Here is a 72,089-nt window from a genome sequence, read left to right on the forward strand (position 1 = left end):
ATTTTTCTTTTGCATTAGGCGATATACATACGGGCACAGAGACCAAGATGACCCAAGTAGGACACACACAGTTAATCAGATTCCGCTTAACCTGTATCGATACATATATTTTTATATAATGTAGATAATAAATGTATACTTGTAATAGATCAAATTTTATTTTTATTTTTTTATTTTGACAACTGCACAGTAAAGCTTTTCACTATAAAACTCCTTCCTCGTCTGTCCCTTCAAAAGCTCATTTCTCCTCACTCTCTCTCTCTCTGCCTTTGACCAGTAGTCCAACATACTCTTACTCTACACTCTCTCTCCCCCTCTCGCACACATACTTCTGATTAGCACACACTTCTTTTTCTCTTTCCAATTTCTATATATTACATGCACCTTTTCTCATAACTCAGATCTCTCCTTCAATAGCAATAAACCCACAACTTATGGTCACCCAAAGCCAACTTTTCAATCTTTTTTGAGTCAACCAATTTGTTCAACCGAGCTTTAATTCATTTTCTTATCCATTGAGATAGATAGATAGATAGAGGGATACAGAGAAAAAAAAAAAAAAAAAAGGCTTGGTTCTTGAACCAGATATGGCAGCAGCAGAGATTTCAGAGACTAATAAACCGTCATTACCAGAAGCAGAGAAGAAGAAAGAACAAAGTTTACCATTTTATCAGCTTTTCTCATTTGCTGATAAGTATGATTGGTTGCTCATGATCTCTGGTAGTATTGGAGCTATTATTCATGGTTCTTCAATGCCAGTCTTTTTCTTATTATTTGGTGAGATGGTTAATGGATTTGGCAAAAACCAATCTGATTTACCAAAAATGACCGATGAAGTCTCTAAGGTTTGTTTAAAAAATCCAATCTTTATAGATATTAGATATTAATGTTAGATCTGTTAGATCTTTCTCATTTTACTTACTTTTACTTTTCTACGTTTTTCTTGATTATTACAGTATGCACTATATTTCGTGTATCTTGGTCTTGTTGTGTGCCTATCATCATATGCAGGTATGGCTTTTTTTAACTTCTTCTTCATTCTTTCTTTCCTTTTCTCGTTTCTGTTTTTGTTGTTTTATGAAATGTATAGATCACAGAGTCGCACTTGGTTGGTGCAATGGCCGAATAACAGAACAAAATGCTCGTGCACCCTGTTCACATCGGACCGGAGGCTGCAAAAGCTTAGCCCACGTGGTCCATGAACTGCCCTATCGTCCTTTTCCTCTTATCTCACTTGTCAATTTCACTGCTTTCGTGTTTTTCTTTTCTTTTTCTTTTTCTTTTTTCTCTTCCAATCTCTAGTCTTAGATATTATCCGTAGCACCTATCAATCTTTATTATTAATTAATTAAGTTCATACATAATCTATTATATTTCAATTTCATTGTAATTGAATTAAATTAAATTATGGTGGGTTGTTTATAATTTTAACTTTTTTTTACCAGAGATTGGCTGCTGGATGTACACCGGTGAAAGGCAAGTAGGAACTCTGAGGAAGAAGTATTTAGAGGCAGTGTTAAAACAAGATGTTGGGTTCTTTGATACAGACGCAAGAACTGGTGATATTGTGTTTAGTGTATCAACAGACACTCTCCTTGTCCAAGATGCCATTAGTGAGAAGGTTGTTTCGATTTCCTTTTCAATTCTCTTTCTCCTGTTTCATTATATTCTTCAATCTTCATGGTGGTTCTAATTCTACTAGACTATATATACACATACACTCAGTAGTAAGTGCAAAATCAAGAAGCCATTTATGAACCCCATGGCTTCTTCTTGATTTTGCGGTGCGTGTTTGTGGGGTAAAATCTAGAGTTGCGTTGGAGATAAATTTGAAAAAATCGATAAAAAAAAAAAAAAGCTCACATTGAATTGAATTAATGCGGGGCCCATATTCAATTTTTCTGTTTGACTGGCGCACGTTAGCAAGTGTGACTTAACGTGCGCCCACTCCCTATTTTGGACTTTTGTGATCAATCTGGTTCTTGAAGTAAATCCATTGGCTAATTAATGGTCTTTGGTACGAAAATCTCTTGTGGTTCAACACTATGATTAATGACAGTCTCGATTTTTCTAATTAATTTTATTTGTGAATTTCAGGTGGGAAACTTTATACATTATCTGTCAACATTTCTTGCTGGGCTAGTCGTTGGTTTTGTATCGGCATGGAGGCTAGCATTGCTAAGTGTGGCAGTGATACCGGGAATAGCTTTCGCCGGCGGCTTATATGCATATACTCTTACTGGTCTCACATCCAAGAGCCGGGAATCCTATGCACAAGCCGGCATAATTGCCGAGCAGGTGAGGTTTAATGTTGAGCACTTTTGTTTTGTAGGAAAAGGAAAAAAAGAGAAAAGAAAAGCAAGTTCAATTTGGTAACGTTGATTGTGTTGGTGATATGCTCTTCGTTTTGTGTAGTATACGTTCCTTATTATATTTTTGTCTTGATCCAATCTTTGGACCAATGACAAAGAAAAACAGCTGTCTTGATATCATGTTAGTTTGTGTATTTTGTTAAGCATTGGAAAGAAAGCTGCAAGCCATCCTCTGGTTGGAAGTGGCAGTTTGTGTATCATATGATGATTTTGCATGTGCAACTTTCAAAATGGTCATTGGCTTTTTCTCCTATACTTTACTATTTCTTTTTCTTTTTGGAATATTGAAGTCCTCATGTAAGCTTTAATTCAAATTTGGCTTTTAGGCCACAAATGGGCTGCCTAATTGTTGCATATTAAATTCTGCAATAGTGTAAAAGTTATGAACTTTACTAGTTTTGAGTTTTATGTATTATCTATTTTTCTTGAATAGGCCATTGCGCAAGTTCGGACAGTTTACTCTTATGTTGGGGAGAGTAAAGCCTTAAATTCATATTCAGATGCAATACAGAATACTTTAAAGCTTGGATATAAGGCTGGAATGGCCAAAGGTTTGGGGTTGGGATGTACCTATGGAATAGCTTGCATGTCATGGGCCCTTGTGTTCTGGTATGCTGGTGTTTTTATCAGGAATGGAGTGACTGATGGAGGGAAGGCATTCACCGCAATTTTCTCTGCCATTGTTGGTGGCATGTAAATATCAAACTACTGAAAAGCCATAAATTAGAATTTCTTTTTTAAGTTAAGTTAAGAATTTGAATTTGTTAATAATATAAACAATATCGACTTCTGCAGGAGTTTAGGTCAGTCATTTTCAAATCTTGGAGCATTTAGTAAAGGTAAAGCTGCTGGATACAAGTTGATGGAAGTTATCAAACAAAAGCCCACCATAGTTCAAGACCCCTCAGATGGGAAGTGCTTGCCTGAGGTTAATGGGAACATAGAATTCAAGAATGTAACTTTCAGCTACCCATCAAGGCCGGATGTTATTATATTCCGCGATTTTTCAATTTTCTTTCCTGCTGGAAAGACTGTTGCTGTTGTTGGTGGTAGTGGTTCAGGGAAAAGTACTGTTGTCTCTTTGATAGAGAGGTTTTACGATCCTAATCAGGGTAATTAAGAAACTTATCTGAAAATGAATTGAAATTTCATGAACATTGATGGACAGGCGTGCTGACATTTTCCTATTGGGTGAGCAGGACAAGTTTTACTTGATAATGTGGACATAAAAACACTGCAACTCAGGTGGTTACGCGATCAGATTGGCTTGGTGAACCAAGAGCCTGCTCTGTTTGCAACCACAATACTTGAGAACATACTTTATGGAAAGCCTGATGCAACAATGGACGAAGTGGAAGCTGCTACTTCTGCGGCAAACGCTCATAGCTTCATTACCTTACTTCCTAATGGATATAACACTCAGGTTGGTCTATGTTTAGCAAAATAAGTGCAAATTTCATTTCATTACTATATGTTGTGTCAATGTTCACGTAAGGTTTATCTTCACTACAATAATTCTGCCTATTCATATTTTGGACTATAACTCAATTGTACCTATCTCTGTATCTTGATGTTATGAGCACTTTGATTCTGCTTCAGGTGGGAGAGCGAGGAGTGCAACTCTCAGGTGGTCAAAAACAGAGAATTGCAATTGCTAGAGCCATGTTAAAGAACCCAAAGATCCTTCTTCTTGATGAAGCTACCAGTGCCCTTGATGCGGGCTCTGAAAGCATTGTTCAAGAAGCTTTAGACCGTCTCATGGTTGGAAGAACAACTGTAGTAGTTGCACATCGACTCTCTACCATTAGAAATGTTGATACAATTGCAGTTATTCAACAAGGGCAAGTTGTTGAGACAGGAACCCATGAAGAACTCATTGCCAAAGGAGGAGCATACTCCTCATTAATCCGATTCCAAGAAATGGTGAGAAATAGAGACTTCACAAACCCATCTACTCGTCGGTCACGCTCATCACGTCTAAGTCATTCACTTTCCACTAAGTCTCTAAGCCTCCGCTCTGGCAGTTTACGGAACTTGAGCTATTCATATAGTACTGGAGCTGATGGTCGCATAGAGATGATATCAAATGCTGAAACTGACCGTAAAAATCCGGCACCTCATGGCTATTTCTGCAGACTGCTTAAGCTAAATGCACCCGAATGGCCATATTCTATAATGGGTGCTGCAGGATCCATACTTTCTGGTTTCATCGGTCCGACCTTTGCAATAGTAATGAGCAACATGATTGAGGTTTTCTACTATAGAAATCCTGCCTCCATGGAAAGGAAGACAAAGGAGTATGTTTTTATTTACATTGGTGCTGGTCTTTATGCGGTGATTGCATACTTAATTCAGCATTATTTCTTTAGTATTATGGGAGAGAACCTCACTACAAGAGTGAGAAGAATGATGCTTGCAGGTAAAATTAACTATTTTGTGAAATTCTATTGCGTTTGTTGTGCTGTTGATCTGGAAAGAATTTTCCTGACTATTTGACTCTCATTCTTTAGCAATTCTGAGGAATGAAGTAGGATGGTTCGACGAAGAAGAGCATAACTCGAGCCTCGTAGCAGCTCGATTGGCTACGGATGCAGCTGATGTAAAATCTGCAATAGCTGAGAGAATTTCAGTGATATTACAAAACATGACTTCTCTCCTCACTTCCTTCATAGTTGCTTTCATAGTGGAATGGAGGGTCTCCCTTCTCATTTTGGCTACCTTCCCTCTTCTTGTCCTAGCCAATTTTGCCCAGGTAAATACGAGAGTTCTTCAATTTTATTTTATTTTATTTTTGTTTCCATTTGTTCTTAAATTTATTATCAGATTTCAACTACAGTCCTGACCATTATTGAGCCAAAGCTCAATATTTCTGCTCGTCCTTTCAATATTCAATTTAGTTGAGTTGGTCCAAATCCAAAACCAGAACCTAGCCATAAAGTCATATCCTTTATTTTTTTCAGGTGCAATTAACATTTTCTTGGGTTCAACAAGGGCAAAAGGGTAAATAAAAGAACTCTGTAATTTATTAATGTTTCCTACAACAGTGTCAGATCTTTGCATCTCCTTTTTGATATCTGGAATCTAAAACTTCACTACGCCTCAGCATTAAACGACAAAAGATAAGAAATTAAAACGTGTCACTCCTTATCAGCCTGCACATGCTACCTCCAACTCCTCAAAAAACCCGAATAAAAAATATATACATATATGTATATATGTTAATAATATATGTCTTATGTAGCTCCTAAATAACAATAAACAATTATAATATACAAGATTCCATGCCTAAACCCATCAATTTCAAAGTCACTGAGAAAAGTTTTCTTGTTCTAGCTTAACTTCTCGAGGCCATGACTTCTTGTGAGTTATGAGTTATTACCTCTTTTTCTTGAATCTTTTCTCAGTCAAATCTTCTTTCTTTCTCTGGATTTGCATTTTTTTTTATTTCGTGGATTTTTTTTTTTGGTTAATCAGGCACCGACACTGAACCCTGCAGTGTGTATGTATCAGTTCTAGGAAGATGAGCTTTCAGCGCTTTTGTTTACCACTGTATAATACTATTGTGTAGATTGATACCACCTAGCGAGTGTTTCAAGGGATTCTTGGCCCGTGAGGCAAATTATTTATGACACATTTCTTGGCAGATATTATCTTCTTCTTCTGCTTTTTTTTTTTTTTTAAAAAAAAAAAGGAAATACCTGGTCATACTGTGTTTTTTCTTGGGGAAGTGTCCGGTGGGTTGACAGAGTCAAACAGTATCATGACAGTGTATGAGTGAGGCCCATTTTCTGGATAAATTGTCGTTTTGGGCTGTGGACATTGTCGTTTTGGTTTTAAATCTTGAATTCAAAAGAGGGGGGGGGGGGGTGATTTTGCAGAAATTTTGTTAGTTTTCGAACTCTGTAGGTACATTAATCCACTAGTGACAGTTGTTCTCTGTCTTTGCATCTATATTTGCGCATGTTGTGTCCACAGTGTATGAATTGATTGCTTGAGGATGTACCACCTGAAATTATTCAGTGGTCGTAATCCTAGGTGTGTCTTATATGGTATTTTATAGCCTGTCTTGGCTCTATTCCTAGGGGGTATTGCAAGTCTTCACTTTGTTGAGTGTAAAAACCATGTTCAAGCTACCAACTGTTATTGGTCCAGTAGGCGAGAGTTTGTTTTATATTACAGAAGTTCAGTCATTCAAATTCTAATTTACTCAGAAGAAAAGAAAAGAAAAAAGGTTCTCACTCAAGGACTTTAAGGCCCTCTTTACCTTAATAATAAAACAGAACAAGAATCAAAATTCTAGATTAAATAACAAAGAATCAAACATTCTAGATTAACAACTTCATTTGTATGCTTTGTTTGAATGACTAGGAAATTGATGTCTCAGTGAAATCAACTAGAACCAAATTCTAAATTAAAATTAAATTTAAAATTAAATTCTTTGATGCATTACATTATTTGGCAAATTCATAGTTGCGATCTGATGAAAGTTGTTTCTGTTATTTTCTTGATTCTATAGCAACTCTCTCTTAAAGGGTTTGCTGGAGACACAGCCAAGGCTCATGCAAAGACTAGCATGATAGCTGGTGAAGGAGTGAGCAATATCCGAACTGTTGCAGCTTTTAATGCCCAAGATAAAATCCTCTCTCTATTCTGCCATGAACTCCGTGTCCCACAGCTCCGTAGCCTACGCAAGAGCCAAACCTCTGGCCTTCTCTTTGGCCTCTCTCAGCTTGCTCTCTATGCCTCTGAGGCTCTCATCCTTTGGTACGGTGCTCATCTTGTGAGCAAAGGTGCCTCCACATTTTCAAAGGTTATTAAGGTCTTTGTAGTCCTGGTGATCACAGCTAATTCAGTTGCAGAAACTGTTAGTCTTGCTCCAGAGATCATCAGGGGCGGTGAAGCTGTTGGTTCTGTGTTTTCCATTTTAGACCGTTCTACTCGAATTGACCCGGATGATCCTGAGGCTGAGCCTGTAGAATCAGTACGTGGAGAGATTGAGCTTAGACATGTTGATTTTGCATACCCTTCAAGACCTGATGTTCCAGTGTTTAAAGACCTTAACCTTAGAATCCGAGCTGGTCAAAGCCAAGCCCTTGTTGGAGCTAGTGGGTGTGGAAAGAGTTCTGTTATTGCATTAATTGAGCGATTTTATGATCCGTCTGCCGGAAAGGTTATGATTGATGGGAAGGATATACGGCGATTGAATTTGAAGTCTTTAAGGCTTAAAATTGGATTAGTACAACAAGAGCCAGCACTTTTTGCAGCAAACATTCTCGATAACATTGCATATGGAAAAGATGGTGCAACTGAAGCCGAAGTAATCGAAGCTGCTCGTGCAGCTAATGTACATGGCTTTGTAAGCGCATTGCCAGACGGATACAAAACTCCAGTTGGTGAGAGAGGTGTTCAGCTCTCTGGAGGACAAAAACAAAGAATTGCAATAGCAAGAGCTGTTCTTAAGGACCCAGCAATACTTTTACTAGATGAAGCTACCAGTGCACTTGATGCGGAATCTGAATGTGTGCTACAAGAAGCGCTCGAGAGGCTAATGAGAGGTCGAACCACGGTGCTGGTAGCGCACCGGTTATCGACCATTAGAGGGGTGGACAGTATCGGAGTTGTTCAAGATGGGCGGATTGTAGAGCAAGGCAGCCATGCCGAATTAATTAGCCGAGCCGACGGAGCATACTCTAGACTCTTGCAGCTACAACACCATCACATATGAGAAGTTTTGATGAAAGCAACATGGCCTTGTTGGTTGGTAATTATGTTGGGGTCCCCATTAACCTTTTATGTTTCCATTTTTTTTTTTTTCTTCTTCTATTTTTGAATGATGATGACAGTTGTAGATATGGGAATGTGGAGACTGTATCTTGAGAACTATCATCACCCCATTTCCAATGGGGGGATGGCAAGCAAGTTTTATATTATTAAATATCTAATGGTTCATAAGCCTTTCTTGTCCATCTGGTTGGTTGATGATTTGTTTAACTTTTATTCTCCTATCCTTTTTGTAAGTCATATACTTTATAGTACCAAAAAAGCAAAAGCCCAGAAGCCATCTTTTGCAGTTCTCCGTAGCAACTTTTTTTTTTTTTTTTGGGTCTTTGCTGTTGCTTTCCACATTGCATGTGAATGCTAGAGTGTTGTTTTCAGCTCAAGATAAGAGCAACCCATCTTCTTTCTTTTTCTTTGTATTCTAATTTCCTCTGTTTTAAGGCCCACATGATGAATCACAGGGCACTCCTGCACCAATAATAAAAATCTAGCTCATCTTTATAAGCATAGGTTGATATAATTATTGGATGAGTTAGAGTTGACATAACTAAAATATAACAAATTTTCTAAGAAATATTATTGATTTTCTTTTACATCTTACTTTAATAATGATATTAAATTTTCTTTTCGATTATTAAGAGGAGAGATTCAAATCTATATCTACTGTTAGATCGTATATGCACTTATTGTTAGAGTGTATCTCAGTGAATTTTACTTGTAAATTAGGAGGATCAAACTGATTTGAGGCAAATGGTATGAATTATTGAAAAGCAAAGATGCAGCTGAAAAATTTTTATTAGATGTAAAGCTTAAGCATGTGTTTCAAAAGTGAAGATCAATGGTGGTCCATTTAGAGGGACCCGACAGAAAGTTCGTGAGTGCTTCAATAGTTACTATTAGACTTCCATTTTCGTCTAATCACATCCTCCTTTATTTGCTATCAGATTGTTTATAATTATGTTCTCTAAAAGGATGCTATACTAATGTACTTCATCTGTCACAAAAGAGTAACCAATAAAAGGTATAATTATGTTTTGCCCTTCTCAAAAATTTACAAAATTTCACCTAAAATAATTATATTTTTCAATTTCACCCCTCCTAGCTTCTTTGAAAATAATTATATTCCTGGCTCCGCCATTGCTAAACATGTCTAATCCGGTGTAACTGTAAAAAAATGAAGAGCAGAAAAGTGGAAAAGGGAGGAATGGATGAGATGGGGATCCATTAATTTGGTGATAAGGTGAAAAATTGGTGCCCTAAAAAAAAAATGTTGAAATTGAAAGGAAAGACAGAGTGGCAGAGGTAAAGGCATAATTTATGTCAGTCTTCACTCTGTGCTTCTGCAATTTTGTGTAGATGTTAGGTGGTGCTTCTGCTGAATGTTGGACAATAATATAACTTCAATTTATGCCAGGTGGTTCCTTCCACCCCATGCTTTTCTTTTTTTTCCTTTTTTCCTTTAGCTGGTATGCTGGGAATCCAATATTTGACATTTAACTTTCAATTACCCGATCGGTGAAAATTAACGTTATAAAATAATATAAATAGTTACGGCAATCTAACAGTTAATAAAACAATTAATATTGTCAGATACACCCTTAATTGTTAGCGTTTGATAATGAACTACTAGTAGCTAGTAATTAGCTGTAAGACAGCAACTGTCCATATTTAGTTGCTACCATTGATCTAAATAATATTTTCAGTTTCCAATAACTGCCTGCAATTATTGAAAAAAAAAATATTTATATCCAAAAATATGTGTGTATAGAATATGATAGAGGTGTAAATTAAAAGATCTAAATTGGAAATTGGAAGAGACATATCACATGATGGCTGTGATAATGGATTGGAATTTACTGGTTAGATTGAGGAGGGGTCCTCTCTTCAGACTTAGCAGTGTCTTCTTCTTGTTTTTTGGAGAGTAAATTAGTGTATAAATGTTGACTGTTAGTCATAAGAGGGTCTTAGTCTGAAAGCTCCAACCCATTTTTTCAGATGGTACAATATTGGACTTATTGTATTTTTTTCCTTTCTATATGGTATGTGATAGTACTAATTCTGAATTCAACCACAGCAAATAATGTCTGTTTCAGTTGCACGCCTGAGGCCTTTTTAAATTCATCTCTCTGTTAGATTTGCAGATAATTTGAATTTCATTTGTCACGCTTTTAATTTAATCCCAATAAGTATTTTATACGAATTTTAGATGAATTACAATTCTTTTAAAATAAATGGTTTACAAACATTGTATATTATAGATATTGATTCTTTTTGGTTTGTATACGCACTTTTGCAGTCCGATCAGACTGAAAGTGAAATTCAGATAAAACTCTCTAATTGTGGCGGGGGTTCTAAATTTCAAATCTCTAACTTTGTAGATAAAATTCGTTTGAAAATACAGTTCATTTTCACATATCCAACTCCTTGTTGGTATAAATATTGATTTGTTATAATAAAGTTCAAGTTGTTTGTTTGTCTTGAAAAATAAATTTACCTACTGAAGAAAAATCAACAAAGAAAAGCAGCAAGCTCTAAAGTTTTAGGGTATTGACTATTCCCATTATGATTATTATTGATAGCAGTTTTGAAACCAATATAAAATATATTTTTATATTTAATTTTTGTGAATTCATAATTAGCTTTTAAGTACATAAAATCAAATTGAGGACTTAGCTCAAATAATTCCTTAACAATAAAGCTCTTACCAATGAATGTTAAGACAAGTGATTTGACATTCTTTTTCCTTAATGGACGACCGGTGCAAGCAGTATGTAGTTCTTATCTAATAGGCTAGAAATACCTGTGATTAAAAAATAAAAATAATGTTAAAAATATCATGAAATGCTGCAAGTAATAGAGTTACAAAGAATAATAAAATCTTCTTATATTTTCAATATGAAATTGTAACAATTTATGAAATTGTAACAATTTATGAAATTGTTTGACTTAAAATCTCCTTTTCTCTTTTTTTTTTTTCTTTTAACACTAAACTAGTTGTTCTAATGTATATTACTAAATCCTATGTTATTTAATTTCATTTACTAATAAATATCACATTTATTTGATTTAAAATCTCGAATTAGTTAGTGGAATCATGAAAAATAAAGCTTTTTAATGTGTAATTTGCATTAATCTAATTTTTGTGCTTAATATTTATTTAGTTTTTTAACTAGAAGTTTGATATTATATATGGTTTACTTAATCTTTATTTATTATATAATATCTTATTAAGTAACTCAAGACGTATTAATATTTTATACTTTTAATTTATAGTTTAATTAATCTTAATTTTTATCCCAAATTCATGTATTTTTTTTTTAAAGTAACACATATAATATATTTAGATAAAAAATATTCATTTGATTTTTATTTAATTATATATAAGTAATCTTTGAATTAGTTAAATTTTAATGTTAACTGAAATTAATCCAATATGTTCTAGATTCTTTTCAATAATGTTTATATTATTTACTTATAGAAAATTGTTAAATAAATTTATTTAATTTTGAATTTTATGAACTTAATTTCGAAATTATATTATATTATGTAAAAGTCCATATATTATAAATTTAAAAGTATAAGATTTAGAGATTAGAATCTATTCTTTTCAATACATTTTGTAAATTTTAAAATTTTGAGTCATTTATGTAATTACCCTAAAGTTTAAAGTAAAATTTTTTTATTCCTTAAAATTTTCATCTTTGTGCAATTCATTCTCTTACCATAACATGATATTACAACTAATATGTATATATAATCAAGAAAAGAAAAATAAGGAATCAGTAATCATAACTTGCTAGAAAGTATATATATAGTGTAATAATATAAGAGTTCTATACCAAGAAAATTCTATATTATAGTAAAAGCCTCTTGGAAAACACAAGAGTTAGCGACCTATAGATTAGACTTTGGAGTGAATAGTAATTCGGTCTGAGATTATCTCATTCATGACATTTTATGAATCTTACTATAGGAAGTAGCAAAGAAAAGTGCATATAAATATAAATGATATATCAATTGGAAAATTTTGGATTTTAGAAAAAAGACTTTAATCGTTAGGTAAGATACATTTTTCTTTATATTTTTCTATTATAATTTGGGTTTTGGGACCATAATTAAAATTGATTTTTTTTTTTTTTTTTTTTTTTTTACGAATCCTCTACTCTCTCCATCCCATATATATATATATATCTAGTTTGAATTTCACATAGATTAAGAAAGACTAATTAATATAGTCAAACTATATTTTTTATTTAGTTTTTTTCGAAAATATCCTTTTATAATATTAAATGATATTAAAAATTAAAAAATAAATGATCTTTTAAAAAGTAAATTAGAACTATATTTTAGGATAGATAAAAAAAAAAAAGTGAACCTATATATATAAGAAGTAATTTCATTTGATACGAATCATTCTAAAATGTAAAATTTTTATAAATAAATTTTTATATTAGTTTCTTCACTTTTTTTCTTATAGACGATTATCTAAAATAAAAATACTCTCCTAATAGTTTTCTTTTTTCTTATTATAGAAAATAATATGTGATATTTTTCTTTTATAATACTGTTAGAAATAATTAGATTATGGCAATAAATGTGAAAAAAATTTATACAATGATAAAATTAATAAATATTTAATTGATCTAATAGTTTATGTGAAATCTGATATTTCTTTTAATATTCTCTTAAATATATTTATGTGACATATATATATATATATATATATATATATATATAGTTTATTAGTTGATTGGATATGATTTATAAAAATTATTTTTTAATAAATATATATAGATAATTAAGCATTCAAAATTTTATGTTTTGTATTTTTTGAATTTATTTTTAATAATATATATGATAATGAGGCATTTGAAAATTTTTATATTTTATTTTTTAAATTTATTATTTATTTAATCTTATTTTGATTATAATTTAAAGTATTTTATTTAGGAGGGAGATAAAAATAAAAAAATATTTTTTTATTAATAATTTGTGTTGGTATGATTTGATTGGATATATTTTTTAAAAATAAATTTTCAAATAGAATAAATTTTCAAATATAAATTTTTGAAATTATATTACATATAAATATTTTAATATTAAAATTTGTTTTTTAGTTCTTTCTATGGAAAAAATAATATAATTTCATAATGAAGTGGTGTATATGAGAATATTTAATTAATTTTTTCCCTTTACCCTCAAAAAAAAAATTTTTTTTTCCTTCACTTTTTTTTTTCTTATAGATGATTATCGAAGATAAAAACTAGTTGCCTTATATTTTTTCTTTTTGTATTAAGAATATGTGATATTTTCTTTTATGATATTTTTAAAAGTAATTGGAATATGACAATAAAGGTAAAAAAAATCTTATACAATAATAAGAATAACAAATATTTAATTGATCTAATAGTTTAAGTGAAATTTGATATTTCTTTTAATCTTTTCTTGAATATATTTATGTGAAATATATATACACACGTTTAAATCATTTATCTCATATCGGATACCTAAGAATAGAGAGAGAAAGAGAATGATAAATAGTAAATAGAAAGGAATTGTATAATATACTTTAACAATTTTACACTTAGTTGGAGCTATTTAATATGTTCAAAAATATTTTTATTAGATTAATTAATTAAATATTATATTAATTAATGGTCTAAGATTTTTCCAAAAAAAGAGAACTTATATCCCTTTGCAATTTTAGGGACGTTTTTTAATTTTAAGGATATTAAAACATCGGGTAAAATTGATATAGGTTGGTTTAGTTTGCATGGAGAAACTAAATTTTTTTATTTGATTTTTATTTTTAGTGAAAGGCCTAAATTGACCGGCCTAAAAGTACACGTAAATCGATTGAACTAATTAGATTTTGAACTATATTTGATTGGAGGCTATTTTTATTTTAAAATTTTACTTTAATTTTAATTTAATTCGGTTTGACTTCAAATTAAGGTGATTGTGTATGCTCACCTACCTAAAATTATTTTTAAAAGTCATCTCTCATTTTATTAATTAAAAGCACTTGATTAAAAATTGTGAAGCAAAATTTCCTTACAATATCTTATATAATGATTTTCTTATTTGGTCAAACATGTAAAAATTTTAAATTTTTGTAATTATTCATAAGTTTTAGGAAATATTAATGATTTTATTTGAATTTTACTTGGTCTAAATGAATTCTATGTTTTATATATAAATTCATATTTTTTTATATTTAATATAAGTAAAAGTTTTCTAAGTTCAAATTTTTTATTTATTAAATTGATTATATTTGAATCAATTTTTTAAAATTGATAGATTTATGAATAATTTTTAAAATTAAAAGGTACAAATTATTAAAATGAATGATTTTAAATATAAATTACTTAAGCTCAGGTAGATTTAACTTGATTAAATATTTAACTTATTTTTAACTATTTATGCATCCACAATAAAAATATAAAATTTTAACGTTAAAAAGATATTCACAATATAAGAGAGAAATTGTAATAAATAGTTAGTATTGTATATGTGAATAAACAAGTACAAGGTACGAGTATCAAACGACTAAAAGGTGCAACGCACGTCATAAAACAATTAGAATATATTTTTAAATATTTAATTATGTTTTTATTATAATTTAAAATATTCTATTTAGGATAGAATTAAAAAAGAAAAAAAGTAAATTCTTTTATAATATTATTTTTTCTTTATGTTTGTATAATTTAATTGGATATATTTTTTAAAAAATAAAATTTCAAATAGAATATATATAATTAAGCATTTCAAAACTTTAAATTTCTACTTTTTAAAATTTATTTTAAAAAAAACTGAACATATGTGTGTGTGAAATAATGAACAATTGAAAATTTTAATTTTAAAAAGATATATAATATTTTATTATTGTATCTATGTATCTATATATATTAAAATGTATTTATTAGGTGATATTCTGGATTCTACATATACAGTTATAATGAATTTTAGATAAATGATGATATAATAAAATCTAAAAAATATAAGATAAAAATTATAATTAATATTTAATATAAAAAATAAAAATGAGTATAAATAATAAGTAAAAATAAGTAATGACATAAAAAATTGAATGAATACGAATAACGAAAATAATCAATGTGCAATACAAGTCATAAAAAAACTAATAGTTAGAAAAGTGTCAAGAGGGTCACATGAGCCTAAAATCCATAATTGTAAATATCCTTGATATTTAGGCATTATTTGGATTTTATTTTGTTTTTCTATAAGATGCACCTTATTTGGAGCGCACTTTTAGGATCCCTATAAATAGGGGACGAAAATGCTAAAAATGGACATGTAAATTTAATTTAATTATGTTTAATTTTATGAAATTGAAATAAATATTTTTTAATAGACCAATCAATCAAAATTGAAAATTCAATTAAATTTGGTAAAATTTCATGTGGTTTATTTATATGAAACAGTGGATAAGACCTGACGGGCAATTAACATTGAATGAAGATTGTCTTTTATGTCCATATTATTTGTCCATTCATATTGACTTTAACATAAGATCAGTCCATTCAATGTCTGGCCTTGACAAGGATAGGTCAAGCCCTTCAGCAGCTTTCAATGGGCCAAGCCAGCCCAATTGTCTATATATCTCGTGTTTGTCTGCATCGTCTTTTTTCCATTGAAAAAACAATTCTGTTATAGAAAATTCGGAAAAATTATTATTTTATAGTCTAAATCAATTAACGGATTAGTTGCTGCTATAAAAATTTATATTTTTTTTGTTAAAATCAACTTCAAATGGAAGGATCCATATTATATTTTTTAATTTTTATTTTTATTGTTCAAAAGAATACGAATTCTTTTATTTCATTAAAAAATCAAAAAACTCACCTAAAAGTTGTGACTCAGTTGGCAACACATGCTGGACATATGGGAAGAGCTCTCAGATTTGATCCCACTAAACTCACATGCAGGGAGAGAAGCCGGATTAGGCGGTCATTACCAGGATCCGGATATCGGTAGTTACACCATCTGATATATAAGTATTTGTAATTTTTAATATTATTTTTAATGAACTATATTTTCAAAAAAAAAACTATTTCTCCATGTTTTAGAAAAAGAAAAACTAATAACTTAGTTGAACAATTTATAGAAATATATATGTTGTGCAAAACGCAAATGTACCTTACTGAACTTTTTTAATTTAATTTCAAATGTAAAATTAGAACCTATTTGAATATCACATACTCATATAGTATTTACAAATTCATAAATGGTGGAATACTGAAATTCAATTATAGTTTAATTCAAGTTTCAAATGCGGCATATAGAAAGAACTTTTGGGGCAAAACTATTGTATAGAGTTAAAATTTTCTTTTTTATTTGTTGGCAGAAGAAGAGTAGAACAAAAAGTAGAAACATATCTCTAAAAGCCAATGCTACAAGCATCAGCCCATAGAATCAAAGACAAAGAACTATGACTAACTTCCCAAATAAATAAAGAAGAAGGGATGACATGCTCCAACTTGGCCAAATGATCAGCCACAGAATTAGCTTCACGAAACACATGATGAATAGAACACTCTCAATCACGAGTCATTAAGCTCTGAATATCCAAAATAGGAACAGCCAAAGGATGAGCAATGGATAATCCTGAACTCACTAACCTAATAGCCTCCAAACAATCAGACTTAACAACAACCTTATAGAAACCACGATCCAAAGTAAGAATAAGTCATGTCCGAATAAAGGACAACTCACCAACTAAAATAGTATAGTAACCAATATTAAGAAAATAGTCTCCAAGCCACCTCCCCCAGCAATCACGAAACACACCACCACCACTAGTCAACCCCAAATTAGTAAGACTACTACTATCACAATCTTCTCCCAACCCTCCTGAGGCGACACTAAATTGCCTATTAACTCTAGCCGAAGCAACAACAAGAGTAGAAGAATTCACAATATCCAAAGCTACTTTAGAAGCAAAATGATTTAAAATAGAAACAACAACAAGTTCATTCTGAAAAATATATAAGTTCCTTGTTTTCCAAACCCACCAAATAGCAGCTAAAAACCAATGATGCCAAGAGATACCAAAGGGACGAGGCATGTGCAAGGATAAATTTAAATGCAACCACAACACAACATCATACACCCAAAAAAATTAGGAGGCAAACTCCACTCCCATCACCATACCCGCACCACAACACAATCACGAAAAAGATGCAATAAAGACTCCTTCATAAAACATAAACTACATAGATTAGAAAGAGTCATACCCCTCTGAAATAGAAAGAATTAGTTGGCAAACGGCTATGCAGAATCAACCAAAGGAAATGTCTCAATTTAGGCAAACCATCAATAGATCAAATCCATGAGAAAAAAACAAAATCAATACCAACATGCACCTCCTCTAATAATAAATATAAATAGGCTGCTTTAATAGAAAACTCACCATTAGAAAAAAAATTCCACAAAATGGAATCCTGAACAGAAAAAACTAAAGGAAGAAGAACCACATAAATTAAGCACCTAATATCATCAGAAAGACAGGTACGTAAGACAAAAAGATCTCAAGAACCATTATGAATAAGATTGCCCACCCGAAGATGCTCCTCAACCCTAGAAATAGACCTTACCAAATCTACCAAAGGACCCACAGGCAACCAAGAATCACACTATAAACTAATTTATCGACCATCTTTTACCCGCCCAGAAACATGGGACTAAAGATGCTGGAAACTATGAACAATCCCCTTCCAAGTACAAGAATCACAACCCCATAAGACCGGAGGAAAAGAGCGACCATGACAATATTTATGAGTCAAAACCTGGATCTAAAGAGCCGAGTCATGCATAAAAATCTTCCAACCCAACTTACCCAACAAGCAATATTAAACAACCGGGCACTCCGGAAACCCAAACCTCCATACTCCTTAGGCTTAAAAAGCCAATTCCACCCAACCAAATGCATCTTATGACGCTCCATCGTAGACCCCAATAAAAATTATGAGACAACTTATCAATAGTCCCACAAATAAAAGAAGGTAACCACACAGTTTGCATAGTATAAAACAGGTAAAGAAGAAACAAAAGATTTTATAAGAACTTCCTTACTGGTAGGACTAAGTAAACAGGACCTCCAATTCGCCAAACGAACCTCCACCTTTTGAATAATGTTCTGATACAGTGCCACAGAAGACCGCCCATGAAGTAAAGGACCCCCAGATACTTGCCTAAATCTGAGGTAACCACCATACCCAGTAATTGCTGGAGCCTCTGTCGCATAGGATGAGAGACCGTCCTGTAGAAGAAAATGAAAGATTTGGTCAGATTAGCCTTCTGCCCACTATCTCTGCAAAAGTCCGCCAAAACATCATTAAATAAAATTTTCTTTACCGATAAAGAAATGCATATCTACCATTAGATTTAACATTTTGAATATAAGTCATAGATTTAAAAATATTTAAATGACTTTCTACCTTTGAAGCATGTTATATTCATTTATTATTATTATTTTTGAGATTTAAAGAGACATTAATGCATTATATCAATTACTTTTTAATGAAGAAACGAAAAATAAATTTATAGAAACCAATTGAAAATTTCAATATCCATATATAACTTTCTGTTGTGAATTTATTTAAATATTAAATTTTTTTGAAAGAGTATTTAAATATTAATCTTATCTAATAAAAAATTTAATTAGTTAAACCATTTGAAATACTCAAAATATAAATTCTTAATTTGAAACTAATTTTTCTTTCAATTCATAAAAGAGTTATATAATTCTTCTTATTAAAAAAAAGAGTTGTACAATTCTAAAATTTCAATTATCAACTTTCTAAATCTCTCTTTATATATACGTATTTCTATTTCTATTTCTATTTAATATATACATTTTGTTAAAGTCTTAATTTTATGGTATTTAGAACTAATTTTTCAATCATCTAATTTGAAGTGAAATTGGTTTTTATGTTTTTACATGTTGTTATATAATTATAGAGCATTTCATAAAGAATATATTTAAATATAAATAAAAGTTATTCTAAAGAAAATAAAAGAAAAATTAATAACATAAATAATTATTGTGTTTGAAAAAAAAAAGAAAAGAAAAGAACAAAAGATTATTTGATGGCTAAGCTGGTAGTACAAGTTAAGCTACACAACATGAGGCAGCTCTCTCATTGACTAACCAAATTGGTAAAATCAACTATGATCAAGAGACTTAAAGTTGATACATCTCACTCTTTATATAAATAAGAAGACCAACTAAGCCACCATTTGATTTGTATTTTTTATCATTGCAAAATTTTTTAAACAACTAATTATAAAGGTATGTAGTGTTATATTGATCCATTGGGCCTTCAAAAGATGTTGGCCTCAAATGAATAAAAAACAACTAAATATAAAAATAAACACCAACAATTACTTATTACCAAGTAATAAGTGTCCACTGATAATTATTCATTACATAATCTCTATGGGTTCGAAAGAAATCAGTCACCCATTTAACAGTTAAAATGGAAGGTGAGAGGCTAGCGATGGTAGTACAAAAAAAGTAAAATAAATAATTACTCGTTACATAACTTGCTTAAACACTCCTACTAATAAAGAAATAGATTCTCATCTGAACATAAAATAAAACAACCCTAACCATCGAAAAGTTGCTTGTCCTCAAGCACAAAGGATAGATGACATCCGATCTTCAACTTATAATAATATGACACAAGCAAAATCCTCATCACCCTCTATTATTGCTGCAAATAAGGAGTTGTTTATTGACTCTTTGATGCATGCATTTCAGTTCTTTTGCGTTTTGATATTTAATTAGAATTTTTGGATGAAATGGCTTCTCTCACATCTTCTCTGTGTCATTCTTGAATTGCTTCTTTTCAATCCCTTTTCATCTAGAGGCTACTCAATTAGGATCAAGATCCTCTAGTTATACTAATAATTGTTGTTTGATTATTTCTTTCTTTTGCTTTACTTTGATCGTGTTCTGCAACAATTTCTGAAGTAGTTTTTAGCGTTTTAATCAGTTAAAAACTCTAGATACTATTTTTTATGGTATTCGGTAACATAACATTTAAATTAACTTTTAGAGATTAAGGTAGCGTTTTATAAAAAGTTAACTCATGTAACGTTTAACTTTTAGTGTTTTATGAAAAGTTACTCAAATAACTAACAATAAATTTTACTAAAACAATTAACAACTATCAAAATAACTAATTTTGCCGAACATATCTTTTTTTTATAGACACGTAACTATTAAAATATTAAAGGGTTGTTGGGAGACTTATAAATTTCCCATAACTATTGGTTCTGATAACAAAAGTTATGGTTTAAATTTGGATCTAGTTATGGGTCTAAGAGAAAATCTTATAATTTTTTGGGACTTGTTGGAGGGAACTTTATAATCTCTAAGTTGTAAGAATTCAAACTTTTGTTCAAAAATTTGCTTACACCTTTTATCATTCCATGTCATTTTAAACAACTAGGTACAAAGTTAAAACTAATAACTACGGTCACCCATGATTATAATAATTACTTAATACGACATATGTTCCATAGTACTTATCACATTTGAAATTTTACGTCACTTAGGAAAACTATTAAATTTGTTTAAGTTACAATAAATTATTGAGTAAATTGTCTATATTACCCTTAATTTAATATTAATTCTCTATGAAAATCATTAAATTGAAGTAACAATTATTGGTTATATACAAAAGATAAATATGAAAAAAAATATTTATTAAATTTTCAAACTATGAATATGATAAGTATTTTGGAACAAACTATTTTTTTTCAAATGTAACAAATATTATAGAACAGAGATAGTAATATCATTACAATAAATAACTTGGTCAATCACAACCCACTAATAAAGAAACTGATTGATAAGAATACTAAATAAAACATACAAATATTAGAGCTCTCGTAACAAAGATTTTTCTTTTTCTTTGTACTCATCTCTCAAAATATAATGTATTATCCATTGTTTGGAATAAATAAATTCCACTAAATTTTGTAAAATTCATTTATAATCAAAATTTTATGTCTGATATATAAAAAAAAAGAACATTATGTATTTGAATATAATTAAACTAAATTCTACAAAGAAATTTGGAATTTTCAATTGAAATTTACAAATTTAATCAACACAAAATTTTATCATAAAATTCTCCATCATTTTAATCTTATAAAATTATTGTACCAGAATATTTTAGGAACAAAAATAAATAAAATTTTAAATTTTAAATTTATTTTAAATATAAAAAATTTATTAAATTGAATTCTATCTATAAAGAATTTTTTTTATATATGAATTCTGTGTTTTGAGTCGTTTATACCAAACTTTACAAAATTCATAAAGTCAAGTCCATGACCAAACTTTCTGCTTATTCATGTGAAAACCTTCATGATTTCTTTGGGCCTTCATCAGAGGGAGAGAAAGTTGGGCCTTTGGGCCTCATCAAGTTCATTGGGGCCTGATAAATCGGAAATTGATGTTTAATCCAGGCATCATGAACTAAAGTCTAAGAAAAAGTTAAATTAATATTTTTTTTTGAAAATTTAATTAATAATTAAATATTAATACAAATACTTATTAGAAATGTAAATTTAAAAATCAGTATAAATATGTGCAAAAAAAAATATTAGTTTAGATAAAATTACGAGAATGAAAACAACTAAATATTTATTAAACAATATAAATAAGAGAGTCAAATCATTAAATACTATTTTAATCCATCGTTTGAAATAAATATAAATCAATTCCATAATTTTATGGAATTTATTTATAAATTTTTATTTTTGTTTTTTATATGAAAAAAATGAAAAATTAAATTCTATAAATTCAATTTCATACATCTGAATAAAACTAAATCAAATTTTAACGGAAGAGGTGTAATTTTTAAATCAATTTTATAAATTTAAATAACCTAAATTTTATGACAAAACTCTCATATTTTTAGTCTTCTAAAATTATTATACTAATAATATTTTAGAAATTAAACTAAATATTTTTAATATTTAAATTGTTTTTACACATGAAAAATTTATTCACATATAAAATTTATTTAGAATTTATTTATAAATAAATTTTATATCTGAATTCATTTATATTAAATTTAATGTACATCTGTCTCTTAGCGACTAATTCTCAGAATGTAAAGACTAGCATAAAAAGATGTTCCTGTCCACACACACAAGGGAAAGTCACAACTGCTAAAAGATTTCAAATTATTATTGTTTAGACTGAAATGTGATATGGTGGGTCCATTAGTTAATGTTGACGTTTGACCAAAGCTTACTTTTAATGTCCTCTTCAATTTATTTATATTTTTATTTAAAATAATGTTCTATGTTCCGTCGTTTTTGCATTACTCTTTTTCGATTACTCATTTATTTATTTCTTTGTACTCAAAATGACAATTCACTAATTAATTATTTTCATTCCTAATTTGCATTTTTTCAATTTATTTTTTCCGTGTGACGAAAATTATGTTTTTAAAATTGATTTGATTGGTGTTTAAAAACTTATTAATGCTTGTTTGGTCCAAAAAAATTATTAACAAGATATTGATGAAAATGAGAAGTAGTTTCAATTTTCATAAAGGTAAGAAACAATTTTGATATTTGAAAATCGTACTTTACTGTCCATGGTTTGACAGAGATTAAACATCTTAATTATACTAAAAAAATATAAACATTTTGAACCAATAAAATTAAAAATTGAATTACACTTTTTCTAAACCAAATTGAAAATAGAGCATGAATTAAATCAAAAAGATTTGACTAAGTTGGTTCACTTTTTCAATTTTTGAGTAGCTTTGAATTTATTTTCAAAATAAAAATAAAAATTACCTAAAATTATAAATCAAACGAAATTGAAAAACTGAACTAAACGGTGAGGTTTGATTTTTTTTTTTTAATTAAAACCGTTGTAAGCTCACCCCTAAATAGTATTATTAGTTTGATTAAAGTGAAATTCAATAAGGACACAATTAATTAATTAATGGTCATAATCCACATGCTTAATTTCTTCCTCACAAAGAAATAAAAAAGGAGAGCAATTAAGAAGTGTTTGACTGTAGTTAATGAAATACTAAGAATTAATTAGTGAGAAGTAGGTCTTAAAAATCTAGAGATTGATTATAATGTTTGTTAAGAGTTAAGAGCATGTGCATTATTTAATTCTAGCAACATATTTAGTGGGGCAGCGCCCACTTGCACATTTACTACTATTGCCGTAGATCTCTACGTCACATTTAAATATATTAGTGTTCAAGAACGTGTCATGCACGTTGTTATTCCTTGAATATATCCGTTATAATAATTATTTATAATTTGAAAAAATAATTATTTCATCCCTGATGTTTGCCATAATTATTTAAGCAGTTCTCGACATTTATACAAATATTTATAACATCCCTGAGATTTACTTCCGTCTTATTAATTAGTCATTCCGTTCAAAAAACACACTTTTTCTGTTAATTTTTGAAAAAGAAAGACGAAATTATCCTTTATAAGTTTTCATTATTTTGTCCTTGAGGTTTGCCATAATTATTTAAGTAGTCCCTGACATTTATATAAATATTTATAACATACTTGAGGTTCACTTTCATCCAAAAAACACACATTTTTCTGTTAATTTTTAATAGAATAACAAAACTACCCTAAATCATCTAATTAACATATCCTTCCTTTCAACTACCCTAAATCCTCTAAATTTACCCAAAATTTAGAAATTTTAATCTAAATTTTAGGTAAATTCATAAATTTCTAATCTGCTTGTTCAATTTTGGGTTTAAATCAAACTGGGTGATTACTTTAAATTTAGTTTACAATTTATGATTTAAAATTTACATGGGCATTTGTTAATGGTGGTGTCAGGTTTCAAGTGAACAAAAGTAAGCTAAATGTGCTGTGTAAATTTTTGCTTTGCTATATTGGTCTTCTTTTTGAGAAAGTTGGATGAACTTTCTTTATCCAAATCAATTCTTTCGTTGTATTAGAAAAAACAAAATTAGCGAAGACTGTGAAATCATAGAATTTTTCTTTATCCAAAATAATTAAAAAGCAAATTTAGCAAATCGTATGAAAGTAGAGAAATTTTCTCTATCCAAATGAGTTCTTTTTGTTGCATTCAAAAAATTAAATATGCGCACTAAGACATAATTTAGTGGTAAGTTCATTATGATCTGACAATAGATTCAGGTTCGAAAATTTCTTTCCTCCAATATAAAAAAAAGAGCAAATCTAGTAAAAATTACGAAACTAGAGGAATTTTCTCTATTGAAATCAATTCTTTTATCACATTAGAAAGCAAATTTAGCAAGAGCATGAGCAACCACATCTGTCTTTCTAATAACAATATTAAAAGAAATAAGTTTGCATCTTTCAAAAGAAACTTTGATGAACTCATCTCTCTTATTTTGTTTTCATCATACAGTTGCAGCACTCTGTCAAACGTAGTCAATGAAATTATAACTTTCAACTTTGTTTGCTTTAAATAGCTACTAGAAATTCTGTATGCATGCGCGCCATCTTTTCTTTTACTTTTTTTTTTCTTTTTTCTCATCATTGTATTTCCTAATAATTCCCTTAAATTTTGATTCTTAGTATAAATTATCCACAATAACCGATATTATAGATAGAAGTGTATAATTGGATTTGGGTAGGAATTTGGTTCAAATTATAGGTAAATCGGATTTATTCATTTGGTCAGTTTAAATCATGTTTGGTTTAAATTTACGAATTTTAAATTAAATTAGGTCAAGTCGAATGTCCAATAATAATTTATATAGTTCACCTTTCATTAGATTTATGTCCTTAAATATTGTCGTCTTTATTGTAAGTTATAACAACAATTGCATAATCTCTGGTTGGATTAAGTTTGGTTAAAAAAATTTAGTTCCTTTAGTAAAAAAAAAAAATTTCGGTAGTTAATATTACTCAAATTTACCAAATTTGCCGAATGCTGACCTGCACTTGTTATGATGTTATTCTGGGAAAAGAAAGGGGCAATGGTTCTCTTCAGAAAAGATGACGGTTGAAGAAGGTGGTTGTATCGTGGGGCAAAATGGAAATTTCATACTAGATCCACGAGGCATTCACATGTCATGCAAACGTGAAGCTGACCGATATCTTGAGCGGCTCATATCAGTGTTAGACTCCTAATTGTAAATTTAAAAAAATTTCCATAGTATTTTTCATTTATGTTGTGTTTGGTAATAATTTTTAAAATAGTTTTTAATTTTTTAACCGGTTAAAAAGCTGAATGTTATTTTTTATAGTATTCGGTGGCATAACATTTAAACTAATATAGCGCTTTATAAAAGGTTAATCCATATAATATATAGTTTTTAATATTTTATGAAAAACTATTTAAATAACTATAGCTATTAACACGCTAATAAAACAGGTAACAGTTACGAAAAATAACTAATTTTGCTGAACAGACTCTTAAACATTAAAATAAAAAAAAATCGAAAGTAGAAACACCAAATATAACATTATTCCATTATATATGATCTAATCACTAAAATTATATAATTTTCCTATTAAATTACAAGCACTAATCCAGGAGGATAAACGACAAATTGAACGAGTTGATTCTATATTTTAAATGTTTATCGTTGATGTGGTAAGTTGGATTGTGATAAGTGATAAGAATGGAGGATAAACTAAAATTTGTCCAATGCCTTCTGAGTTAGATATAATCAATTACTATTGTCTCCTTAACCTAAGGGTAAAGAAATAATTAGCATAAAGTGAGCGTGTGGTTGCAAAGTTAATTTAATTAGGTGGTTAATCCAATGATTAATTTTTGTTATCCATTGAAGATTAACGATTAAAGATTAAAGCAAAGCAATTACTTGTAAACAAAGTCGGCAAACAAATTAATCTCCTTAAACACCGTTTATTAATGTCGGATGCACTTTTAAACATCTTTAACACTTTTTTTTTATTAAAATAACAGAAACCTAGCAAATCAAACTAACCGATTGGATTTTGTCAGCACTAACTAGTCACACTCATGACCGACATTTTCCTGTTAATATATATACAATTTTTTTTTTAAAAAAAATTGTATTTTCAAGAGTCTACAATGTCGGCCCCTTCTAAAACAACTATCTCGACCGAATTAAGTTGATCTGAATTTATCTCGGTCAGAAATCGAAAATTACTCACCCTACTTATATCCTTTGTCACTCTTAAACTCTAATTTGTAACATAAAATTACTCGATTTGAGTTTACATAACCTTAAAAATATACAATTTTATTAAATTTTTGAAAAATTTTCGGAAAAACAGTCATGGATAAAAAATAATTTGTTTTGATCAACTGAAATTAATGTTTTGATTCATTGTGGGCTAAAAGAACACTGCAGATTGGTAGCCTCCCTTTTTACTCACTAAAGTGGTGAAAATTTTGTGGTTGAGAGAATTTAAATATGAGATATTTAACTCCCAATACAAATAAGGACTAATCATACTACACCTTGTAGGTAAATATATATATATATATATATATATATATATATATATATATATATATATATATTAAGAGTCAACTTTTTTTAGTAGTACTTATTTGGAAATATGATAAAAGTGTTTATTATGGCACAAATTAATATTGGATAATTTTCATATTACAAATTTAAGTTTAGATATGATAAATTATATTAGCTAACTTGAAAAGATCAAGAGTGTTAATTTGCCTAAATTGTCCAAATCTTATCCAACAAAAAGAAATATTTCCATTTGGACATCAAGTCTTATCAAGTAGGTTGAGATTATGGAACAATTTTAAAATGAGACCATTTGAGTCTATTACATATATATATATTTAATTATTTAAACTTTAGTTATTTATGTTTGTCGTACATCAGATATTAATATGATATATTAATGAAAAGCCCTTGTCTCATAACAGTAAATTAGGTAGGCTTTCCATTTTCTTCAGTCTATAATTAATAGCATCTTACTGAATTTAGAAACATTTCGTATGTACTTGCCCTTATTTGTTTGAGAAAATGAAGTTAAAGAAATGAAAATCATTCTTGTGAAAGTAAAGATTTTTTTGGATTTTTTTTTTATGAGTATCCCATACTTTATTTTTGGAAGAAACTAATCTTATTCGGAGTTTATTGCTGCTTTTTTCAATAAATATTTATTTTTTTCACGTATTAAACTTCTAATATTTTGTAAAAATTATTTATATTATTCAAATGTGTCTTATTATTCGAGCCACTTTTTATAGATGTGAAAGTAGAGGTCGAAGATAATTAAAGCTCCATGTAAATTAATGCAAATATTTAAAAATAAATTATAATAGTTTTGTTTAACTATGATGAGCAAATGATACAAAATTTTTAAATATCCATAATCTCTAGGCATAAAAATTCATATAAAATCAACTAAAATCAATATTTGAGTAGAAGAACATACCTTATGAATATGTGGAGAAAAGAGATTCCAGCTTGAGTTTATTCATAATTTGAAAAACATTAATATTAAGCTAAGCTTACTTGATTTTTGAAATTACTTATAATTCAATCGAATATGTATTAAATATAGTTTTAAATTAAATTAAATATATATTGTTGTGGTAGAAAAGACTCGAAACTGAAAATTTTCACTTCCTAAATTCTTAAAAAATATGAGAAGATCAATTAAAATACACCTGATGCGTGTTAAAAGAAGTGAGTACATATATATATATATATATATTGTTTGTTTGTTTGTTTGTTCCATTGGCAAAAAAAGGAAAATATTTGAGAAAAGTGATTATTGCTTTATAATCTGCCACAATTTCCTCCCTTGGCTACCTTGACCAAACACCGCATCTGTCATGTTATAGCCTGTGACATGCTTTAAAAGGCCACCAAACAAAAATATAGCTATTGAAGTCAAAGTGAATCATCATATGTAATATAACAAATCTAGTGACTAGTGGCCTCGCCATTAATTTTGGCCTAAGCTATCAATCATGAAAACAAAATTTAACCTACCAAATGAAGTGAAGGGTTTCTTTTCTTTTCTTTTCTTTTCTTTTCTTCTTTTGATGTATAAAATAGGATTAACTTATCAGCTACAGTAACTAATTAGTTAGAATCCTGAGGACTAAAAACTGTTGGTAAAAAAGTTGGCATTTACCTGAAAAATCTTTAATTCTTGATTCAAAATTTGAAAGGGTCATCATGTTCTATAATAGATATTTGATGTGATTTTAGTGTACCTGATTTTTAAACAGAAAACTCACATGGGACTAACATGTTTGTGCTCTATTTCAGTCTTGCAATTTATTATTCAATATATGGTTTGGTCACTGTTCTTTCTTCCAACAAGCTCATTAAAAAATATTTGTCTATTCAGAAAATATATCTATTCTTCGTACATTCAGCCGATAATTTATCATCATTTAAATTTTCACTTTTTTTTTATATATTTTTTTATCCAATAAAAACACATTCGTACACTCTTATTTGCATCAATCATGGTCTTAAGTTTTTTTTTTTTTTTTTTTTTTCCAATTTATAATATATGCATCTCATTTTTATGATAATTGACTTTCACTTTCTAGTGTACACTGAAAATTTTACCATATGGGTTTTGCCTAACTTGAGCTATACGTCCATTTCCACTAATTTGACATAAAACTAAAACATTTTCATTGCTCTTCCAACTTCCAAACCATGTGTAGAATACAATTAATACATGCATTAATTAGATCTTTCTAATGAACTTATTTTTAAAAATCATTCTCTCTTTCTTTATCGAAAAGCCTGAACGCAAGAACTCAAAATGTCGGATAAAAAAGACAAAATTAATTATATCTTTTTTTTTTTGAAAAAATATGGTTGTGTACGAGGCAAGTATAGCTTGGCAGATAGACAGTGATCAAGAATCATCAGAAGATACTTAGAAAAAGACTGTACGTGGCAACAGTTTTTTAAATAATTTTTAAACTTTTGATCGGTTAAAACGCTAAATGCTATTTATAAATATTTTGGTAATACAGCGTTTTGCTTATTTTTTAGATATTATGATAACGTTTTATGAAAAGTTAACTCATGTAACGTTTAAAATAGCTAATAACTAAAACTTATTAAAATAGCTATCAGTTGCCAAAACAGCTAATTTTACCGAATAGATACTAAACATCGGATCAAGAAATTGTTGGTGGTTGGCAAAATTTGAAGTTGGTTTCAGAAGTTTGTAGTAGCAGAAACAGTAGTGAGGGAGAAAGAGAAAGAGAAGAAGGGGACACCCTAGTTTTCTAGTAACACGTGACGCTGCTGGACAAAAGCATAGAAAATTTCATATCTAAGCCTGTTTGTTTAAGAAAAAAATAATAGTAATAAAATATGGTATACAAAACTATAATGCATTTAGAGCAAGACATGACACGTGTCATGTCGTGTATGCTAGGGAAAGGGCATGTGACATGAGCATTGACAATCACTCACGTAGTTATGTCCCAAAAATGGAAGAAAAACAATTATACATGAGAGAGAGCCCATAGAAAATTTTTGCTTGGTTACTATAATTCTACTTATTAATCAAATTCTCCTAATATTTTATGTACTTTTTATTCGGTATATCAAAAATATTATATGAGTTCCATATTTCGTACATCTCATTCCATCTTGTGCCTATGCCCTCTTCAAATAAATAAAAAAAAAATATTTATGTATGTTCAAATTTAAAATTTTAAGAAATAGACAAATTAAAATTAGATTGATGCTATGATTATAATCTTTTCATGTTCTAGATGTTCGATATGTAAAAAAATAATTATGTATCGTAGCCACTGTAAATCTAAAAACGAGATTATTTTTATACTAAAAAAGTGCGAGGAGAATTAAAAAAAAGAAAAAAGCAATGTCTCTTCATATAGTTAGTAAAATTCAAACATTGTGGCTACAGAAATTCAATAGTGGTTATTCATCTACGTTAGTTAATATTATATCTTTCTTAAAAAAAAAAAAAAATATTACATCTCAAATTTTAATATATATTGGAAGATTTGATGAGACAATAATAGAGTAGGGATAGACCGTATCTCTCTTTTCAAACAAATTTCGTTATTTTATGTTTCATGAAGAAACCTTCCAAATTAGATTTAGTCACTTGTACAACCGACTAATGTTATGTTATGTCAAGAAAGGAGGGCTAAGAGTGAGGAGTGCATAGCTATATATATATATATATATATATATATATATATATATATATATATATATATATATTATTAAATAAGGTATATATACATAATATATGGTGATATATACATATTATATGGTAATAAATTATAATATGTTACTACTATTTCTTGGATACTAATTAAGATATATATTAAATATGGTAAGAATATAATATTTTTATAGATTTTAATTTTATGAGTTGAAAAAATAAAGGTAATTTAATTTTAATTGATCATATTATAATATATAAGGTGTATATTGAATTTGATAAAAATATAATATGTTTAATTATTATTTTTTATAAATATTTAATTTGATTGGTTATAATGATTTTTCTATAAGTAACTTATTTTAAAAAAATAGAAGTAATTTATTAAGAAATATATTATAAGATTTATTGTTTGATATAAGATAGAAAGTAAAACTTTTTAGAAATATATATAAAATATAAAGTTATAATATAAAACGTTATATTAACAAATTATATAATTAATTTTTCTCAGAAAAAGTAACCATAGAATTAATTATATGCTTATTGACTTTAGTAAAAAGTAAAAAAAAAAAAAATCAAAATTATAAATGATGCTCTAAAATAATAATTAATATATTAATTATTACAATAGCTAATACTGGTTTTTTAATATATTAGTAATATAAACAATTTATAGTATTATATTAGACATAAAAAATTAAATTAATTAAATTTAAATTATTAAAAGAAAAATTAAATTGGTTGATAAGTAATTTCATTTTTATAGAAATGTGATTTGTTGTTTATAATAATATTTTATTATTATAATTATGTTATTTCCTTAACAAGATATTTAATTATCGAATTTTTCTATTTTATTATTTCACAAAATATTTTTTCCCTATTTTTTGAATACTCTTAAATTTTTAATAATATAATGGTTTATAATATTATAATTTATAAAAAAAATTAATAAAAAATTAAGTTATATTTACTTGGAATGTGCAAAAATCAACTAGTACAAAAAATCTAAAAACTCCATTTTTTTCTTCCATGGGCAGCCACTCGTGGTCACCCCTTTCATTTTTTTGAAATAATCCTCAGATTTGAATCTGTTGATACAGATTGAGTTATTGTTATCCAAATATGAAAATCTATTTTTGCTCATATCTTGTGATTTTGTTTTCAGATCTAATTCTGATTTATTGTTGTTACCATTATGATGATTTTGTCTAGGGTATTCTGTTGTACCAGAAGAAATTTAAAGATGATCAGATCATATCAGAGTTATAGAAAGACCACATAATCGAACAGTAGCCATGAATAGTTACCAAGTGGAGCAAGCAATTGTCTATAGTATAAATATTATTTTCCGTTAACTCGATCAGATACTTTAAATCAAAATTATATACTTTTATTCTTTGCATTATTAAATTTTTTATAAAAAAATATGTAAACAAATTGATATATATCTCATGTCTATATATATTTTCATTTTAATGAAACTTATAGTATGATTTCTTTTAAAAGAAAAATCAACTCGCACAAACAACGCGTAACGAGCATTTGAGAAAACTATATGTGTATATATAAGTATAGTTTATATAAAAATAAACTGTGAAATAGAATATGAAATTCAGCGAAGAAAGTCCCTGATTGGAGAGGATCAATGTCCTATGATCACATGGTGTTGTGTATTGAGACATGCACATAAAGGCCCACTTTGTTAGCTCAAAAACAAACACATTTCTTGAGGCCACTTGAGATCAAACCCCAACTTGGGAACATATGGAGAAGAGGTTGTATGGTCTCTATCTCCTCTCCCTTTAAAAACATATCAAGCCTTCTCCACTTCTTTCTCCAATGCACTTGTCTTCTTCACATCCAACATTACTGTCTTGTTAATGTACTCTCTCTTTCTCTCTCTCGTGGTCCTTCCCCTCTTTAAATCTCTCTTATCACTTTCTCCAATTTCTTCATCTCTCTCTCGCTCTCTCTCTCTCTCTCTCTCTTTATATCTAACTATCTCTTTCTTCTTTCTCTCTTGTTCTCCCACCTTTCTTTCTTTCTTTCTTGGCTTGCTTGTCAATTCTTGATTTTCCGATCAAATTTATATTAATATTAGAAAATCAATATGTCTAGTCGAAGGCCAAGGCAATCTGCCAGCGTTCCAAGAATTAGTGATGAACAAATCATCGAACTTATCTCCAAGTTACGTCAGCTTCTACCGGAGATTCGTGACAGGCGCTCTGATAAGGTTAGTTAGTTCAGTTGAGACACTACTTTCCGGTGTCAAACTTGGTTGAACCTTTTAGTCCAACTTCCAAAAGAAAGCAGTAAGCATGTAATTAGCATACTGAATATTATTTTATTATATTATTTTATGTAGTGAATAACAATAATTGCACTCTTTTTGAACACTTTGAATATATATATATATATATATATATATATATATATATATATATATAATTTTTTTTCATTGGTTTTCATGTTCTAAACATTGACATAAAATGGTGTTCAAGTTGGACCAAGAAATATATATATATATATATATATATATATATATATATATATATATATATTGCATTATAATTAGTTGGTAAAAAATATTTCTCTTTTGCTTCATTTTGTCAATGTGAGTAGCTATGCAATTGCATGCTATCTTCTACTTTGGAAATTCTTTAAAGAAACACCAGCAATTAGGGTTCGAATTTTTTACCGTATATGATATTATACACACTCAATTACTTTATTACTAATATAATTATGACATTTATTCATGACTTAAATCAATGGGTTATTTTTCAAGACTATTAAATTAGTAATTCCGAGCGAAATTGACCGTTATAAATATAAAATATTCAAATGCTAGAAATTGTCTCCCATAATGCTAAATATTTGAATTGACTTTGTGGGTAATGAGCAGGTATCAGCTTCCAAGGTCCTACAAGAAACCTGCAACTATATCAGGAACTTGCACAGGGAAGTGGATGACTTGAGTGAGAGATTGTCTCAACTTTTAACAACAATTGATGCTGATAGTCCTGAAGCTGCTATAATAAGGAGTTTAATTATGTAATTAGGCCCTTTATTATTAGAATTTTTAATTAAAAATATTCTCATTTTAACTTGTTGTTAGTAGAGAGTTTGATCGCTACTATATACTAAAGATCAAACAAAGGGGTTAAAAATCTATTTTAATTAATATTATTAATATTATTATATTTATATATATGGCATGTGGGTAGGCAGTGTAATTAAAGTTATAATAAAAGGACTTGCACTAGCAAAGCCTATTGTTTTATTATTGTCATTTTATCTATAATGGATAATCTATTTTGGGCTTAATACAAGTTAGTTACATTGTTGACTTGTTACTTCATATTGTATGCAGTTGAATGGAAAATTGTTATTGTTTCTTAGTGCAAATATTATTTATTCTAAATATTCAAATATGAAGTTTAAGATATTTGAAAAATGATTTAATTAGTTTTTGAATTTTCTGATAATCGATCAATATATAATAATAAAAAAGATGAAGGATTTCAATTTAATTAACAATAAATTCAAAAATATAATTATTATTCAACGTAAACTTGTTAGTCTAAATAAATTAAAATTCTCCATCCATATAAAATATTTTATGTATTTCTTATCAAGTGCCAAAAACCAAGAAATTAACTCCTTGTGCATACAAAATATGTAATCTTAATCCTTTTTTTAAGTTTCTTTTTAAATAAATTAAAATATATTTATTTTACAAACCTATAATATTAAATATTTAAAAATATAATTTAATAATTAATTAAAACAACAACCTATATTAGCAATAATTTTTATTTTTATGTTGAAAGAGATTCAAACTGTGGTCTCGCCATATTTTTTAAAAGAAGTGAAAAAATTAACCAGATTACATGCATCTAATTAACAAGAATCAAATTAATGTTTACTTAAAATGATAAACTGATCGTTTTAGTTTAAATTTGCAGCAATTAATTATGAAGTTATTAAATAACTTTTCAATTTAGAAATTTCATAATTGATATTGCATATAATATTATTCTACCTATCGGATTTTCGATACTTAATTTTTAATCATACCAAGTACTATTTTACTATAAACGACTACTCCAGTAATATTATACATTTGTTTTTTATTCAAAAGGTCCAACGAGCAAAAAGAATATTGTATGCTACACAATAAATATAGCTCTCTAATTTACTCATTAAATTAGTAAAAATTTTTGCGGTTAAGAGGTCTAATAACATTACATATTATAAATTTAAGAGTCCTACATTTATTTCTTAATGCAAAAAAGAAGAAGAGATATATTATTTTCAAGTCTCAATGCAATTAGTTATTTATTTCATGATTTTAAATAACATAAGATTATATTAATTAACAGTGATTTATTTTTTTAAGAGAATATATATAATTTCCTGAGATGAAGGAAAAAGAAGGGTTATGAGTAAGTAAGAAGTTACATGAGATACATGAATTATGGGTTGGGCTGTGTCTATTTAGAAAGAACATAAAATATTTAAATTAATAAGGTGGTTTTGCCGGTAAGTGGGGATCAACCGGCATAATGTCAGCAAAAAAGCCTAAAATCACCATAGGATGCTGATTTGATTGGATATTAATATAAGTTTTACACTTTTAATTAGGTATATTAGTCAATTCTTAATTTCTTTTTTCACATATATAAAACAATTCTTTTTTTCCTGTTCATGCCTTTCATATCTGGGTAGTTAATTTCAGACAAAATTTTCAGTTCCCCACTTTAGAAATATGTAAAACCACCATATTTTTTAAAATTATAATGGTCGATCACTTCAACCTATAAATTGCATTAAGTTAAAGTTAACATGCGTTCTGTAACCGCTTTTTTAAGCGATTTTAGCGTTTTGATTAAATGCTGTTTTTTTTATCGTATTTGGTAACATGACGTTTGGATTAGCTTTTAGAGATTAAAGTTGTATTTTATGAAAGGTTAATCCTTGTAACGTTTAACTTTAAGTGGTTTATGAAAAATTTCTCAAACAGCTAAACGCTACTAAAACAGCTAGTAGCTACCATAATAATTAATTTTGTTGAATTCTTAAGTACCCAATATGTGTTTCTTAAATGGACATTTTTATGCATTTTTTGTCCTAAAGTAAACAATAATTTTTATATTTTTAATTATTTTGTAAACATTAAATATAAATAATTTATGTTAAAATATTTAATAGATGTAATTTTATAAATTGAAATATTCATAAATATTATCTTACAGGTTAAAATATTCAATAGGTTAACATAATCCAAAATTTTTCTTATAAAATTTAGGTTTCAATCTATGCATTTGACTTGGTTTTTCCATATTATATTAAGTGCATATTTCTAGTTGGATCAAATGCAAAGCATCTCGAGCCAAAATTTGAACAATCTTAAATAAAAAAAATTATTTATAATAAATCATGCTACAATTACCAAATTAATTAAAAGCAATTTCTTTTTTTTGTTAGGAAACTAGTAATATCTTTACTGGAATAGAATGCAATTGGTGCTATTTAAATGTTATAAAAACAAAATAATAAATTGAAAAGTATATATTTTTATTACAATCTAAATATGTAAGATATATTTTTTAAATTCCAAGCAATAACACAATAAGTTACCCATTTTTCATTAATTAATGGATTGTCTTTTCCTGTGGTGTGGCTATCTAGTAATTGACCGGTATCCCACTTGACGTGTTCTTAAACCACCATTTCACAATGTGAAACTGATGGACATTAAATTCCATTCATTCCCCCTCATATACTTCGCAATTGGCTAGGTTTTCAAAAGAAGAATCGACATCCACATAATTTCCAAACAGATTAACCAACGACAGAGAAAGGGACTAAACCTAGAAACAAAATCCCGTGACTAATTAATACAAAATATAGAAAATGAAAGAACAGGTTTGGTCGTTCGAAAATGACATTGTATCTAAGATTAATATTGGCGGTAAAAATTTGGTGGTTACAGGAAAAATGTGTCTCTTTATTCATGTGAAAGTGAGACAATGGCAATAAATTTTAGGGTTCACCACTAACTTCTTTATAGAGGGAATTGAAAGAGACGTTCTAGCAACTGTATGTGTAACTATTCTAAATAATTTTTCATTACACCTCATGGGTTCTAATATATATAGGAATAGGATCATTTAGCTATATATGACAGTTTTGTAATTTTAGTTTGTTTTTGTAAGATATATAAATCTAGTTAGATTTCATTAATGAATTAATAATCTAGTTATTTATTTTGTTAATAAAGTCAAATTGGAGTGTATTACAATAATTGATTAAATTACACCTACATTCTATAATGTCCAAGCCACATCTATTTGCCAATGTTTTATTTTATTTTATTTTTTCAAATTTATGGGATGCATAATCGATTGCAATAGGATTATTGACTATATAAAGGATAAAACACTTTAACTCGCTAAATTGATGAAAACTCCTGTTATCGAGATAACCGAGTTCAAAGCCTTCTATTATCTATCTATATAAGTGAAAAAATTAACAAAACTACATCTGATTAGAAATATTCAATTAGTTGAATATGTGTCATGTAATATAATAAGTAAAAAAATTAGAAATTTAGAGGTGAAAATAGGAAAATTTTTGTGGGGTTAAATATTCAAGTTCTTTATTTTCTTCTTGCAATCAATATCATTTTTAAAAAAAAAAAAAAAATACCAAATTTAAAATTTAAGAAAGTTTTCAAAATATAGTTATTGTAATGAAGCCGTAGCATCACTAAATTTAGTAAATGATTAGTCATCACGTTGAGAGGAAAGATGGAGAGTACTAAAACTTGAACACAATCCAAAATAGTTTGAGCCTTTGAGGTGGTGTGGATGGTTATGATTGGATTTTTCAGAGAAATTTTTATGAAGGAAATAAAAATAATGAGGACTATAAAAATGATTTCCCTTTTCTTTTTTTTTCTATTGTAGCTTTTGGGTAGGTAGGTTTTGCTTCTTCATAGAACGTATACATAATCATTATGAAACTATATCATGATAGCTATAGGTTTAGTACAAGTGTGTAAAAACAGATTGCTTTCAACAAATTGAGGGGAGGGCCCCTCCCTCCCTAACTTCAATTTCTTTTTTTAATTTATTTTATAAGATAATATTTTTAATTCGATTTTTTTAATTCTTGTAAATTTTTCTTTGGTTTCAAACTTTAGAGTCTAACGTAAACTATTATTTATTAGAAGTTAGGGAGAAGTACTATTATACTATGAGTTTTGACTTAATTTATTACTTTGTCTCCCTATTTTGGTAAACTCTAAAAATAGTTCTTGTGGTTTGGTTGCACCAAACTATAAGGTCTTTTTCGTAAAAAATAGCTTTTTACAGTTAGTAAACTAAATAAAGTAAAGCCTAAGGTGAGAGAAAAAAATAATTAAAGACTAAAATAGTCTTAATAAATGTTTATCTATTTCACTCATATTCTAACTCTATAGTCTCAATAAATTTTATGGTCGATGAACAATGGGCGGTAGGCTGACGCCGACCGCTGGTCAAGTGCTGCTGGCCATAATAGTTTAGCAGTCGGCCGGCCAAGGCTGGTGGCTAGCTAATTCCTGATTGATCTGGTTTGGTTCAATTGATTTTTTTATTTACCTTGTTCGAGGCTCATTTGAACTTCAATTTCAGTTATAAGATACCGTTGCAAACCTTAGATGTTTATTTTTCATTGGTGTTGATTTGTGATGAAACTTGGCCCAAGAAAAGAGTTATATCCAGATCAATGCAAATTATTAGTGTCTTTTACATTGATTTTGGTTCACTCGATTCAGGTCCAATTTGAAGGATTTTTCAGGTCCAACTTGATTTTTCAGGGTGTAGAATTTAGGTACTCACACTGCTAAGAAAAATTCCTATATAAAGAATCAAAGCTCTGTATACAATTCATTTAATTTATAAACATAATACTTGCTCTCAAGAGAGTCCATAATTTTTGAGACTATCACTGGACTACCACTTTCATCTCAAACGCTTAAGGCTTCACTACCATTATCTTCTATAATGGTACAACATTGCACTGTGTTTAGGTATGGATTCTATAAGAGCTGTAAATTTGTACGTATATAGGTGTGAATTTAAGAATGCATAACAATCTTTATTTCCACTTATGCTTAGTTTATTGAAGGGAGATACATAATTAGTCTATGGGTGCGATCTTAGACTAGGCCTACTCTCTATGCCTCATTAGGTACTTGAAATACACAAATATCAAGTATATGTGAGTGTCATGCTTAACTTCAATCACAAGAGGAATTGTCCATTTCAGATTAAACGAATTCCATCACATCCTGAATTTGCACAAAATTCACACGATTTTATCCTATAGATGGAATTGAAAACTTCCCAAGAGGTCACCCATCTTAAGGTTTCCATTAAGTGAGCACGTTTAACCCTCAAGTTCTTCTAACTCTCCAGTCATTCTACTAAAAGACGCCTCTAATGATTAGTTTACCTTGTTTCAATGTATATTTCATTCTTATGCGCTGCATTCCATTACCCTAGCTAGCCCCGTTATCCTAGAAGTTTGCTAGGAGCTTTGAGGTACCTGCCCTCTTTGGACTACTTTGTCAGGTCGAGATGTAATAGATCCACCAGCTTTCGCATGGTTCATCCTCAAACCATATATTTACTCGAGGGATTCGGCTCTGATACTAATTGTTACTTCCTAACTCTGATCACCAGAGGAATTGTTCGCTTTAGATCAAGCCAATTCTACTGAGCCAATTCCACTGATCTTGGATTTGGTTTCGTATGGTTTTGTCGCAGCAGATGGATGGAAAACTTTTCAAGAAGCCACCCATCCTAGGATTTCCCTTAAGCAAATATGCTTAGCACAGTGTTCTTTAACCCTCCAAGCTATTCCACTAAAAGACATCTCTAGTGATTTAGTTTCCCTAGTTTTAATAGAAGATTCGATTCATTCATGCGCCCTGCGTTTCCACTACTTTAGCTAGCCCAACCATCCTAGAAAGTCTACCAAGTGTTTTACTCTATCCGTGTAACACCCGCCGCCCGATCCCGAAAGACCCGACGGTGGATGCCACATTCGGTGCCGGAGGCACCGTCCTAACCTACATATAAATCAGACAATCATATTATAAATTAGAAGTAACTTAGTATTCATAAGTTTAGCAAGTAATAATATTTTGTTTTGAAAATGATTTGGGAGAGTCCTACAAAAAAACTGCAAGAGTTTCCCCTAAAAATAGAAGTTGCCAAACATATGAATACAAAGCACTCCCAATTCCAAACTCCAAACCCCATCAAACTCCAATAACAACACAATAGCACTTCTATCATTTCATATCCTCAATAACATTATAATATTCATCAATTCAATACATTCATTTAAACATATCAACTTCTAATGTTCTAACCATTAAATAAGTCCAAGTTTATCTCCCAATATATACACCACAATAATATATAAAACATAAATAGTAATTTTTCCGGACCAAAAATAGTACCAACTTCCTGACCGGTGGTACTATTCACAGACCGGTAAACTACTATTGAAACACAGAAAAAATGGGGCGTTACAATCCGCCCTATTTGGACCATTTTGTCTGGTCAGGGTGTCACAGTAATTCTATGATTCTATGACTGAAGTTAGAATTTACATTTAGGGAGGAAAAAAATTGAACGTGCAAGTTAAGGGCGACAAGTGATGAAGGCACATTATATTTTCTTGAAAGGCCAAGATTTGAGCCTAGCCAAAGCAAATCATTGTTAATTTTTTTTTTTAAAAAAAATAGAGGACAATTGCCCAGCTTTTTGTTAAGGTAGCTCTGCCCCTGATGCCTCTTAAATAAAAAAAATTAGCTTATTTTCATTGGTTGTTTCTCAACTATACGTGGTCTTGCTTAAATGTCCCTATACATTGATTTGTCACTTAAAAATACACTAACTTAATTATCGTAATAATAAAGTTTTTTAACTAGTTTCCCAATTACTTTCCGGTGGGAATCTGACGTGGCTTTAATGTGTCAGTTAATTCATATTAAAGAAAAAGTCACATTAGATTTTACTTTATGCATACATCTTTGACTCTTTCTCTCTCCTTGAAGAACCTAGATAGCCAAAAAAAAAAAAAAAAAAGAAAAGAAAAAATAAGGTACTTTATGCATACATCTTTGACTCTTTCTCTCTCCTTGAAGAACCTAGATAGCCAAAAAAAAAAAAAAAAAAGAAAAGAAAAAATAAGGTAAAAGTCCTGTTGCACTCGCACATTCCCGTTAAACTTTATCTCTCCGAATACAACAAGAAATACAACAAAAATAGAGAAGAAGAAGCAGGAAACCTGTTGGGTCCATGTAACTATATGTCTTTTCTTCTTGGAATCTTTATTGCTTCCATTATGATTTTTCTTTGTTTCTTGCATTTTTTTACTCACTTACTAACTATTATCCCCCCCCCCCTCTCTCTCTATCTCTCTATGTGTGTGTGTGTTTCCCTTTGACGCTCCCTTCTTTATCAAAACCACTATCAAAACCACTCGCATGCTATAAAGCCAATCCTGTATCAAACCCAAAACCTAAAAGAGGATCCAACTCTTTGCTCCCTCTTTTCAATCTTTACGCAGGTATTCTTTGGTCAAATGGAGCTTTCAATCTCCATCTCCTTCTCCTTCTTCCTCTCGATTTACAAATTTTTCCTCGGATTCTAACTTTCTATTCTCGTTATCAATCGCCAAAAAATGAAAAAAAAAAAGCCAAAATGCCAAACCTGAAATCACAACTCCAATAGCGAATAATAGATGTTTCTATCGTTCCATCATAAATGAATTTAGGCTTGGAAATGGATGGTTGATAGATTGAAACGGTGACACTTTGTATATAGGTAACTCGAATCTGGATCTTGAAATAGATGCTTTCTTTTCTTTTCCCACATCTATAGTATCTCAGAAGATAGAAGGCGTCCCTTTTGATGGTACTTGAGGATTCATCAGATGAAAGAAGAAGAAAGGTGTAATGGGGTAGGAAAGAGAAAGAGTTACACATAAAGTAAAATATGATGTGGCTTTTTCTTTTACATAAATTAACTGACACATTAAAGCCACGTCAAATTTTCACCGGAAAGTAACTGGTAAACTAGTTAAAAAACTTTATTGTTACTGTAGTTGAAGTTGAAGAATTTTGAAGTGATGGATTGAAGTATAAGGACATTTATGCAAGATCACCTATAGTTTAGAGACACCCAGTGAAAATAAGCCAAAAACAATTCCAATTTATTTTATCTTAAATAATATTTTACTTTTGACTTTTAACTGCATTAAATTATATTTCACCATTAAATAATATTTATTTCAATATTTGAATGTTATTTTGTCATGCCCGACTCTAATCACCAGAAGAATTGTCTGCTTTGGATCAAGCCAAATCGCCCATACAAGATTGGCAAGACCCGCACGGTTTTGTCCCGCAGGTGAAATGATAAACTTCCCAGGAGGTCACCCATCCTAGGATTTCTGTTAAGCGAGCACGCTTAACCCTGGAGTTCTTCCAACTCTCCAGCCATTCCATCAAAAGGCGCCTCTAATGATTAGTTTCTCTCTTTTCGATATATGATTCGATTAATTCCTGTGTCCCACATTTCACTACCCTAGCTAGTTGCCATCCTAGAAGCTAGCCAGGAGCGTTGCTTTACCAGCCCTCTCAGGACCGCTTTGCCAGGTCGAGATGTTATATTTCACCATTAAATAATATTTATTTCAATATTTGAATGTTATTTTGTCATGCCCGACTCTAATCACCAGAAGAATTGTTTGCTTTGGATCAAGCCAAATCGCCCATACAAGATTGGCAAGACCCGCATGGTTTTGTCCCGCAGGTGAAATGAGAAACTTCCCAGGAGGTCACCCATCCTAGGATTTCCGTTAAGCGAGCACGCTTAACCCTGGAGTTCTTCCAACTCTCCAGCCATTCCATCAAAAGGCGCCTCTAATGATTAGTTTCTCTCTTTTCGATATATGATTCGATTAATTCCTGTGTCCCGCATTTCACTACCCTAGCTAGTTGCCATCCTAGAAGCTAGCCAGGAGCGTTGCTTTACCAGCCCTCTTAGGACCGCTTTGCCAGGTCGGGATGTCACAGGCCCACCAGCTTCCGCATGGTTCGTCCTCGAACCATACATCTACTGGAGGGGGTCCGGCTCTGATACCAATTGTCAAGCCCGACTCTAATCACCAGAGGAATTGTCCGCTTTGAATCAAGCTAAATCCCCCATACAAGATTGGCACCTGCACGGTTTTGTCCTGTAGGTGAAATGGGAAACTTCCCAGGAGGTCACCCATCCTAGGATTTTCGTTAAGCGAGCACGCTTAACCCTGGAGTTCTTCCAGCTCTCTAGCCATTCCACCAAAAGGCGCCTCTAATGATTAGTTTCCCCCTTTTCGATATATGATTCGATTCATTCCTATGTTCCGCATTCCACTACCCTAGCTAGCATTGCATCCTAGAAGCTAGCCAGGAGCGTCGCTCTACCCGCCCTCTTAGGATCGCTTTGCCGGGTCGGGATGTCACATATTTTACATTACAAAGTTTAGTTTGTAACTTCTAAGTGCCTATAAATATGAAGTGGAAAGAGTATAGGATTGTTGGTTCTTTTTTGAGAAAAGAGCAACGATCCACTGGCTGACAGCTTGGGTTAGAGAATTGCGGGCGTGCCAGGTGTGTGAAGTAGACTAACTGAAAAATAAAGTGCGCTCGATCTGACTTTTAGGCTTTGGATTGGATCCACAGTAAACGCTTCACTAGTTGTGCAATTAAAGTAAATTTGAGCAATGGAAATTGTAAAGAGAACTTGCTTACTTGAAAAGTAAATTCAAATGAAAGCTTGTAATTATAGAAAATGTAAATAAATTGTGCTTAAAAAAAATAAAGACAATGCTTTGGAAATTAAATTACTTGAGTCGTTAGAGAGTTTGATTTGATTTGTTGAATTCATCGGAGAATTTTTGGTTGTCTTCTGTTAGGGTTCCCTTGCTCCATTTATAAGCTTCACAGGCAGTTACCAAAATGATCCACTAATACACGTTTCCGTCATTGGCTCTCTTAGTCCCCCACTTTCTGTACGTGTCAACAACCGCTTGAGGAGTACTTGCACAATTGCAGATCATGTCTTCTTTATCTCTTTCTTTTTATTAATTAATTAATTAATAGAAATTAATTAATCAATTAATAACTCAAAACAATATTAATTGGATCTCAATTAACTAAACATCATAGCCCAAACCTAAAATACAAAGCCAAATTTAAAAGGTCACAAATAGGTTCAATAAGGATTACCTTGTTAATAGAGTTTCACCGTTGTAATAAAAATTCTAGAATTGTATAATTTAATATTTGTTTAACAAAAAGCTTATGATTAATAAATTTAATATTTTTATAATGAATTGAAATGTATTTATGAATTAAAATAATAATTTGGAATTCATCAAATATTTTAGACTTATCATGAGATCAAGAACTTTATACTTGCCTAAATAGCGCCGATTCAAACCATAGTTCCGATGGTAGCAAATCGTACTTTCTCAATGGTTCTTAATTTTCCCAAAATAAGTTTTATTTTTCTCTCTTTATAAATTTTTATGGTTATTTCTAGTCAAATCAAGGCAAATTTATACATTATGAAGCTACTAATGAAATTCGAGTCTGAACTATTGAAAGCATTTAATTTTATTGAAAAATGAGAAAATTACAGTTTGATTCCCGTGATTTGCAAAATATAATTAATTCGTCCATATCTTTTAGAAAATAGATTAAAATGTTTTTATAGTTTACTTCCGTCAGACTGTGAGGTATTTTTTTTTTAATTTTTGCATCTTTTTCATTAAGTACCTTATTAAACGACGAAAATACCTTTTTTATTTTTAAAAATACAGGGATAAATTAATTATATTTTTCAACTATAGCGACTGTACTGTAATTTTTTTTGTATAATATTATTATATTTTTCATTTAACCTTTGTATTTTATTGTTGACTTAATGGAAAAGATGCAAAAATTTGACAGAATGAACTAACAGTGCAACAGAAGTAAAATATAAACACAAATTATTATATTTTAAAAAAGCAAAAAACGGACTAGTTGCATTTCACAAATTATAAAGATCGTGTTGTAATTTTTTCCCTTGAAAAGTATTGCTGGCTGCCAAGCCAGCATTGAAACACAAGTTGTTTCGCCTAATAGAAGACGACAAGTTGTTTATGGGGCTCGACATCACGCCTCAGCTCTAGAGTGTCATTATTATGGTTGAAGGACACGTTGTTTAGTTAACAACAAACTTTCAATTTTCCTCCATTTTTCATAAACTCAAAAAATTTACCAAATATTCTTAGGTAGTCAGAAAATTACAAATCTAGTATTAAAAATTGCAAAAATTCTAAACCTTATTTAACCCAAATTTGAAAATTTTGGATTACATACAATGAAAAATATAAGTTGAAATTTATTAATTGAAACTCATATGTGATACGATGGTGAGTAAAATCTGTAAAGTGAAGTGAAATGTAACTTATATATTTACTGTTAGTAAAATGTAATTTTTTTAAGAAGCTAGTAAAATCTAAAATGTAACAAATAAAGTAAAAGTTAGTTTTTATTTATAGGAAATGTATAAAGTAATATCTCTTTGAGACTTGTACTATAACAATGACTTTAATAACAGAAAAGCATTTTCTTCAAACTTTTTCTTCTTTTCATTTCACTTAACATAGTATCAGATTTTGGGACTCCAACATGCATGAAGGATGTTTCTATATGGGTCGTACCTGATGGACCATCGTATACTTATTAAGTGGTCTAATTGTCACTTAAGAGGGAGTGTTGAAGTATGTGGGTAATTTTAAATTGGATAAATATATATTAAGTAAATGACATGTAACGAAAATGGTGAACCAATTAAAATTGTTTAAATCATTTCATGTTAAAGGTAAATTCAACTCATTATAAATTCAAATATAAAATGAATTACAAATTACAATTTGAATTTGATTAATTGATATATTTTTATATACTTTTCTATATAGAAAATAGAGAATTTTATTTTGATTATCTCAACAAGTTTAGGAGATCAATGCAAAGGTCATTAGTTCAGATTTTAATATTTTTAACTGTATAAATATTATCTGCAGCAATGCACGAGTAAGAACCTAGTATTAAAATAAAGAAGAAATAATTGGAATGTTATTATTAAGAGAAAAGCTAAACTTTGCATCTTTTTATAAGGAGGAAAATATAAAAAAAGAGCATAATTCCTCTTTTATTATAACATTTTATTTGGCGTCTAATGTTATTATTCTTTTCCCTCAAAAAAAAAGTTATTATTCTTATTATTATTATTATCAAATCCTTTATAAAGTAAAAACTTTTATTACAAATAGTGATTAATTTATTTGAAAGTTAATAAAATTTATAAAATTGGAACCTTCATACTCTTGCAAATACAAATTAAATGGATGTATAATATGTATTAATTGTATGAATTTATTCAAATCAATCAATGATGATATTTTATGCAGCATAAGTTAGAATCAAGTTAATACTCAAAATTATAGAAATAAATAAATATTTTCTTGTTTCCATATTTTTTATTTAAATTTGTCAATGATAGGCAGATATAAAGTATTTTATATTATACAAAATATTAACTCTTTTTAAATTTATATTATCTCTTTTAATTTTAATTTCATTATTCAAAAGAATATAGATAATTTTTTGATTTGTTAAAAAATTAGCTAACTTTCTTACTTATGACAATAAGGTCTATGTATGATGTAATTGAATATTTGTAATAGTTTATATTATTATTATTATTATTATTATTAATGAATTATATTCTTCAAAAAATTATTATAAGTCAAATTAATAAAAGAAAAGTATTAATAATGACTATTTATACATTATCTTATACACGAGACATACATAAGATCAGAGGCGAAGCTACCTTGACACAAGGGTGGCAATCACCCCCCCCCCCCCCAACTCGAACCTTAGTCATTCATGAAAATATAACATGTCTTTACTACTTTTTCACCCTTTTCATGTTCAATTTTGTTCCCCTAAATTTAAATTCTGGCTTCGCCTCTACATAAGATAACTTATCCCTTGATTAATGCATGATCTTTTTGAGATAGCATATATCTCTAATAATGTAATCGTTAGCAGTTCCTTTTCTTTTAAGCTATATTTGGTATGCTGTAATCAACCATATAATAGAATGACATTCTATCATATGGTTGATTACATTGTTTGGTTTGAATTTTTTTGCATCTTGTAATGTAATTGAGATCACATGTGTAATCTTCATTATTTAAATTGATGTAATATTCATTATATCAAAAAAATCTATGTAAAACCTTATTACGTTCCTCAAAGCGCATACACATTCTCAACCACCACTTTGTTGCCACCATCACCACATAAACCACCGCTCTATTACCACCACCACCACTTCATCGCCGCAACCACCATTCCACCATCATCACCACTATAACCACCAGTCCACCACCATCACTATCGTAATCACCACCATCACTCTACCACCCGCTAATCACCACCACCACCACCGCAACCACTACTCCATCACCACAACTATTACTCCACCACAACTATAACCATTACTCTACCATCAGCATCACTAAAACCATCATTCTACCGCAGCCACCACCACCAGTGAAACTACCACTCTACTGCCACCATTATGAAAATTGCAACGCCATCACCATCGCAACCACCACTCCACTACCATCACCATTAAAACACCGCTCCCACACCATCACCACCACAATCACCACTACCACCACCACCAGTGAAACCATCACTCTACTGCCACCACTATCAAAACTGCACCGCCATCACCACTGCAACCACCACTCCACCACCATCACCACTGCAACCACCACTCCACCACCATCACCATCACCACTATAACACTGCTCCCACACCATCACCACCACAGTCACCACCACTACCATCGCCACTACTGAAACCATCATTCTACCGCAGCCACCACCACCAGTGAAACCACCACTATCAAAACTACACCGCCATCACCACCGCAACCACCACTCCACCACCATCACCATCACCATCACCACTATAACACCGCTCCCACACCATCACCACCATAATCACCACCACTACCACCGCAACCACCACTTCATTGCTGCCACCACCATTGTAAACGCTACCACCGCCACCACAATCACTAGTGCAACCACTACCACCACTACTGCAACCACCGCAACCACCACCACCACCAATTCATCATTATTAATTATTCTTTTATATTGTTATAGGAAAAGGAATAGGAATAATGGAATGAAAAATCACTAAAATGATCAAAATACCGTAATTTTATATTGTAATTTAATTTATTCAACGAAAATATATAAAATTGTGTAAAAAAAATAATTTTCAATGACTTTAACTTTTATTTTGTTAGTTCGGCTTATTTTTTTTTTAATTTTCTAGTGCAAATAGTTTATATGTCCAAATAGTATTTAATAGTTTAATATAATAAATAACTTTTGATTTAAATATTTCTTGTTTTTTTGTTAATAATAATATGGTGATGGTGGTAGAGTGGTAGTTGTGGTGGTGGTGGAGGTAGAGTGATGGTGGTAGTGTGCTAATTACATTATATATTTACAAATAAACATAAAAATGGAATGATGATTACATTCTACAAATTTTCTTAATTACATTGCCAAATATAGTAATGGAATCTTAATTACATTCCGTTACATATATTTTTCATTGAATTACATCTTTAATTACACTACATTACATTACATCAAACCAAACATAGCCTTGGTTTTTCTTTTTTTCTAAATAGGAAAACGAAAAGCCAATTTTTGCGATATCTTTAACAACTACTTCAGAAAATGAGAATTCATATCCACAAGTTATACGTAATAATTTTATATAAATTATTACTATTATTGAAATACTATACTGACTCTAACATGAATTAAGATCTGTTATTGATCGTTACTGTAATATTTATAATAATTTTTAGAGGTTGATGAAACTTTTTATCAGATATTAGCGTTGACAAAAATTAATTATTTTTTTGAAAATCATACCCATTATTTTTTTTCCTCGAATTTAGCTAAGTAAACAATTAATGTCATTTTTTGTCATTTTCCAAAATTCTTTTAATTTAAACCTTTATATAAACCACTATCAGCTAAAAGTTAATAGGTAATAGCTATTAATACAGCCTTCGATATGCCCACGGGAATACAAAATGGTAAAATAAAAAAAAAAAAGGAAAGAAAATAAGTATAAAAGATTTGGCGTTTACCAACAATTTTTACTTTCCTTAAGAGCATGGCATTGACATTTCTTATGTTTCCCCTACAAAGAAGCAAAGTTAAATGGCAAGGAAACAAATTGCGTTGATTGAGGGTTTGGGCAGGAAACAATGGAAGTCGTCAATCTTTGAAATCTCTCAATAATTAAAAACACAAACCAGAATCTGCGCAATATGTATTTCCTTTTGTATTTGCACTTTATATATATGTAGGATTTTCCATTTTTGTCTTTCTATGACTTTCTAGTAAAGACTAAACTAGCTTTCAGAAAATTAATTTTAAAGGAAAAGGTCAAAAAAAAAAAAATCTAAACAAAAAATATATATATAACTTTTTATTATTATTCATTGCAAGTTGTGTGAGAGAAATAATATTGTAGGTCAGCAAAGATAGTCCTCTCCAATATTTTTATATAAATATTTTTTTGAATAATTATTATAATTAATCTATTTGATTTTATCAACATATAAGGCTCAATAATGAGCTATGGTAGCATAAAATAAAATTACAATTTTATCCTAATCTTTTTTATTGTTGAGTTTTAATTTAATAATTTAGTTGCAATTCACTTCATACCAAAATTGAAAAAATTATCACTTTTTCTATAACACAAAATGTTAGATCTCTCCACTCTAATCTTCTAACTTTAATTTTAGTTTAGAGCTGTTATTGTTATTCAGAATTAACCATCTACCTTCCACTCTTTTATTTATTTATTTATTTGCTTTTAATAAATCCATATCCATTTTTTTTAATAATATATAACACATATATTATTATTATTATTATTTTTGTTGTTGTTGTTGTTTTATCCACATATTTGGAGTTCTTTTTATCTATTCTTCTATAAGAATTGGCTATCTTATGTGCGAGGGTTTGCTATTAAATAAAAAGTATGATATTTGATTAGAGTTTTTAATCTCTCAATAATTAAAAACTCCAACCATTAGAGTTTGGTACTTCAACATCTTTCTCCATTGACGATGTTGAAGTATAGTGACAAAAACTCATCTGTATATATCATATGAAATAAATTCTTAGAAAAATAATCCAGGTATAGTATAGAATACTCAAGGTTAAATACATAAATTCATCTCTCAATTTTGTCATTCTAATATTATGGTTAGCAGAGGCAATAGGTTGAATACCAGATTAAAATGCACTATCGAACTCGAATCCGATTATAAATTAAATACCTGAATCCTTTTAGAAATTTACTTTTATTATCTGAAATTGAGTAAAAATATCAATTTATTATAAATATTACCCGTTTAAAAATGTTTTTTATTTTTTATTTTTAAAAATAAAAAAAGTAAAAATTACAAAATTATATTTTTTTGACTCATAAAAATTATAATATCAATATTAAATATAATTATAGCATTAATTATAATTAAAAAGGTGTATATGTATATTTTTTTGAGAAAAATAATTATTTTAAATATTTTTAGAATATTAATTAAATGGATAATAGGTAGCGAGTACCTTAGTCCTTGAACTCAAACCCAAGATGGATAGTAAAAATACTTTCCGAACCTGTCTAAAGCATATTTATTCATTATCCAAGCTCACCAAAATCAGGTTGGATCGGATTGGATATCATTGATCGGATAAAATTGTTACCTCTATTTGTAACACTTTTAACTTTTACTTTGATCAATCAAATACTTCAACTTATAAAATTACACATATTAATTACTTTAACTTGCAAAATTATATCAATTAAACATTTATCAAATAATTGAAAAATGTCAAATTATTACTCTGAAAGTTAACTATATATCAAATCAGTATTTTGCATATAAAAGTAAAAAACCTAAAAAAATATTATTTTTAGTATGAATAGGTACATAATATTATCAAAATTTGCAAATTGTAATGAAAGTTCATTCATAACGTTCAGAGTCTCACAGAGTTAAAATTATAAAATTCAGGAATGAATAAATATATTTGACGAAAGATTCAAAGAAGTTATTTGTCATTCAAATTAAATATAAAGAATAAGTTGTCATTATAAAGATTTATATCTTTTCTCAAGATCATATTAAAATGAAAAACATCTAGTTTCATCTCGTTTAATTTTAATTTATTAAAAGATCCAATAAGTTAGAATAATATTAGGAGTTATACAACAGGAGATACCCTTTCATTTGGTACATTAAATTAGTAAAAATTATTATGGTCAAGACAATTCAAAATTTATGACTTCTCATTCCTCATGTTAGTAAGAAGACTAGCAATTCTTTCGACTTTTAAAACATCAATAAAATCTATTATTGACTTACAAGTGTAAGTTTTATGTTTGATCCGTATAATTATTTATAATATTTAGAATTTTATTATTAATGAATTGTATTTTTCAAACAAAGAGTGTTAAATCTCTGCAAGATTAGAGGTTAAATTCGTAAAAAAAAATACTCATGAAAAGGAGCAACTACCAACTTCAAATTAAGAATAGTATATGATTATGGAGATACTCGTAGTAATACCACGAAAAATAAAAAAAATACAAAATTTTAGATCAATTTCCACAAAGACACGCACACATGGTAAGAAAATCTTCTATTTTAAATTTACTTGGCAGTCTCAAACATAATTTCGGATTAAACCTTCTATTAATTATTACGTTACTTATAAGTAGTAGTGGCTCAAATGATAAATACATGTTAATTTAACGAACGATTTCTACAATATACGTGATTCGATATGTGTAAAAATACTTATAAAAAAAGGACTTTACGAACTTTGAAACAAAATTAGTATTTCGTTATACCAAAGAAAGATATAAATAGTCATGAAATTTCTTTAAGAAAAGAATATCACGTTTCTCTCTCCTAGCCAACAAATTTAACATATTCAAAAAATGTAATAACTAGAACATATCTCAGCCATAAATAGTGATATGTAATTAAATATAATTGAAAATTAACCAAATGTTGTCTAGTTGGTCTTGTAACTAATATGAGAAGTGTGAGGTCTTTAGTTTAAATCTTCTTGACAATAAGAATTTTCACAAATTTGGTGAGTCAAGGGATGGTTAACTCTTATTGTAACCCATTATATTATTCCGGTTTATTTGAATTTCCAATGAATAAAAAAATTAAATATAATTGAAAGTGATAAAAAAAATAATATTTTAGTTTATTTTACCTTCCAATGAATAAAAAAAATAAATATAATCAAAAAGTGACAAAAAATACTATTAAAATATTATGATTTTTTTTTTTAGTTACAAAATGCAGGAGCTTTATAACGTTGAGTGGGTTCAATTGACTCCGCTTAACTTGGGAATAGAAATATACTTTTAAGTGTGTAATATTTAAATTCTTAGGGGATTTTTCTAGACTAACCCCATTAAATAAGAGGAAAAAAAATATTTTTAAAAAAATTGAGATACTTTATAATCATATAACTCATTAGGCAAGGTTTTTTTTTTTGGACACCCTAAATAAGTATTAAGTAAGTCACAGTCTCTTTATTATTAATTTTTTTATATCTAGTACTTGCATTTTATATTTTTTTATGAAAATAAATATTTAATACTAGCCTTTTTTTTAGACCTATTGGTGAGAAAACCTTTATATTCTTGTTAACTATTATTAGGTTTACATTAATTTCATTTATTACTTTAACTATATTTTTACTTTTATTCTTGATTAGGACAAATATTATAATTCCACATTCAGTTTTGATATCTAATAATACACACTCATACATATTTATTAATTAATAAGTACAAAAAATTAAATTTAAAATTACCCAATAATTATATTTATATGTATTTATTGAACCACTTAATTTAAATAAATATCTTTTTTATTCATAATAGATTCAATGGATTAAAATAACATTATAAATTACATAGTATGAGGAGTAAGAGCAAAGATGTTATTGGCATCGATAAAAAAAAAAAAAAAAAAGCCCAAATGGGAGGCCTGAAATTGTAAAATTAGAAGAAAATGTCTCAAGTGCTTTAAGGCATACCAAGAGAGCTAATTAGGTCTAAAGTATACACTTATAAATATTAGATATATCTAAGGTATTATAGGCTTTTGTATAGTGTGACACAGTATTGTAAATATCTTAAATATATTTTTTTTTTTATGGAGTGAAATTCTCAAACTTCTATAAATAAGGGTGACATTATTGTAAATTACAATAGTAACGATGCACAAATAAATACAACTAACTCGAAAATGCATTAAGCATTTACTCTATTTTTAATTACATTTTCTTATCTCTTTACGTCTCTTTATTTTCTAATCCTCTAATTTCTTTAATTTTTCTCATGTCCCTCTCAATTAGTTGTTTTTATCCTCTTGTATCTATTTATTTTCATCTCCTCCTTTTCAGATTAATAGATCCTTAGCCCATTAATTTACTTTATTCCGATGTACTCCTAATAGACACAGATCCAATTAATCGTAGGAACAATGATATGCAGGGTTTGAATTGAGAGCTTAACTTGATGAACTAATCTTAAAAATTATAAATTGATTAGTTAATTTGGTAGTAATACTAATTGAATTAATTAATTTAAGAAATGATACTTAATTTGGTGTTAAAATTGGTTTTTTGGGCTTTTAATTAGACTTCAAACCCAGTGTTAGGCCTTATACAGTTTTAAAAGCCCAACAATATTAATTTGTTTCAGTCTAACAACAATCAAATTCAATAATAAAATATATTCTCTCTGCCTATTTTGTTTACATGGTTTGAAAAAGATACCTATATTAAAAATTTAGTTAACAAAAATTATTTTGCCATTTTTTACTCTGAACTTATCAAGATATTAATAAACGTCATTTATTTAATAAATAATCATAAAGGTTATTATGAGAAAAATAATTATTTACATATCTAAATTTAGAAACTTTCCAATCATTTTGAGACATTCAAAAAAGGAATAACAAGCAAACAAAATGAGATGGAGGAAGTATAATTTTTTTTTTTAAATTTATTGGAGGCTTTTACGGGCCGAAATAACATTGCGGGTTACACAGCAGGGGTAGCCCTCCTCTTGGCTCATCGAATTAGTGAAAACAACTCTGATAGAGAGGACTTAAACTTGAGACTTCCCACTTCTCATATAATGATAAAAATAAAATATATAATTGATCAAAAAGGACCGTTGATGTAAAATGAAAAACAAAGTACAACGATTAATTATAATGAATAAATAATTTTATTCATACCTTTTGTTTATGAAAAAGTCACATATATAGCTAGAAGCTAATGCATATTAAAAACAAATACAGAATGAAATTTATCTTTATAAGGATTATATTATTATTAGGATATTTATAGTTATTTTTATAAGGCGTTATATTGTTATAACATCCGCATATATGTGGCTCAAAGTATTCTAACAATTTGAGTAATTATTTTTATTTTAGAAGGTTGGAATAATTAGAAAGGCCCAATAAATGGATTTATAGTGGATAAAGTAATTATACTCAATTGTGAGATTATATTTAATGATATGTTAAAGAGGTTTAAGACCCGGCGATGAGTGACCTAACCGGGGAATATTTTTATTGTAAGACGGTATGCATGACTTATGGAAATATTGGAAAATTTATTTAGTCATTATATTTTAATAAGTCCTAAATTAGAAACTTAATTAGTATAACTATATTATTAGAATTAAAATTAAAGAATAAGAAGTTAAAGAGGACAAGACAAGTAATGACATTAAGTATAAGAGAATCATTAAGAATATTCTGGTCTTCTGAATCATAAGGAGTTTAAAAGACACATAAGGGTATAATCTTCAAGAAAAAAATGAAAAGGGTTTGTGATTTATAGGTATGGAAAATTTTCATGACTGAAGCTTATATGTGATTCTAAGTTGATTTATGGGTTGTTGGGTTGTTATTAATCATGATTTGGTTAGTCATTTTGCATGATTTAATGAGTATAAAATTCTAGGGTTTAGTTTTATTTATGTGATTTTTGAGGACTTTGTAAGACGAGAATTTTTGTTGGATTTGGGGAGTTGAATAAATGACTTTGGAAGAATTAATGGTGATATTTAGATGATTAAAGAACCAAGAGAAGAAGAAGCCTTGGTTTTGGCCAAACCAAGAGAAAAAGGGGTTTGTATTCTTGATGTGTGTCTACGTTATTTTTGAGTCATTTAGATAGTGAATGGATGAAAATAAACTTGAGAATTGATAAATTCATGCATACTTTAGAGTGAGTTACTTAAAGTAAGGTTTTTATGGAGGAAGTTGATATTTTTTGCATGGATTTGTTAACTTATCAAGTTTAATTCTACGTAAGTGTGGTAGTAGTATATTAAGCTATAGAATGGAGCTTAGTTGAACCTTCCTTGTGTATTTTAGTTAAAGGAAATAAGAAAGTGGAAGCTAGAGTTAGTTGGAAGAAGGCTTGACTACAAGTAAGTGCACTAATCTAACCTTTTATGTCATTTATTTTAAAATGGAAAATTTCACATGTTTAATGATTTCGACAATTCTCAATCACGTAAATGAATTATTGGAATTAAAGAAGTGGACTTTTAATGAAGAAGATAAAGGAATTTGGCATAAAGCTAAGCTTATAAGAAAGTCCGGAATAGGTATGTGCACCATTCTATCTTTCATGGTATCTCCTTTAAATGACATCCTTTAATTACATGCTTAATAGTTTTCTGGAAACTAATGGTTTTTCTTAAAACCAGATTTTGTAAAAGAATTACGTTTAAAGGAAGTGGACTTTGGATTAATGAAATTATGGAATTTTACAAAAGAAAAACCTTAAATTGTTGGATTTTGAGTTTTTGGATTTGAAAAGGAGAATGATGGCCATTTTAATATTTTGAAAATATGAGGGGCGGTCATATGAATGAAAATAGAAGTGTATGAGGAAAAAAAAATTGTGTTCGTCTCTATGATTTAAAAGAACTTATTGCTTTTAAATGTTTAAAAGTCTCATGGTAATGCATTATGGTTATTACCTAATTTCTCCTTCATTCGTTAGAGGAAGAAATTATGAAATGATGAACACTTGTGATGGAATGATTGATATGGCTCCCTCCTTGAGAGGTTGAGATGGATTATGGACTCCCTCTCCTAATGAACTTGATTCGTAGGTTGAGGTTGAGATTCGATACTTGATGTGCACACTTGTTATCTATGGCCCTTTGGTTATAAAATGCATAAACCATGAGACTAATGAAATGGGTTGCACAATATAATTGCTTTTATTCATTTTGAATGCTATATGCTGTTCTAAGGAAAACTCATGTTTGAAAAAGAATAGTTTGAATGAGGTTTGAACTGCCTTTTCTTGTTTGATTTGATAAGCTTGTAATTTTCATTACCTTTTTATATTATGTGATTTAAGAGAAAAGAAAAAAGGCAAGCTTTAATTGAAATGTGCAGAAGTAAGTTCAACTCTACTTCTCTCATTCTTTAATTTGAAAAGCCTTCTTTTATTTTCATTATTTTCTTTACTATGAGTAGTGCACTACTAAGTTTGTACTTAGCGTTAGTGTTTCTAATTAACGCAGGATTAGAGGATGGCTAGAAGAGGATGACTTCTTTTGAAGTTGTAGCTAGAAGTTAGTTTTTAGCTTAGTATGGTTCATGTTCCTTATGGTACTGTATAAGATAAGTTCAAGAACAATCGTTGTATTTAATTGAGCAGACAAATGTAATTAACCTTGTGCTTTTTATTTATAAAGTAGAATTGTAAAATTCCATGTTAGGATATAAAAATTGAAGTTCAACTTTTATATAATAGAATGGTATGCAATTTCTTTCGAAAAATAGCCATGGTACATGGTTCCACTACATGGATGTTATAGTAAAACTATTTTTCATTTTATTAATCAGCGTTAAAGTTTATTTGACTGTTACTGTAAGAAAATTCTTATGAACTCCCTTGATATTTTGTACATCTATCATGAGCCTTGACTAAGGCTTATTCATCAAGTGCTTCTGACTTACGTTTTCTTCCCCGTCTGTCGTGAGCCTTGACCAAGGGTTATCCTTCAAGCGCTTCTGATTTATGTTTACTTTTTCATCTGTCATGAACCTTGATCAAGGGTTGATCTTTAGGCGCTTTTGCCTAAATTCATTCTCTCAACTTTAATAGGGCTACAAAACTCAAGTTTTACTCCAAATAAGTTAATTACTCTATTTCAAGCTCCTTTTATTTAAAGTTCTAACATACTCTAAAAAAATATTTATGCATCATATTAGTTTCAATTCTTTCCAAAAAGGTTTTAGGGCTTTGGCTTCAATATTATTTTATCATTCAAAGATTTCTTTCTTCCGAGCTTAATGAATATTTTTATTTTGTCTCTTCTCTAAAAAGATTATATGTGAATACGACGACATTGTTTCTTTTCATAAGAAATATTTTCACTGATTTTATATCCCTTGTGGTATGTTTATCTAGTTTCCTCCTCAATTAGGAAGCTAGGTAATCATACTTCGGCAGACATGTCATGTTGTACGATGGTGTAGGCTGTGGCAGTTTGTTTTGGTATAAGAGCCCGATTTTGGATTGCATACCATATTGAATATTTAATAGATATGTGATTTATATGTCTGCTGTTGTTGTGAATTGAAAAAAAAAAGTACAAGGAGTAAGTATAATGAATAAATAATTTTATTCATACCTTTTGTTTATGAAAAAGTCACATATATAGCTAGAAGCTTATACATATTAAAAACAAATACAGATTGAGATTTATCTTTATAATAATTATATTATTATTAGGATGTTTATAGTTATTTTTAGAAGGAGTTATATTATTATCAGGACATCTAAGTATTTCATAACATTCTCCATTGAATATTTATTTTATAAAAAATTATATCTCATAAAAACTTTACTAAAAAAAAACCTCATGGAAAAATAAAAGAAACTTTAGTAAATAAGAAAAAAGTACATAATTCTTATAGGATTTAAATTTGGACCTGCAATTCACAATAATTTTCCCTCTTTAAGAACATCCCTTCAATGTAATATCTCAAATATTGTTAAAAAGTACTTTTGGAAAAACAATTTGCTAAGTCGTCATTGGATTAATTTTGATCGATATTTGATTCTTCTTTCTTCTAAAGTTCATGAATGAAAAAATACTTTGCTGAAATATAACTGACTCTGTTTTTTTTTTTTTTTTTTTTTTTTGGTATTACCATGAGAAGTCCCATTGGATAAGACTATTTTCGTTTTAAAATTCATAGCTGCTTTTTTACTTGACTGCTTTTTTATTGATAAAACCCTTAATTTTATAGAGATCATCTAGTGAACTCAAATGTGCCTTACTATTTGAGACCTTCTTATGGGTTGGTTGTGTTTCCTTTAACATAACCTCTTTTGAGTTATGCATACATCAATATTATCCAAAGCACTAGTTAGGTGAGCTTGAGGCAAGAAGGTCCTTGATCGTTTGAGGCAATTGACGCCACTCTAATGCAATTAAGTTTCGTATATAATTATAAACTAAATTCCCTTAATTAATACGTAAAATTGGCCCATTTTGTGCATTATTCAATCAAGATTAATGGTAGTTCGCTATGTTTGTATAAATAGAGATGCCGAGGCCTATAATTAAGGATTTGCTTTAGCTATTGTAAAATTTAGCATAAAAAACAAATAAAATGGAGCTCATGCAACTACTAATAAAGACTACGGATTGAGACCTTTTCACTTGACTAGCAATTCATAGATTAAAAAAGAGAAAAACCAAACTAAGAGCTAAAGAATTGAAAACCATGGAAAAAGAAAGGGCCATATGCTATTGAACCGAGACTAGGCGACAACCTATGTATTAAAGAAGGGATATTATATGTGATAGCCTATGGTGGGAATTTCAACACCACAGGTGACAACTTAAGGCAAAATAATAAGCATTTAAATGATCTCATGACCCAAGAAGCCATCTTTAGGCGATCTCCTATGAGTGTTATAAGGCATTATGCAATCACTTACACCCTCACCTATGCAATCTTTGGGGCCAAGTCTCCATTCAACGGATGAGAACTCATTCCAGTAGTCATTCGATGTACGCTAGTTCATAACTTTGAAAAAAGAAAATTGGCAGTAATGCAAGTTGAAGTAATCCTCGATCAACTCTTCTTTATAAATAGATGATGAAGCATGCTGAGCCACCACAAAAAAAACGCCATTTTGCGACCGACAAATCGGTCGCAAAATGGCAAAAATCGGTCGCTATGTATACTTTGAGACCGATTTGCGACCGACAAACGTCGGTCGCAAAATCACTGGTCGCAAATGTTAATTGCGACCGATGAGAAAATCGGTCGCAAATTAGAGACCGATAAGTCGGTCGCAAAATTGAAAAAGCGGTCGCAAATTTTGGTCGTGGTTTAATTGGAAATTCAGTCGCAACTTTGGTCGCAGAATATCGGTCGCAATTTTTTAAAATCGGTCGCAAATCGGTCTCAAATTATAAATTCAAAAAATTTTTTTTTGGTATCAAATCGGTCGCAAATCGGTCGCAAAAATGAAAAAGGAAATAAAAAAAATTAAATATTATTTTGAAACCAAAATTTTTCTACACCTGTGAAAGTTGACATAAATGCATATATACACACACGCAATTCAAGAACAGTATAAAAATGTAATTTTTATTGTTCTGAACAAATTAAAAAATGAAAATACAAATGAAAAAATAAAAGGTCGGAAATCAAATCTATATATGCTGCTGCTCATCTGCAGGATCCGATGTCGGACCGCCGGGAGGAGTACCTGCTGGATGTGATGTAGCGCCAGGAGGGGTGAGCAAGGTATCGCCTGCAGCATCGGGATCAGGAGCCGATAGTGGCTGCTGCTGAGACGTCGAAACATGTCGGTCTGTAGCAGGCGCAGGATCAGAGGAAGAAGTACCAGCACGGTCCTCACCGGACAGCCGCAGCACATGCGCTCTAAGCTCTGCAATCTGTCTCTGCTGATCAGCAAGCTGAGCCCGTATATCATCATCATAGTGCGAGCCAGTGTGCTCCGGCTGCGGTGCTGCGCTGGCTGTAGAAGCGTGAGCTGCTGAGCCAGTGTAAAACTGTGATGCCTGAGACCCGATGCCGTATACCTTCCTCTTCTTCTCGCCCCCTACAGCCTCGAGATAAAGCGCTACCTCGTCAATTCTTGACTCAGCTTCGGATTCATCGGTCTGAGAAGTAACAATACGCTCCCGAGCTGTAGTATAGTTCTCCTGAAAATAAAAAATTAATTAATCAATGCAATTGCAAGCTTTATTATATTGAACTTTGTACATCTTCGCAATGATTAGAGGGTAAATGTAAATATTATTCATTGTTACTTACATTGACGCTCAGCGCACGTCTGTCGACAAAGGTATTACGATCGTGGTCCTTCGTGTGAGTGTATGTAAACACCTCCATCGGTGTGGGCTCACGACCTAATTCTTTAGCCTGTAATAAATTTTTATTCATGATATATTAATATATATGATGTACTTTCATTAAACATCAGTGTATTGTAAATGGACTAGGTCACTTACTAATAATCGAGCTGTCTCTATAGCAGATATAGATCCGCCTGTGTGTCGCGAAGGTCCTGCTCCATCACCGCCAGTCTCACTGCGCCTGTTTTGTGCAAATATCTCCCGCTTTCTCTTGAATGCAGGATCCTCCCAAGCCTTTTGCCAGCTCTCCCATATCTCCTGAGACACGCACTGCTGCTTCTTACCGCTTTTTCTCATCCTATACGTGAAGTCAGCGTATCGATCGGCGCATATCTTCTCCCAGGCTACTTTCAACATAGCTGTAATGGCCTCGTCCCATATGAAATGTTTCTGCAAAAAAATGAAATATAGCGTTTAAACACTAAGGATTTATCTTGAATTGTAAACATTGAATGATGATATAACTTAAACCAAAGAGTACCTGGAACTCCTCCCAATAAAAGTCTCTCGCCTCTTGTGGTACGGCATCCCATGTGTATCCTTCTTTATGCAGCTGTAGCTTGATTATCTTCAAAATTTGCCTCGCTGCTCGAGAAGATGGATATATGCTGAAAAAAAAAACAGAAGTGAAATATAATTACACGAAAGCATCACAGAGATGAACAAGTACAAAATATAATTACAAAATATGCCTACAGAAAATCTGAATAAGTACTTACTGTCCCGCTACCAAACTGAGGGTGATACGTGGATCTGATGAAGCTGCAAAATAAATGACAAATGTTATACATTTCTAGATAATTAATATGTAATTAAAATGACAGTTATGACATTTATGATTACCTTGCACAGTGGGTGACTGTGCAGCTGCTGGAGTCTGTAATGGTCCAGAAATGGGGGTAGAAGAGGAAGGAGCAGAAGAGGAAGGAGCAGAAGGCTGTGATGGCGGCAGTACTGGACGCTGAGCAGAGGATGAAGCCCCAGACGTACCTGAAGAAGGATGTGATGGCGGCAGTACCGGTCGCTGAGCAGAGGATGAAGCCCCAGACGTACCTGAAGAAGGATGTGATGGCGGCAGTACCGGTCGCTGAGCAGATGACGAAGCCCCAGACGTACCTGACGAAGGACGAGGGATCGACCCTACTCGTCCACGGGCACTGCGTCCAGGTACACGACCTCCACGCGAACCACTGCCGGACGCGTCAGAATCAAACGCTCTGCCTCTAGCCATCTGTACTGCAGATATCAGAACCTAGATAAAATGAATTTATACAATTATATGAATTGTAGAACATGTGGTAAATACGAGTAAACAAAGTGAATACCATTGAAATTCTTCATTAATAATATTAATTGCATATACATTTATCAATTTCTAACAGTAAAATTGCTCTAAGTTTTAAGTGTCTTCAATATCATCTGCTTCCTCCTCCTCTTCATCAGCTTCCTCTTCTTCATATTCGTCTTCTGAGGTACCCATGATGATTTGATCTTCTTCCTCTTCATCATCTGATGCTCCTATTTCAACATAAGATCGGCTTTCATCATCCAACCTATCTGTTAAATCTTCAACAACTTGCATCGGTTGCGTTTCAACCCTAACTTCTTGAAATGCCTCCGATACTGCGAGTGAAGAAGACTGTTTCGTTTCAAGTGCATGAACAACTGATCTAGCCTTGATTTTACACACTGCCATCCAATCGCATCTATCTCATTTAAACGATGGATATGGGACATAGTACACTTGTGCAGCTTGCATTGCCAAAACAAACGGTTCATACTTTGTATATCTTCTTCTTTGATTAATATCAACCAGATTATACTTAGGATGAACCTTCGTGCCAATGTTTGGCGTAGGATCAAACCATTCACATTTGAATAAGATTGTGCACTTCATTGGTAGGCTTGGATATTCTAACTCCAAAACCTCAACCAATTTCCCATAAAAATCGTTTGACACGTCACTGTAGTTTGATCCCTTTATGCACACACCGCTGTTCATTGTCTTTCTGCTTCTCCCATAACCCTCAGTGTGAAACTTGTAACCGTTTACAAAGTAGCCAGAGTAGGCATTAGCAACCGGTAATGGCCCCTTTGCCAGATCCGTAATAAATCTGTTACGAATATCGCTTCCCGAGCTTCGAGCCTATGGGAAATAGTAATGACATGAGTCAAATTTAATAAATGTACATTCCGTGTTGTGTACATTGAAAGTAACTTACATAATATTTGAACCATTCTGCAAATTCCGTGTCCAGCTTTGCATCAACTGCAGTATCAGTCAAATTGAGATTTTGAAGCCGCAGAAGATTGATATATTCCCTATTTATGAACGAACCATATTAGCATAAGTATACTTTAACAACGGCCAACATCAAGTCTAGAATGTTTACATTATTTATACTTACTGTACATATGGTGTGATCTCGTCGCAATTCAATAAAATATAGGTTTGAGCCGCTTGTATCTCTGCATCAGTCAATCGTCTTTTTTTTGATTTACCAATCGTACGCCCAGGGTAGGTGAAAATTTTTAGATTTCCTTCAAACTCAGATTGAACGCAATCGTCTTTCTAAAGCATTGTCGATTTCTCCTCCAAAGGTGAGATTCTGGTAAGAATTTGCGATGACAATCAAACCAACATTGTTTACCTCCATTCTTTAGTGTAAATGCATTAGTGTTTTCCATGCAATGAGGACAAGCCAATTTGCCAGCGGTACTCCACCCAGATAACATTCCAAATGCTGGAAAATCACTGATGGTCCAAAGCAAAGCAGCTCGCATTATGAAATTCTGATTGGTCGAAATATCGAATGTTTGAACCCAATATTCCCATAAATAATTAAGTTCGGCCATCAAAGGCTGCAGAAACACATCAATTTTATGTTTTGGATTAGTAGGCCCAGGAACAATAACACACAAAAACATATATTCATCTTTCATACACATTGTCGGTGGTAGATTATATGGTGTGACAATGATAGGCCATGATGAATATTGTTGTCCTGATTGGCCAAATGGCTGAAACCCATCAGTACAAAGCCCCAATCTCACGTTTCTTATTTCAGCAGCAAACAGAGGATGAATGTTATCAAAATGTTTCCACGCTTCAGAGTCTGACGGATGAGTCATTATACCATCCTCATATTCATGCAAAGCATGCCATGTCATGTGTTCAGCTGTCGCCTTTGATGCATATAACCTTTGAAGGCGAGGAACAAGAGGGAAATAATACATCTTCTTGAAAGCCTTCTCCCTTTGTACTCTACCAGTCCCTTGACCGCGCCGTTGATATCTTGGAAGATTACAAAACTTGCATTCTCTGAATTCCGAGTCAACACCCCAGAATATCATACAATTATTACGGCAGCAATCAATCTTTTCTACCGGTAGTCCCAATCCCCGAACTAATTTTTTTGTCTGATAAAAATTATCAACCATTGAATGGCCTTCAGGCAACATTTCTTTTGCTAACTGAACAAAATCATCGTAACACCTTTCTGAAAAATGGTGCTCTGCTTTCATGTGTAGTAATCGTGCAACAACAGACAGAACTGAATGATTCTTGCATCCAGGCCACAGTTCAATGTTAGCTGCACTTAGCATGTCAAACAATTGTTGTGCTGCTACATTTGGCGATTCCTCCATATTATCCCAATCAAATTGTACTCTACTCGCATCGATTACCATATCATTGCATTGATTACCATACAGAAATTGATAAGGCTGAACTTCTAAACTTACCGGAATGGAGTGGCCTGACCCACTGGCAACTCGAGCTTCACCATGATGTATCCATTCGTAATAATTTTCCACGAACCCATTTTTGCACAAATGAAGTTTCACTGTATCGATGTCTAAGAAGGCTCGATTTCGACACTTCTTGTGATTACATGGACACCTCAACTTATTCCCATCCATAAAACTGGGATTACCAACTGCAAACTGTATAAACGCCTCCAATCCGTGCAGGAACTCTTGTCTTAATATCCCATTGACCTCGAACCTCCAGTACATCCAATCTCGATTATTTTGCATTTTTGTTACCTAATTAACAATGTGTTTATCAAGGGTAAATTATATGTAATTGCATTAGTCTGATCTAGCCTTAAAACATGCCACTAATGTAATGTTCAAGTTACACTTATAACTAACTAAGGTTATTTCTATAATAAGGGGGAACTATAGATAAATGTAAAATAACTAAGTTCATTTATTCAATACAAAGGTTATATATATATATATATATATATATATAAAAATTGTATGTTGTATAAGTATGCTCTGTGGTTGCACTTTAGTGTGATCTTCCACATCAGAAAATTGTAAATTTGTATGTTGATTCTGAAGTAAAATTCATTATTGTGATAAATATAAAATTAAATCATTTCATCATAGCATTTACTTCACTAAAAATTATTCCTTTTACAAGATTCAAATCTGTTAAACGGTCCTAAAAGCTTTTGTTGGTATCAGAGCCAGAACATTTAACACTGATAGTAAATCTATTATAATAGAGGAAGCCGACTGAAATACCGTGGAAAGGTTTGGGTATGCCTACTGAACCCGTTGTAAGTCCCGTTTTGAGTTGATTGTTGGGCAGTGAAGGGTATAACCAGGCGATGATCCCTAACTTGTTGGTATTAGAACATGGATCCTTTATTGTGTAGATCTGCTAATAGTATTAAATGGGATGTTTTTGAATCTTCAAAATTTCAAAGGATTATTAATGGAAATGAATTAATTTCTAAGGATATTTCTAAAGCTATTGATGAAAAAATGATTTCTACAGTAATTGTTTCTGATAAAAATGATTTTAAGATTTCTACAGTAAATGTTTCTACAGTCGAAGAACAATTCTATAAAAATTCTAAGTTTTATTATGAAATAGAAACTAGACATAAAATACCCCGAACATTAAATTTACTTAGTAAAGAAGAAATTGAAAACGAATTACTTGAAGAAGTATCTAAAATTAAAAACTTAATTAAAATGAAGCAGATTCTAAAAACTTATACTTTTGAAGAATTAAAATCTGAATATTTAGACTATAAACTAAATAGGCAAAATGAAATAAAATTCTTTGATTGGTATAACTTAATTAAAGAAAATCAATCTGATAAAGGTGTAAATCCAGTAACATGTCTAGAATCACAATTAATTTGTAAAAATGATCACACACAAACCTCTACATCGCATAGAAAATATAAGAAAAAATCAATTAAAAAATCGTATAAAAATTTAACTTGCTATACTTGTGGTAAACAAGGACATACTGCTAAAGTTTGTAAATGCAATAAAGAATTGAAGAACAATTCATCTAAAAAATTAAAACCCTTAACTTGCTATCATTGTGGTAAAATACGGCACACAACTAAATTTTGTAAACTTTTACTCAAACAAAATAAATTAGGTATGACGAATTTAATCAAAGAAGAACCAATAATAAATGAAAAACCCATTGTAAATGAAAGTGTAAAAGGTAAAAAAAAAATTCAATCTCATGTTTTTAAACCATATCACATTTCACAGTCTCATAAAGAAGAATTTGTCCACATATTAAAAGATCAATTAAGTAAACTTGAAGTGCATTCAGCAACTACTCAACCAGTAGCTCTTGACACACCTCAAGCACCACGAAATATAAATAATTTAGAAGAAACTTCTAATTCTGAACTTAGTGAACCAGAATCAGAAGATGTAAAACAATTTGAATTAAATCCAATAAATCATCATAGGGAAATAGTAAATAGAGCTCCAGATTTAGGTATAATTGATAAACCTAATACCATAAATCAATTTAAATATAATGCTTCAACTATTTATGAATGGAACATAGATGGTTTAAGTGAATATAACATATTAAGTATTTTGCAACAAATGACAATGGCTGCAAATGCTTATAAAACTCAGTCAATTATATCTGATAAAACTATAGCAGAAATCTTAATTGCTGGCTTTACCGGCCAACTTAAAGGATGGTGGGATTATCATCTCACTGAAAAACAACATGAAGACATTCTAAATCAACAAAAGCTTTTAGGACCGTTTAACAGATTTGAATCTTGTAAAAGGAATAATTTTTAGTGAAGTAAATGCTATGATGAAATGATTTAATTTTATATTTATCACAATAATGAATTTTACTTCAGAATCAACATACAAATTTACAATTTTCTGATGTGGAAGATCACACTAAAGTGCAACCACAGAGCATACTTATACAACATACAATTTTACGCAAGAACAATTTTAAAGGTTTAGGGTTCCTGCAACCTTAACCTGGAATCCCCAGAATTAAGTCAGATTGTGGAGGGGGAAGAGAAGGAAGCCTTTAACAGGGCTTTAAGAAGTAGCAATTTATATTGAAAATATAAAACTTTATTTAATTACAAAAATTAAATTTGATTTACAAAATTGAAAAACATATACAAAATTTAAAAGATTAAACTTACAAAGTTTAAAGAATTTCTAACCTTGAATCCTTACAGTGGACGTTGGAAAGAGAGGAGAGGGGTTTACTAACTAAGCTTTTGGGCTTAGGATTGCCTATAATTGGACAATGCCTTCACAAAGAGGAGAGGCTCTCTTATATAGAAATTTTAAAGAATCTATACTATTTGCTTTTTACTGTAGGTGAACAATGTTTGGTCTGCCACCGAATCTTTACTGTTTGCCTTTTTACTGTTGATGAACAGTGACATGTCTGCCACGGAATCTTTACTATTCACCTTTGACTTATATTATCCAAATTAATATTAAACATATCAACTGAAATAGATCTATTATTTAAATCAATTAATATTTCAAAAATATTTAAATTGATATTATATATTGTAATCAAAATATTATTTTCTCTTAAATTTACAAAAATATGAATATAATTCATATGGTACGTAGCGTTGTAGCACAAAGTTTCCTTTGTTTATCAAGTGCAATGATAAACACCAGGAGGTTATGTGTTTCCAGCTGATATACCAAAGAATTTTAATTTGAACAGTTATTGTTTAAAGATGAACAGTATCCGTTTTAATCTGAACAGTTACTGAACAGTATATGTTTGATGAATCTTACTGCAGAATCAACATACAAATTTACAATTTTCTGATGTGGAAGATCACACGAAGGTGCAACCACAGAGCATACTTATCAATTTACAAACTAATATTAATTAACTCAACCAATTTTAATTAATGATATTTTAATTAAGGTTGAGGGTTCCTGCAACCTTAGCCTGGGATCCCCAGAACTAAGTCAGATTGTGGAGGGAGAAGAGAAGGAAGCCTTTAACAGGGCTTAGTAGTAGCAATTTATAAGTTTAAATAAATAACTTTATTTAAATATGAAATTCAAATCTAAACTTACAAGTTTAAATTTTACAATCCAGACCTTGAACTTCGAATGCTTACTAAGAACTCTTAGGAGAGAGGATGAGAGAGTTTAGAATATTTGGGTATACAAGCTTATGTTGGTATCAGAGCCAGAACATTTAACACTGATAGTAAATCTATTATAATAGAGGAAGCCGACTGAAATACCGTGGAAAGGTTTGGGTATGCCTACTGAACCCGTTGTAAGTCCCGTTTTGAGTTGATTGTTGGGCAGTGAAGGGTATAACCAGGCGATGATCCCTAACTTGTTGGTATTAGAACATGGATCCTTTATTGTGTAGATCTGCTAATAGTATTAAATGGGATGTTTTTGAATCTTCAAAATTTCAAAGGATTATTAATGGAAATGAATTAATTTCTAAGGATATTTCTAAAGCTATTGATGAAAAAATGATTTCTACAGTAATTGTTTCTGATAAAAATGATTTTAAGATTTCTACAGTAAATGTTTCTACAGTCGAAGAACAATTCTATAAAAATTCTAAGTTTTATTATGAAATAGAAACTAGACATAAAATACCCCGAACATTAAATTTACTTAGTAAAGAAGAAATTGAAAACGAATTACTTGAAGAAGTATCTAAAATTAAAAACTTAATTAAAATGAAGCAGATTCTAAAAACTTATACTTTTGAAGAATTAAAATCTGAATATTTAGACTATAAACTAAATAGGCAAAATGAAATAAAATTCTTTGATTGGTATAACTTAATTAAAGAAAATCAATCTGATAAAGGTGTAAATCCAGTAACATGTCTAGAATCACAATTAATTTGTAAAAATGATCACACACAAACCTCTACATCGCATAGAAAATATAAGAAAAAATCAATTAAAAAATCGTATAAAAATTTAACTTGCTATACTTGTGGTAAACAAGGACATACTGCTAAAGTTTGTAAATGCAATAAAGAATTGAAGAACAATTCATCTAAAAAATTAAAACCCTTAACTTGCTATCATTGTGGTAAAATACGGCACACAACTAAATTTTGTAAACTTTTACTCAAACAAAATAAATTAGGTATGACGAATTTAATCAAAGAAGAACCAATAATAAATGAAAAACCCATTGTAAATGAAAGTGTAAAAGGTAAAGAAAAAATTCAATCTCATGTTTTTAAACCATATCACATTTCACAGTCTCATAAAGAAGAATTTGTCCACATATTAAAAGATCAATTAAGTAAACTTGAAGTGCATTCAGCAACTACTCAACCAGTAGCTCTTGACACACCTCAAGCATCACGAAATATAAATAATTTAGAAGAAACTTCTAATTCTGAACTTAGTGAACCAGAATCAGAAGATGTAAAACAATTTGAATTAAATCCAATAAATCATCATAGGGAAATAGTAAATAGAGCTCCAGATTTAGGTATAATTGATAAACCTAATACCATAAATCAATTTAAATATAATGCTTCAACTATTTATGAATGGAACATAGATGGTTTAAGTGAATATAACATATTAAGTATTTTGCAACAAATGACAATGGCTGCAAATGCTTATAAAACTCAGTCAATTATATCTGATAAAACTATAGCAGAAATCTTAATTGCTGGCTTTACCGGCCAACTTAAAGGATGGTGGGATTATCATCTCACTGAAAAACAACATGAAGACATTCTAAATTCAATTAAAATTGATGAAGATGAGCAACCTATATATGATGAAAATGGTGATGTAATACAAGATGCAGTGTCATCTTTAATTCTTACTATTTCATTACATTTTATAGGAGATCCATCTCACATAAAAGATAAAAATGCGGAATTACTAAGTAATCTTAAATGTAGAACATTAGGTGATTTTCAAGACTATAAAACCACTTTTCTCACCAGATTAATGTTAAGGGAAGATTCAAGCCAATCCTTTTGGAAGGAAAAATTCTTGGCTGGATTACCTTATTTTTTGGGGGAAAAAGTTAGGAATTTTATTAAACAGCAACATGGTAATCCTATACCTTACGATAAATTAACATATGGTCAATTAATTAGTATAATTTATAAAGAAGGACTACAAATTTGTCATGATTTGAAACTTCAAAGAAATTTAAAATATGAAATGCAACAAACTAAAAGAGAATTAGGATCTTATTGTAAACAATTTGATTATGACATAACATCTCCTCCAAGATGTGATGGTCAGTGTTCTAGAACTCATAAACCTAATAAACATTATAAACGACATGATAAAGATAAATATTATCAAAAAGACAAACTTGATTCTAATAAAAGAAAATATCATAAAACTTCTTATAACGATTTGACATGTTATACATGTGGTAAGAAGGGACATACGTCTAACTTTTGTAAATTCAATCAAAAATTAAATGCATTAAATTTAGAAAAAGAAGTTTTGAATAAAATCTATAAACTGTATATTGATTCAGATAATTCAGAATCTGAATTTAGAAAAAGTAAAAATCAAATTGATGAATTAGATTCAACAACCAGTTCATCCGAATAAAATATTTTTGTATTATACAGTATTTTTGTATTTCTAGTAAAATTCCGTAGTATATACTTGTTTGATAAACAGTACTTATTTTTAAAAGTACGATCTAAACAGTAACTGTTTTTGTAAACAGTATTGATATATAGGCTGGAAACCCAGAAGTGCGGGCTACTGGTCCAAAGGACTATTTAATTAGTCGTCTTTTTGGTATAACAACGCCACGTATTATACTTAAAATCATTTTCATAATTTAAATTCATATTTTTGACTACTTTCCTATATTTTGCTCTGCCTATTTTAAATCTTCCTTGCAGCCTTACAAGGACAATGGAAAGAAGGAAAGCTACTGGGAGTAAACACTCACCCATTAAAGCTCTTTCAGAGCAAATTGAGGTTATTACTAAATCCCTTACCACTAAAATATCCCTCTCTAGCGATATTAAACAATGGATTGATACTTATCCTCAATCCACTAAAATCCTTCTAAAGATATTATATGATATAGTATCTTCTTCAGCGGAAGATACGCAGGTATGACTTCTAAACTTAAACGCGATCGTATCCGCTTATGATACGGCTACTCTGTCTCAAACGGTAGACAGTAAAGAGCTATCAAATCCGTTAATGGCTGTGGATTTGCCAAAAATCCAATTCAATTTAACTAGTAAAATACTGTAATGGTTTTCAACTCATTTGTATCCTTATGGTTAAAGGATGATCCACCAGTATCATTTCTTGGCCCATTGTAAAGGTCATTATAAAACCCATCCTCGAAGAATAGGGCTGGCCATTCTTTTCGCCCTGGGTATATTATAGGTATATTAGTCAAGCCCAATAAAATAGGCCCAAATGGTCTCAATAATATTTTGCATAAAAAGATAAAATTATATTATCATCATCACCTTCACCTTCACATGGCGATAGTGCAATTCATGATGATATTCCATTATTACAAAAGAAAAATGAAAAGAAAAGAAAAGTGAAAATAAAAAGAAAAAGAAAAGAAGGACACATTATCGTCCTCATCTTCTTGTAAAAGGCAGAAGGAACCTTATTCCTTCAAAATTGTAAAAGTTTAAGTGGCAGACAGAGTACTGTTCAAACTACAGGAAGAGTCGACCACTATGCTCTACAGTAAAGGCCAAGCTACTATTTCTACAGTAGAAGCCAAGTACTATTTGCACAGTAAAAGTCAAGATTCGGTGGCAGACAGGTCACTGTTCATCCACAGTAAAAGGTGAATAGTAAAGATTCCGTGGCAGACATGTCACTGTTCATCAACAGTAAAAAGGCAAACAGTAAAGATTCGGTGGCAGACCAAACATTGTTCACCTACAGTAAAAAGCAAATAGTATAGATTCTTTAAAATTTCTATATAAGAGAGCCTCTCCTCTTTGTGAAGGCATTGTCCAATTATAGGCAATCCTAAGCCCAAAAGCTTAGTTAGTAAACCCCTCTCCTCTCTTTCTAACGTCCACTGTAAGGATTCAAGGTTAGAGATTCTTTAAACTTTGTAAGTTTAATCTTTTAAATTTTGTATATGTTTTTCAATTTTGTAAATCAAATTTAATTTTTGTAATTAAATAAAGTTTTATATTTTCAATATAAATTGCTACTTCTTAAAGCCCTGTTAAAGGCTTCCTTCTCTTCCCCCTCCACAATCTGACTTAATTCTGGGGATCCCAGGTTAAGGTTGCAGGAACCCTAAACCTTTAAAATTGTTCTTGCGTAAAATTGTATGTTGTATAAGTATGCTCTGTGGTTGCACTTTAGTGTGATCTTCCACATCAGAAAATTGTAAATTTGTATGTTGATTCTGAAGTAAAATTCATTATTGTGATAAATATAAAATTAAATCATTTCATCATAGCATTTACTTCACTAAAAATTATTCCTTTTACAAGATTCAAATCTGTTAAACGGTCCTAAGGGAAGATTCAAGCCAATCCTTTTGGAAGGAAAAATTCTTGGCTGGATTACCTTATTTTTTGGGGGAAAAAGTTAGGAATTTGATTAAACAGCAACATGGTAATCCTATACCTTACGATAAATTAACATATGGTCAATTAATTAGTAGAATTTATAAAGAAGGACTACAAATCTGTCATGATTTGA

General features: G+C 30.1%; 2 protein-coding genes across 2 annotated transcripts; both read left to right on the forward strand.

The window, feature by feature from the left end:
• The first annotated feature begins 225 nt into the window (after positions 1-225).
• ABCB19 (ATP binding cassette subfamily B19) lies at positions 226-8,338 on the forward strand. Its single transcript, XM_089716143.1, has 10 exons — positions 226-845; positions 957-1,011; positions 1,446-1,621; positions 2,098-2,298; positions 2,806-3,065; positions 3,168-3,484; positions 3,572-3,795; positions 3,972-4,791; positions 4,883-5,124; positions 6,889-8,338. The coding sequence occupies exons 1-10, from the start codon at positions 588-590 to the stop codon at positions 8,095-8,097; spliced, it is 3,762 nt and encodes a 1,253-aa protein (XP_089572269.1). The 5' UTR covers positions 226-587; the 3' UTR covers positions 8,098-8,338.
• Positions 8,339-32,114: 23,776 nt separating this feature from the next.
• On the forward strand, positions 32,115-33,700 carry LOC105642800 (transcription factor PRE1). The gene is made up of 2 exons (XM_012227749.4): positions 32,115-32,577; positions 33,250-33,700. The coding sequence occupies exons 1-2, from the start codon at positions 32,455-32,457 to the stop codon at positions 33,400-33,402; spliced, it is 276 nt and encodes a 91-aa protein (XP_012083139.1). The 5' UTR covers positions 32,115-32,454; the 3' UTR covers positions 33,403-33,700.
• The last annotated feature ends 38,389 nt before the right edge of the window (positions 33,701-72,089 follow it).

Source organism: Jatropha curcas, chromosome 11 (genome assembly GCF_041381405.1).
Source record: "Jatropha curcas cultivar XTBG-Jc1 chromosome 11, XTBG_Jcur_1.0, whole genome shotgun sequence".
Taxonomy (NCBI): domain Eukaryota; kingdom Viridiplantae; phylum Streptophyta; class Magnoliopsida; order Malpighiales; family Euphorbiaceae; genus Jatropha; species Jatropha curcas.

Bases quoted from the DNA above. Each gene is read 5' to 3' on its own strand.
- ABCB19 (XM_089716143.1), top strand. From the start codon at position 588: ATGGCAGCAGCAGAGATTTCAGAGACTAATAAACCGTCATTACCAGAA. The intron at 3,796-3,971 runs GTTGGTCTATGT...ATTCTGCTTCAG, and splicing joins CTAATGGATATAACACTCAG to GTGGGAGAGCGAGGAGTGCA. The intron at 5,125-6,888 runs GTAAATACGAGA...TTGATTCTATAG, and splicing joins TCCTAGCCAATTTTGCCCAG to CAACTCTCTCTTAAAGGGTT.
- LOC105642800 (XM_012227749.4), top strand. From the start codon at position 32,455: ATGTCTAGTCGAAGGCCAAGGCAATCTGCCAGCGTTCCAAGAATTAGT. The intron at 32,578-33,249 runs GTTAGTTAGTTC...GGTAATGAGCAG, and splicing joins GTGACAGGCGCTCTGATAAG to GTATCAGCTTCCAAGGTCCT.